Consider the following 72,089-nt stretch of genomic DNA (forward strand, 5'->3'; position numbering starts at 1 on the left):
GCTCCGCTACAACACCGCCCATGGCCGGACAAGGCGAGTGATGGAGAGGACATTTGGCCTCCTGAAGAGCCGATTCAGATGCCTCCACAAGACCGGCGGCACCCTCCCATATGCCCCGGCGAAGGTCTGCAAAATCTTCATGGTCTGCTGCATGCTGCACAACATGGCAGTTGAGAAAGCTGTGCCACTCATCCTGGATCAAGATGATCAGGACCATCCACCCGTGGAGGACGAAGGGCTTGGCAATGGGGCTAGTGATGTGGAGGATGTGGTTCCGCAAGAGGACATCCGGAGTCGGCTCATACACGACTTCTTTGCTTAGTGGGGAGTACCAGTGTCTGTGTGCGCACGCATTGGTCCCCGTGTGGCATGTGTTGCGATGTGTGTGTCCATCTCCATGTATGGCACGTGAGTCAGAGGTGTGTGTGGATGTGTCACTGGAGTGATGGTGCCAGTGATGAGTATTTCCCCAGTCATAATTGTGACCTAGCATGTTGTCATCCTTACATGTGTCGAGTACATGCAAGTGGCTGTGCTTTTTGTGGCCGACTTCTTGTGTGTCTCTCATCCCCAGGTACTTGCGCATGCCGTCTGCTGGTTGCATTGTTGTGGCACTGCTATTCCTCATGCACACGTCATTGTGTGCTGACTCAGCGTTACACGCACGGACAAGTTTGGAAGTCTCCTTAGGGTAAGGGATGCATCAGGGGTGTATTGGGTGTGGCAGTTGTTTACGATGTATGCACACTGCCCCGGTCGATGTTTGGTTCCTCTGCAGACATGTCACATCACCATGGGACACATGACATGCAGCTGGGTACACCTGAATAGATGGTCAGACTTGTTGACAGTCATCTGTGATGGGATTGTGATGATGGCATCAATGTGTGTAACACTGCCCTCGGACACATACGGTTTGCATTGGCTTGACATGGTGTGGGACTTCCACATCAGAGGATCAATGGTGTATGGCAGCCTCTCCGTGAGCAGCAGGGGGTGTTTAGCTGTTAGCCAACACTTGTGTGCCAGTTCCATGGCTATCACGCATTTGTGCAGCAGAAGGGGGGTTCCAGTGTTGGACCCACATGTTACTCCACATGACCTGTTCATGTGTACTCCGAGTTGCCTCTGCATTCCCAAATACATGAATAATAAAGGTGTCCCTATGCCTCCAAGGTGCCTCTTCTCAGTCAATGCTGGTGTGCTGCCACGGTGCATCCGGCATGTCTGGCATGGTTTTCCGTGATAGTGGCTATGTGTCTATGTGTAGATTTGCAAGATGCTAGCTGTTTGTGTGGGATTAGACTGTGTATTGTGCATGATATCCATGACTGTGTGGGTATTATGACATGTGCCATCCCCATGCAACCAACGTTGGCCAGGCCACCATTCTCTGCATCCACCTGACTCAAGCTTGCAGGACATGGTTCTGCAACCTGTCCACACATACCTGGGTGCCCCACAGGACACTCCACATGATCCCTGACCTCTGTGCATGGCTGTCGCTGTACTCAATCTGTCTGTAGGCACGGTTGTGCGGCCACCCCCTCAGCTGGTTGGGCCCATCACGGGTGTGTATGGTGCTCCAAGTCTGTCTTGCCTAATACAATGTGACCCATGTGTGTCCTGTGCCAGACTCAGGCCCCAGGGTGTGGATGGTTGAAGTCAAATGAGAACTCAGGCATGGTTAGACTTTACAAGACACATGTAAGGTAATAATGCAAAATGTAGGCATCTTCTCTTTATGGTGTAACTTTTTATTTTGGTTGGGGTACGTGGGGGGGGGGGGGGGGGGTTACGACATGAGGGGCTTTCCGGGTGTGTGGAATCCAAAGTTCACTAGGGGAGTTGGTGTCCTTGCCATTGGAAATCCTCAGAGTCCATGCCACAGTCTTGTCAACATTGGTCAGACAGTGACCAGCAAGTCCATGTGGCAGAGAATGTCTTTTGCTGCTGTGCTGCTGTTGGTCCAGGTGCCAGGCCAGGTGTCCTGGGAGATGGTGCTGTTGCGCTGACCCTCACGGTCTTTTCCGTGGACGACCTGCCCTCCTGCGGGGACCCTCAGAAGCAGGCCGTGACGATGTTTGCGATGCTCTGTCAGATGTCTCCTCCTCCCCCTCATCCCTCCCTGTGGGTGGTGATGTTCTACGCCTGCTGGCACAGGGAGGGTTGCCCATGTTGTCGGCTATCCGACGGAGTGTACTGTGAATTCCCGTGAACACCGTCACGAGCTCAGCCTGTCTGTCCTCCATCCGCCCTTGGTGTCGCAGTAGACAGGCATGTTGCTCCGCATGTTGCTGGGCCTGCTGGGTCTTGATCTCCTCGAGGATGGACACAACCTGGGCCATGCCCGTGGTGTCCTGCCGGTATGTGTCCAGGATGTTTCTGACATGGGAATATACCGGTTCTGCAGCCAACCGGTCAGGCTCGCGCCTCCGCCGTCCTCCACTCCCACCACCCCTGCCCACTTGCACCTGGCCTGCCCTTGTGGGCACATCGGGTCTCCGGGACCCCTGAGGGGTGGCATTGGCGTTGTCGCCTGCCTCCTCCTGGGTGCCCGGTACACCGTGTCCCTCCTGGCCAGCCTGGCTGCATTGTGGTGGTGGGGCAGGGATCCTGGGTGTCTCCTGGGATGTGGCAGGAGTGGGGGTGGTGGTTGGCCCAGTTGTACCTGACGCAGGTGCTGCAGGTGGTTGGACACCAGAGGGGCCAGGTTGGTCGGGGTCGGGTTCGTCCACAGAGTGGTGAGAGTCGTCGCTGCCGATGGGTCCGTCATCCCGCTGAGCCGGGTCCTGCGAGTCTTCCCCCCCCCCCAGTGTTGGGGGGTGATCCACGATGTTGACCTGTGTGTGAGAGAGACGATGTTAATTTTGTTCCATGCAACATCCATGTTTCATTCGTTTCTAAGTTGGCACATTTCCTCTGGGAATTTGGATATGTCTTGCATTCCACTCACAGTGCACTTGTGCATGAGTGTGTCCCTTGGCCACAGCTTTTGCGACTTTACCTATGTGTGGCACAGTCTTACTTGCTGCGTCAATTGTGACTGCAGTCAGCAGTGGAGTGAGCAGGTGTGGCGAGCCATGCATTGGCGCCTTCCGTGTTGCACTGTACGTGGGCACATGGAGTTGTTCCACACACTTCTATAATGCAGGTAGCTGGCGTTGTGCTCGTGCACAGGTTAAGACATGGCCCTGTGTTTTGCCATGGAGAAGAGGGGGGGTTCAGGCAGTGGCCACCCTTGTCTACATGCACGCAGTCCACCTGCTGACGAGCAGACATTCCCACACCCCCCAAGGCTGAATTGGTCTCCCTGTGTGTCCCTTTCTCACTCCCTCTCTGTCCCCCTCTCCCTCCCTCTGTGTGTCACCCTCTGTCACCTCAGCCCAGCTTCCTAGGCACACACTTTTAGCAGATCTTTGAATGGCCCTTGGCTTGTTGATGTGAGTTTGTTAGTGATCTCCAGGCACCCATTGGGTGTAGTGTCTGTGTCTGCGCTGCTGCTGTGGTGGTGTGTGCTGCCACTCTTTCACAGTGTTGGCTGTTCATTAGCTGCTGTCATGTGCAAAAACGTGCCGTCACACCCATGTGTTAATGCAAGGCGTCCGCCATTTGCTGGCAAGTCTTTCCTGTGTGGGGACACACTGTTTGTCTGGCTGTGACCTAGGCCATATGGGCAGGGGGCATTGTTGTGTGCTTCTGAGTTGCACTGTGATTTTTGTGGCCCACACTCCCGCCATCCGGGTTACCGTGTCTTGTGTTGGTGTTTTATGTGGCCTGTGACTTTGCATTGTCCAGCTAGGTGCATGGGGCATGGTGCCGCCAGTGGCATGTGCGTGTTCATGGAGTGTGGTTGAGTCATGCGATAGCTTGGGGTGGTTGCGTGCCTGTTTGTGAGTTTGGTTGTGGATGACGTTCCCCCCATGTGAGGTGAGTTGTTTGTGTACTCACCCGGGTCTCGGAGTCCTTCTAATCCGTCCACTGACACCACCGGCAGTATGGCCATCACCCTCTCCTCCCAGGGATGGTAGTGTACGGGTCTGCGGGGCGGCCCTCCTCCAGTGACGTTGGCCTGGTTGTGGTCGTCGGTCATTTTGGCTCGGACCCTCCTCCGCAGATCGTACCACCTGGCTTGGCATTCATGCCTGGTCCTTCTGGTGGCCGCAACAGCATTCACAGCATCGACAATCCTCTGCCACATGGCTGTTTTTTCGGACATGCTGGTCTGTCTGACCAATGTTCCAAAGAGGTGTGGCTCGACTGAGGATTTCGTCGACAAGGACCTCCAACTCTCGGCTAGTGAACTTTGGATTCCTGTTAGTGGGCATGGTGAGGGGTGTGGGTGTGGATGGTTGTGGGTGTGTGGGTGTGTGGGTGTGGTTGTGCAGGTGTGTGTGAATGTGATGAGGGGGTGTTTGTGAAGGTGTGTGTGTGAAGGTGTGCAAGTGTAAGGTGTAGTAAAGGTTCAAGTATGGTGCTGTAGGTTGTCTGTGGGGTCTGGCAGCAGTGAGTCTGTTACAAAGGCTCATGGTGTGTGTGTGTTGGCCCTTTTTATTGGTCCATTGGTGGGTGTGGCTGTGTCTGAACTTTGGGTGGGTGTGTTATAAGGAGTGGTTGTGTTTTGGGCCTCTGTTTGGGATTTTGGCAGTTGCAGGTCAATGAATGTGTTGTTTTTGTGCTTGTTGGACATGTTTTGTGGCTTTGTGCCATTCGAATGGTGTATTCTTGTGTTGTTTTGCTTTGTCCTGGTTGTGTACGTGTGTTTTTAGCGTGTGTACGGTGTGTACTTCGGGAATTTTGTTGTACAGTGCTGTCCTTGTGTCTGGCTTGGTACGACTCGTACATGTGCGATGTTGTGTGAAGCTGCTGGTGTTGGGGCCTGGGGTGCGCTCCGTACTTAGAATGTTGGGGTGGGGGTACGCTCCATACGTACGCGGGTGAGGGTACGTGTCGTACATACACGGTTGGGGTGGGGGTACGGTCCGTACATGCACGGTTGGGGTGGGGGTACGGTCCGTACATACACGGTTGGGGTGGGGGTACGGTCCGTACATACACGGTTGGGGTGGGGGTACGGTCCGTACATACACGTTGGGGTGGGGGTACGGTCCGTACATACACTGTGGGGGTATGCTCATACGTACGCGGGTGAGGGTACGGTCTGTACATACACGGTTGGGGTGGGGGTACGGTCCGTACATACACGGTTGGGGTGGGGGTACGGGTCGTACATACACCGTTGGGGTGGGGGTACACTCCATACATATGCGGGTGAGGGTACGGGTCGTACATACACGGTTGGGGTGGGGGTACACTCCATACATATGCGGGTGAGGGTACGGGTCGTACATACACCGTTGGGGTGGGGGTACGGTCCGTACATACACGGTTGGGGTGGGGGTATGGGCCGTACATGCACGGTTGGGGTGGGGGTATGGGTCGTACATACACCGTTGGGGTGGGGGTACGGGCCGTACATGCACGGTTGGGGTGGGGGTACGGGCCGTACATGCATGGTTGGGGTGGGGGTACACTCCATACATATGCGGGTGAGGGTACGGGTCGTACATACACCGTTGGGGTGGGGGTACGGTCCGTACATACACGGTTGGGGTGGGGGTACGCTCCATGCATACGCGGGTGAGGGTACGGGTCGTACATACACGGTTGGGGTGGGGGTATGGTCCATACATACACGGTTGGGGTGGGGGTGCGCTCCATACATACGCGGGTGAGGGTACGGGTCGTACATACACTGTTGGGGTGGGGGGTACGCTCCATACGTACGCGGGTGAGTGTATGGGTCGTACATACACAGTTGGGGTGGGGGTACGGTCCATACATACACGGTTGGGGTGGGGGTATGCTCCATACGTACGCGGGTGAGGTTACGGGTCGTACATACACGGTTGGGGTGGGGGTATGGTCCGTACATACACGGTTGGGGTGGGGGTACGGTCCATGCATACACGGGTGAGGGTACGGGTCGTACATACACGGTTGGGGTGGGGGTACGGTCTGTACATACACGGTTGGGGTGGGGGTGCGCTCCATACATACGCGGGTGAGGGTACAGGTCGTACATACACTGTTGGGGTGGGGGTACGCTCCATACGTACGCGGGTGAGGGTACGGGTCATACATACACGGTTGGGGAGGGGGTACGGTCCGTACATACACGGTTGGGGTGGGGGTACGCTCCATGCATACGCGGGTACGTGTCGTACATTACACGGTGGGGGTACGGTCCATGCATACGCGGGTGAGGGTACGTGTCGTACATACACGGTTGGGGTGGGGGTACGGGCCGTACATACACGGTTGGGGTGGGGGTACGCTCCATACGTACGCGGGTGGGGATTCGACTCGTACATAGGAGGGCTGGGGGGAGTGTTGGGCGCGTATGCGGGCACATGTCTCCATGGTTGCTATGCGAGTTCGGTGCGGACGGTGTTTTTTCCATACGGTTGTAACATCGGACGCACAGGATCGATCGTACTTCCGCGGTCGGACTTCACTTTTCACATTTGTACGGTAAATCGTCCGAGGACGTGTCGGACACATTTTCCGACCCGAGGACGTGTGGGGAATAATTCCCAATGCGATTCGTATGGTCTTTTTCCCACACGAATCGTAGTTGGCAGTTTGTACGGCACTTGTATGATTCGTACGGTAAAAAGACCGGATACGAGTCGTACGGGGAATTTTTTTACAGGATCGTAATTGGCACCTAAATCTATGTTTTAAATCCTCAAAACTTAAAAAGGTATTATTATAAATAACCTTAATATACAAAATGCCCACTTTTATCCATGAATTCAGAAATTTTGTATGCCGTACTAATTTTACTTACAGGTTATACCATAGCGATAAACTCAATGTATTGGAAATAGAACATCGGAAAATAGAGTCTAAATCACGTAAAATCAATGTAGTGGATTTCAATAATACTGATTTCTTTTTAAAAAAAAAAAAACAGAAGAATTGGACATTGTAAGTAAAAGAAGTTACAGGAAAAGGTGATACTAAATTCTGTTCAATACGTATCCATGCAGGTTAATTACTAAGATCTGAATGTTGAAACCATAAAATACTTTGTTTTAAAATAAATGCTTTATGATACTTTAGAAAATCTGGTAAACCAAATACTTTATTGGGTTTAGACAGTTTCAATTTTTAGTAACTAATGTGAGGTGATTTATTACTTTAAATACATTTGGACAGAAAGTTATCTATAATTTTATAACATTTGAGAGGCAGTTGAATAGGTATCATTGAAAAAAATTTAAAATAGTTTAGGGGCCAAAATCATTTAACTGGATCCACTCTTGCCCACCAAGATAAACACAAGGAAGACCATTTATAAATTTTAAACCTTAATATATGCCTAAGAAGATTCAAAATTCAAAGTCAATGTTTGTTTTAGGTTGTTAGCAAATAAAATACTCAACTATTTAAATGTATCCTTTTGCCAAACAATTTCCTTATTGGTTAGCATATCAGGTGAACAGTGAATGTTTAATGTAAAAAAAAAAAAAAATCTGTTTTTTTAGTGTTCAGCTTATAACCTGAAATGGTAGACATTAATTACATTTAACAATTAAAGAATGGAAGATTCAGGGTTAGCAATAAATAAAAAGGATATAATCAGCATAAGCAGAAGTTTTAATAGGAACATTATTCCTTCAATTTCTGAGCAAGTTCTAATAGCAGTTAATAGTGGTTCGATTGCAATAAGAAAAAGTAAAGGAGGTAATTGCAGCATTGTCTGGTCCCTCTGAAAAGGCAAAACATTTGAGAGAGTCTACCATTTATAAAAAGTTTAGCAGAGTGATTTGAATAAAGTGCTGAAAACATACGCATAAACAAAGGACCAAAACTGAAAGCATGTAGGGTGCGGGAGAGGTATTGCCAATGCATTTTATCAAAAGCTTTTTCAGCATCTAATGCGAAGATTCCAGCAGAAAAAGGCAGCAATGCTCCGGTATCAATGGCATGAAATAGAATTCTAATATTGTTTGATGAATGTCTTTTTTTCATAAATCCCGACATCAACATGAATAATATCAGAAAGTATACAAGCTAACCTAGTCGCAAGAATTTTAGCATACAGTTTACAGTCTTGATTCATTAAAGAAATAGGACGGTAATTAGTGACTTGTGAAGGGTCTTTGTCTGGTTTTGGGAGGACAATAATCAAAGCTTCAGTAAATGATCCAGAAATATACCCTGTACTGCTAAAGTTTGAAAACAAAGCAAGCAAATATGGTGAGAGGTTAGGTGAAAAGTCTTTATAACATTCAGCTGGAATACCACCCGGACCTGTAGATTTTTTTAATTTTAGTGACTTGATAGCTGAAAGTATTTCCTGAAATGTAATCGGGAGTTCCAATTCATTTCTATTGGTTTGTGAAATTTTAGGTAACCCACATCCTTCCAAAAAATTATCAATAAGCGCTGTATCTGAAGAAGGTGGTTTATTATATAAATCTGAATAATAGTTAAAAAATTCCTTAATTATATCATCATGGGATAAAGCAATTGAGCCATTTGGAGAATGAATAGCATTAAATTTGAGTTTTATCATTTTTAATACGGAGATCATTAGCTAAAAGCCTACCAGAACTATTGGCGCTAAAAAACTATCTAGCTTTGTTATTAGATATTTGCAATCCTGCTCTATTGCTTAAAATAGAATTCAGTTCATAACGAAGTTTCTGTAACTGTTCCTTATTTTGAAGGTTGTTAGAGGAAATAGACGTTCAAATGTGGCTATTTTTTTACCCAATTCTTCAATTTTAGCATTAAATAATTTATTTTCATGTGCCATAATGAATATGGCTTCACCTCTGATATATGTTTGAATGCATCCCATCTGTTAATAAAAGAAGTGGTGCCTTCAAAGTTGAATGAAAAAAACCACGAATAGCAGATACAATTCTGGGTTTATTCTTGTCATTAAGAACAATACTGGTATTCATACATCAGCGGTTATGATTATTCTGACTGGAATCTCCAGAAAAATTGCAAGCGAATAAGACACGATCAGAAATATCTATATTCTAAATATCTGGATTGGAGATTGAGGAAATTAGATTACGAGATATTAAAAAATAAACCACTCTAGAATAAGAGTCACGAGGATTAGAAAAAAAAAGTAAACTGTTTATCAGTAGGATTATGTAAATGTCGAATATCTACCAAATTAGTATTTTTAAAAAAAAGATTTGAGAGAGAAAAATGCTTTTAGAGGGCGAAATGTAGCCTGCGATATCCAATAGTGGATCAGAAATAAGATTAAAATCCCCACCAATAATTAGAGGTACATTACCTCATTTTAAAACCTCTGACGTAAATCTTGACCAAAACACTGGATCATCATTAATAGGCCCATAAACATTCATTAGGTGGAAAGCCTTATTGTCAACTTTTATATTAGATATGATAAAACGGCCTTCTGAATCAGAGTGTTTATGCAAAATATGAACATGTAATTTTTTAGCAAAAATAATTGCTACCTCATTTTTCCTATTGAGAGCTGGAAACGAAATAACAGTCCCTACCCATTGTTAATTCACATAGGATAAAACTTTATCATCTACATGAGTTTCCTGAATTAAACAAATATCTGCTTTATGTCTAGCTAAATAATCTAAAACTTTAGTGCGCTTAACAGGGTAAATCAATACTTTAACATCAATTGAAACAATTTTAATACCACTTGGCATTGTGAAGAAAGAGAAAAGGTAGAACAAAAGATAGAGAAGAAAGATAGAATAGAGAAAGAATAGTAGCTTGAGTGACGAAACATAGAAGACACAAAAGACACCTACGAACAGCAAAAATAATAACTATTCAACTTAAAAACACATATAGAACTCTTGAATCACACACACGCATACCAAGAATAACCTACTCAAAAACCACTGCAAAAAAATACTGCAAAAATACATTAATCAATTAGACATATTGACAATGAATCAAGCATCAATGAAATCATGTAGTGGCCTCATTTTTTTCCATAGATGACTGAGACTGCATATCCAGAAATCGACGAAGATCTTCAGGATGTTGAAACAATTTAGAAAATCTATCTTTCCAAATTCGCATAGTGGATGGATCGAACAAGCCATATTTATAGCCAGTATTTCTCAGTCTGGGACGAAGATTCTCAAATTCTTTACGAATATTGACAGTGTCTTTAGCAAAGTCTTGATGGATAAAGATTTTATTCCCATTGACCATCAACGAAGGGATATCTCTGGCAGCCTTACGTATCAAAATAAGATGATGATCGCGTAACACTTCGAAAATCATTTGATGAGGCTTATCCTGTCTGGTATTGCGATGAGGGGATTCTGTGCACCTTGTCAATCTCAGATTTTTCAGGAAACTTTGGGGTACATGCATCAAGCTAAGAAATAGCGAGTCCTTATTAGCGATTTTTAAGGAATCGCAAATAAGGACTCGCTATCTCCTATGCATGATGCAGATACCGGAAAATTACTGATTCGGTATAAATCGCAAAACGCATTAGCGAAAATAACCCAAAAAAAAAAAAAATAATAAAATTCGCAATTCTCAGAAAACACCCATATTGCGAACTCGCAATTAGCGAGATCGCAAATAGCGAGATCGCTAATTGCGAAAGTCGCATCGGGAACAGCCTGATGACATCAGAAACAGGAAGTAACTCTTCCCATGGTGCATTCTGTGTCCAGAGGAAGCCAGAGCAGGAAGCTGAGTGCCTGCAAAGAGCTGTGGAGAGGACCACTGAATATCCAGACCACTGCCAACCCAGGAAATGGCCAATAGATCAGCTGAGGAGGATGCAGGTGCCAGGAAAAGAAAACTGAAGTTCAGTGAGAGGGAACTGGAGTACCTCATAGAAGATGTGGTGAAGAGCCATGACAAGCTCTTCAGGAAGCTCTCCCTTAAAGTCCCAGAGGCAGAGAAACGACGCCTCTGGAACAAGATAAAGACAAGGGTCAATGCTGTGGGTGTGACACACCGCAGCATAGATGACTTAAAAAAACGCTGGTACGATTTGCGCAGCCGTGCAAAGGAGCGCATTGCCCAAAGGCTGAGGGAGGCTAAGAGCACCGGAGGAGGACCATCTACAGTCCCGGACAACACAGCCCTGGGGGACCTGGTCGAGGGCACAATCCTGCCTGAAGCTGCTGCGGGGGTCACGCAGTTGGATACATCCGGCGCAGCCTGCAGTACTGAAGGTAAGAGGCACAATGATATACCCATCAATGTACATCATAATAGCGCCCATACAGTAATAAGAAGGCAGGCAGCTGTAACCAACCCCAGTCCACAGTCCATATACAGTAACTAATGCTTCATGGGAGTTGTAGTCCCCTGAACCAATCATTGAGTCACATAGCACATAGTTTGACTATTGTGGCCAAGATGCATTACAGACAGGGAATACAGAGAGTGAGAACGTAATAGCAGACATAATCACCATGTAGCAAAACTTTATCCAATGAAACATTAATCCTGCACTGTTTCACACAACAGGTGCTGAGGAAGGAGACAGTGATGACAGCGAATGTGGGGAGACCGTCCAGTCCACCGCAGAGACTACCGTCGCAAGACCAGTCACACCTCCCAGCACATCCCAGGCACCCACACGACGCAGGGCTACTGTCCCTCCCATGCAGCCAATGGAGAGCTCTCCTGAACCTGAAAGGGCAACTGCAGAAGGGGCGCCTCGGGTCAGGTCCCCCACCACCACCCCGCAGACACCCGTCCCGACGAGGCGAAGACGCAGGGCAAGGGGCCAGACAACTGCGCAGGAGCCATCGACACCAAATGTCTGGGGACCAGTTGAGCTGCAGATGACAAGGGTGCAGCGCCTGCAGGCACGCCACATGGGGGCCATCAGCCTTCAAATGTCCAAACTGAACAAAAACCTCTCCACCATGGCAGAGCGCATGAGTGACCTCACTCAAGCTGTTGTGGAGGGCAACAGGGACACCAACGCAACATTGCACGAGCTAGTGTGTGTGATGCAGGAGGGACAGATTAACGAGCGGAAGAGGCATCGCCAATTCATCGGGCGCCTGTCTGGATTGACATGCTCCAACCTCAAGTTGAGCAACGCCACAGCACTGCTGTCACGTCGGTCGGTGGCAATGCAGATCGACATGGGGCATTGTTGTGGGGACGTGGCCAGGGCCCTTGGACAGGTTACAACAGCTGTAGAGCAGATCCAGGCTGGTGTAGGTGGCCTCAGCAATGCCACTGGCGATGAGGGGAGTGGGGGGCATCCAGCGTAAGCAGCATGTCTGCGCCAGTCAGCACTGGCAGAAGGTGTAGTGCACGCTGTTCGATGCCTACAATTCCACCAATGGGTGAGGAGGGCGCAGCAGGAGATAGGCGCCTCGGTGTGCGTGGGAGGAGGCGCTGAGCAGTGACATCCCTCCGGACAATTGGCCATGGTGGCGTAACCATGGTCAGGACGTACAGAGGGACTGCCAATGGAGTCCCAAACCTTGTTCATCATCGTGCCTCGGTACATGACGTCAATGTATCCTCAGGCTACATGTCTGTTCACAATATAACAAAAGAGAGAGAAAGGGATTTCACAACTAAGTTGTAAGGGGTACTCCCAGTCCCCTGAGGTATACAAAATAAACAAAGAAGGGGGTATCCTTAAATGAGAGAAGGTAAAGACCTTCTGTCTGTTACAGAGTTCTCAGAGAAGTAAAAAGAGAAATTATTTCTTTTTTATGAAACCCCTCACTCACCAACCTAGATGGTGACATGCTTCATCATCTGGGTCCACCCGAGCAGTCGAATACCACTCGGGTGTGCTTCAGCGCCTGATTACAGCGGAGCAGGTTTTTTATTATATCAGTACGTGTAAGTGACGTGTGTGAGTGAGTGAAATAAAGTTAAAAGTAATCCTACTGTACTCCCTAACAAATTTAATATGGAGCAGCAGGGTCACGGTTAAAAAAGTGGTGAAGTGTAATACTAATGTATGTTTAATTTGACCTAAAGTATTATCCAAATATTGACGGTCTACATGTTTCAACCTTTTAGTGTAATCACAGGTTTTCGTCAGGACAGAGAACAACAACCAATGGTAATTACATGGGGCGCATAACTCAGAATGAGGTGATTATATGCGCAAAAATGAGAGTTCACACGGAAATGGGCACTGTTCATTCTAATTCTAAATAGATCATTTTCTGATTGCCCAGAACTGTATGTGCTTTTTTCAGGTTCATCTGTACACAGAGGACTCCCTGAATCCTTTTTACCACCTTCGCAAGTATATGTAGGTGGCACACAGACGCTCCAGGGTTGGATGCACCTTAGTGCGTGTAGACCGCCCGGTGTGTCGATAGGTCCTGACGAAAACCTGTGATTACACTAAAAGGTTGAAACATGTAGACCGTCAATATTTGGATAATACTTTAGGTCAAATTAAACCTACATTAGTATTACACTTCACCACTTTAACCGTGACCCTGCTGCTCCATATTAAATTTGTTAGGGAGTACAGTAGGATTACTTTTAACTTTATTTCACTCACACAAGTCACTTACACGTACTGATATAATAAAAAACCTGCTCCGCTGTAATCAGGCGCTGAAGCACACCCGAGTGGTATTCGACTGCTCGGGTGGACCCAGATGATGAAGCATGTCACCAACTAGGTTGGTGAGTGAGGGGTTTCATAAAAAAGAAATAATTTCTCTTTTTACTTCTCTGAGAACTCTCTAACAGACAGAAGGTCTTTACCTTCTCTCATTTAAGGATACCCCCTTCTTTGTTTATTTTATTTTACATGTCTGTTCAGACACCCAAGAATCCATGTGCAAGTGACAATAAAAACTTTGCATTTGATGGATGATCGTTTCTGTCTCATTAATACGTACCTTTGTTGTGATGTTGGGTGATGTGGGCACGTATCAACAGCCCCGCCGCATAGCTTCCATGATGCTGGTGTAGTGGGTGTACAGGGGGCTGATTGGCCGCAGTGCCATGGTCATCTATGGGTATGCGCATCGTGGTAGCTACGATGGGCTACATTGCACATGCTGCCACTATCCGACAGCAGGTCATCGGCTGGTCATGCATCGCAGCCCTAGGTCTGTGCAGGATGTGGAGGCGACTCTTGACCTATCCAAATGTCCTTTCAATCACATTACCTGTGCTTGTGTGTGGTGCGTTGTACCGTAGCTCCTGTTGTGCGCCTGTGTTCAACTGTGGAGTCAGGATATCGTACCTCACCGCGCATGCACTATCACATACAGGGTAGCGTGGAATGTGTATGTGTCAGGTTTGCATTGCCATTACAGTATGCTTTAGTGTGCATGAGTATTGTGTGACCTAGCAGGTGTCCCTCGCCATGTCCCCCCCTGAGCAGGCGTGTGTGAATGCCAATGTTTCGGAAGATGTATGGATCATTGATGCTCCAAGGAGATTGCGCTGCGATGTCCGACATGATGTCATCCACATTGCACATTGGTTGGACGTGGATGGAGTGATAACAATTCCGGTCATGGAAGCTCTACTCATTGACTGGCGGTGGACATATGGGTCGTGTGGGCTATCTAGCCATTCAATTCACATCAGGGAACTGTGCAGTCATATTTGAATGGAGTCTTGGTGGAATCAATTCCTTTTGGGTTCTGGGGAGGCTGATGTGGTCGTGGGTCTGAGTCATCATGGCAGGCTGGGAGGTTCTCTGGACACGTGAGTGGGAGCCCAGTGATACCCCTTCCGCTAATGCCACTACACCCTGGACACCTCATGATGCAGTGGGTGCAGGCAACATTACACCTGGACATGGGGACCCTTAGCATGGGTCCTCTGTGTTTAGCGCAGCATTGGTGGTTTCAATTTGGATATGTGGGTGAGTTGTATCGCAGCGTTGATCATGTACTACTCATATCAGTCCTCTTGGGTGTGTCACATCTGAGTGATGCACAGGCAGTATGCCCTCTCCTGGAATCTCCGTCTGCCCTGCCCTGCTGCATGGGTCCTCATCCCCCTATCACACATGTTGTGTGCCGCCTTTGTGTGCCTCCTAAATGGACTCATTGGTTAGTTGCAATAGCCCTCACCAGCTCCATCATTGTTTTAGCAGTGAAATGAGAAAAAAATGTTTTTACCACCTGCTTCTGATACTCCTTATTCTGCACTTGCTAAATAGCGATTTTTGGTGAAATCGCCATTAGCGATTTTTGATGCATCCATTTGCGGGTTCATTCTGCGATTCCTTATTTGCTCCCGCAATTCTGGTTGGTGCTGATTCCGATTCGCTATCTCTCGGGGATCCCGGTATTTGCGAGTCGGTATTTTAGCGAATTTCGGGGATTCGTTTGATGCATGGGAAATCGGTGGTTTGCGCACGCAATTAGCTACTCGCAAATTTTGCGAGCTGTTTTAGGCTTGATGCATGTGCCAGTTTATATGTAAAAGACCAGGAATTAAATTCCCCAAGATAACCCCCACAGTCCATTACCTTCCACGTCCTCTGGTAAATTAAAGACACGCAGGTTATATTGTCTACTGCGATTTTCCAAATCCAACATTAATTTTTTCATTGGTTCAATCCTCGCCGCAATAGGTATAAGATGGATTAATTTTAGTTTTATTGTCTTGAATTTTAATAACATTGTCAGACCCCTTCATGGAAAGACCAGCTATATCATTATGTACATTTTTTATCTCCGTTGCAATATTGTCAGTATTTGAACGTACAGCTTGTAACTACTCCAATAAAGGGGATAATGAAGGTTCATGAATATCCACTAACTTGGATTTGACTGGTGGAGGAGAAATATATTGTTTTCTTTTGGTAGACATGTTATGAGACCGCTTTTTTTCCATAAGTAAAAGCAAATAAATAAACGAAAACAGTAAAAGAGCAGTCTTGAGCAATATTGTAGTGACAATATGCAAATAAAGGAAAAAGGAAAAATGCTGCCTGGATAAGCAGGTGCAACAGCTATAACCAGCTGTGGGAGTGGCCTAGGTCTCAGCCGCGCCCTTTCATGAGCTTGCTACCACCCCTCTGACAGGAATTCCAGGAGCAGTCTAAGTAACGGAGAGCAGCTTACCTCTATTAACTGCTACCAAACGAGACCAAAAGCACTAAAAAAGGTAACGTGCAGGATCACTATCAGTTGCTTGCAGTCGTTGAAGAGATATAAATGCAACTGCTTGCCTTAAACCGGCATAATTATCGTCGGAAACGGGCTAAATTCCCGCTGTTCAGCGGGAGGCGGCCATCTTGCAAAGCGCGCTCGCACGACTCCCAAACATTTGTGATTCTCAATGAAGAACCTATAACATAGAAGAACCACTTACGAGTAATCGTGTTTCTGCATCTTAGGCCTCTTGTTTGGAGTGATAAACCACTCACCATCTTCCCCAGCTTCAATCTCGCAGCATGAACAATTTACAGTTTATTCTGGATTCATTTCAACATACTAATCCAAAATTACTGACATTGTGAAGAAACTATAAGGAATAATGGGATTTTGAAGTTTCTGTACTCCCCAAGGGTATGGTTTTAAATATTCCAATGTAAACCTATTATGCTGCTCTTTTACTCATTATTTATGTGTGTTAGGCAGCAGGTTGTGCTATGGGTGCTGCAATGTAGTTTTGAGAAGAGGTATATTTATTTAGTAAACACCAAAAGTGTGGAAACGTTTACCTGTATAGACTTCTGAGGGTAATTCTCTGTATTTGGTCATGCTTGGACTCTTCATCCCATCATATTCTGATATATTGTATAAAAAGCCCACCAGGTCCCGGACGACAGCAGGGAACATTTTAAACAATTAAAACTTCAATGAAGATGCCTTCGACAGTTCTTCACTATAGGCAATCCCTCTGAATTCATAAAAGCTAGATTATATCATGCATGTGCAAGATCCCAGAGCTAACTTTCTAGAAGATAATAGGAGCCTTACAAAAAAGTCAATTATGTGGATATTTCTCATTTAAACAGCAATAGTCACATTCCCCTCATAGGTTGGACCCTGGGCTTGCAAGGCAAGGGCATATGGCTTTTCAGCAGGTAATAATACAAGAAACAATCCTACTGGGTATGGTCTGAATAGGTAGGCTGCCAAAAGATAGTGTACCCATCACATCAAGGTCCTTACTTTGGGAGTCATTACTTTACAAGCACTAACTACCTCAGTCACTCCATTACAGGTAGGTTTGCATACAATTAATTCGAAAATGAATCAACTACATGTAAATGCAGTAACATAAAACAAAGACAATATTTAATACGATGCAATTAATTTTAAAGGGCTCTAGGAATGAAATAATAAAAAGAAAAAATATATATATCTCCCCTACTGGCGGTCGCGAGTAGGTAGTTCTAGTTAGGACCTATTTTGCATAGGAAATCTGCAACATTCTATTCCCAATAACTTTGGCGCCGGTTGACGAATCTTGGCAAAATTCTCAAAACTTTTGGCCAGCTCCGGTCCGCTCCTATCCTGAAACTCTCGGGGTGATTTGTCAAGCGGGGGCTGAGAAAAAAGGGGGGTCCTAAAACGTGTTTTTGAAAATTGAAGGCAGGTAGGAGGGTGCAGAGGCAACAATTTGACCACACTGGGCAGGCAGGAAGGGCAGTGGCAGCACAACAGACTAAGGAGGGCAGTGGAAAGGGGGGCAGGGGCAACAAACCAACAATACAGGAATGGCAAGAGTGGCTGTGGCAATATAATAGACCATTGTGGCCAGAAGGAAGAGGCAGTGGTAGTACAACCATACATGCCAACAGACTCGATTCAGCCAGGAAACGTCCAATGTTTTTAAGATCAAATGGGCTTTATCTGATCTGTCTCCTGTCTACAATCTCCTCTTTTTCAATGTAACTCAAAGGGGAAAATCAATACCCCAGTTTTTTTTTCAAAATCTCCCTCTTACCAAGTTCAAAATGTTCGCAAGTATGGTACATAGGATCATGGAAGGCAGGAGGAATTGGGGTAGGGACATGGACTTGCATAACAGAGGTCATGAGGGACATGGAGAGGTGCACCAAACTGACCCTACAGGGCAGGCATCAGGGTTTGCAGCAGCACAATACACCACACAGGGCATGCGGGACCGGAGTGCAGCACAACAATCCATAGAAAGCAATAGGGAGGGGACAGGACCATGCACATGGACAACAGAGAACAGAGGGGAAAGAGGCAATGGTAGCTAGCTGACCATAATGGACAGACAAGAGAGAAAGCTGCAGCATATCAGACCATTAAGGGCAGGAGGGACGGATCAGGGGCATTACAATGGAACAGACAAGCCAGGAGGGAGGGAATAGGGGTCTGCAAATGGAAACAGAGGGCTGGGTCAAGGAGGCAGGGCAAGAGCAGCATGATGACCATGGAGGTCAGGCAGCATGCGCACTAGAAGCAAGACACACTATGGAGAGCAACAGTGAGACTAAGATGGCATACACACAGACCATGAAGGGAAGGTGGGAGGGGGTCAGGGGCAGCTAGCTGACCACTCAGTGAAGGTTGGAGGGGCCGTGGCAGCACAGAAGACCATGCATGGCAAGTGGGAGGGTTAGTGGCAGCACAATGGCTATGATGGGCAAGAAGGAGGGTGCAGGGGCATGCACAAAGGACCATGGAGGATAGAAGGGAGGGTCAGGACCTGGGCACAGACAAGAGAGTTCAGGGGAAGGGGCCTCACAACAGACCGCACGGGGCAGGCAGGAGGAGCAATTGCAGCACAACAGACCAGGGAGGGCAGAAGGGTGTGGCAGTAAAATGGACCATGGAGGACAGGAGGAAGGGGATAGGGGCATGGAATGTGGACAGGCAGGGTGGAGGTGGCAGGGACAGGTTACAGTCATCTGACAATGCTAAGCAGGTGGGAGGGGAGTGGCAGCTCAACAGAACACTCAGAGTAGATAGGAGTGGCAGGTCCATGGAACATAGTGGGCAAAAAGGATGGAGCAGGGGCATGCACAAAGACATCGGAAGGCAGGGGGAAGGAGAATAGGGGCAGCAAACTGAGCACAGAGGCTAAGCAGGAGGTCAATGATGGGGCATAGAATTGGGCAATGGAGGGCAGGAGGAGTAGACTGGTACATCATGCTAAATGGAGGGCAATGGCAGCACATCAGACCATGCATGGCAGGAGGGAGGAGGCACGTCCATGGATTCAGACAACAGAGGATAGGGAGGAGGTGGATGGGGCAGCAAGCTAACTGTTCAGAGAAGGCGGGAAGGCCAGTGGCAGAACAACGGCCACACAGGGCTGTAATAAGGGAGCAGGGACATGGACTTGGACAATGGATGGCTAGGAGGAGGGAAGGCAGGAGCAGCAAGCTTGGGTGGAGGCAGCACAATGCCAGGCCCTGCTTCCAGCCCCCACCATCCATTGTGATATGCATCTTACTTAACGTTAAAATAAAAAAACTAGAAATTTGCTAAAAAAAAAAAACTAAGATTACAGAGACGGTATAGTTAGACTCAGATTTCACTCATAGACAACCAGTGAAATTCAGCAGTTATAGTTACCTGAGCTAACTATAACTTACGTCCCCGCAATGTACTGCTAATGACCTCAGACATTACATCACTCATGACATGGTCAGTTACATCACTCATGACATCACTCATGACATCTCAAATGAGCTGTGAATGGAATGGAACTATAATCGCTAGAACTTTATTTAGGGATAGTGTGTGTGTGTATATTAACGCCTCTTTTTTTCCTTTTCTTTCGTGTATGAACCATTATAATATGCAACGTTCCCAGATTAATATGGCCGATAGCCTTTCACTTTAAAGTAATGTGTATTCCATTGTTTATGTTGATGTTTGCAATTCCAAGTATGTTTATTATGAATAAGTCATGTTGACGAACATACAGGTATGGCGGTCACGGGGCAAGATATGCTGAAATGACATTGTGAGCATATTAACACTTGTTTTCTTTTCTTTATTGTATCAATTCTTGATTTTTCACATCGTGACCAGGACAATATGGCCGCCAGCTTTTTGGATTAAAGTAACGCAGTGCTGATGACGTCACAAATTTCATCACTCATTACATGGTCAGTGACATCACTGATGACATCTCAAATGACATCACTGATGACATCATCTACGTGATCTGATGCACCTCCTCACACCCTAAAATACAGACAACCATTCTCGAAACCATAGACACACCAATACTAGTACAGCTACAATATTCTGTGCACTATGCATGCAGACCTCTAATCAGCTACATAGCTTTGATACAGTCTTTTAAATACTCAGTTAGTACCTATGCAGTCGGAATCCTTCTGTCTGTCCCATGAACTTCTCCATTCAACCATCCAGCACTATCTACATATCCTATCACTCCAGCAATACCTAAGAACTAATAAATTTAGCATGCACACTCTTTGCAGCACTGAAATTACTCCAGTTATTAGTCGTATACTTAAGGATTGGCGTAGTCAAAAACACAAGTGCAGGTACAATATTTTGTACACTATGCATGCACACCTCTAACCAGCTACAAACTATTGATACGCTCTTCTAAAGAACAAGTTACTTACCTTCGGTAACGCTTTTTCTGGTGGATACAGTATCTGCCAGTGGATTCCTCACCTTGTGAATATCCCTGCGCCAGCAACATTCGGAAACTTTTGTAGCAGTCCACGCCGATGAGGTCGAAGACTACGTCACAGACACGGCTCCGCTCGCGACTTCGCTGACGTCACCGGCTCCATAAGAAGACCTAGTCAGCGTGATGATGTCAGTTCCACCCTTTTTTCCGTGCCTTCGAGGCACACGGACAGACTGACAGCAATATATACACAGTATACACAGTACATGATATGCAAAGCAACACACACAGTGTGGAGAATAAATAGCAAGGCACAAGAAAAAACATAATGCCTTTGACAGTAACAAAACACATTTGAAATACCATCAATAGAATTACAGGTATAGAAGGATGGACAACGGGGAGGCGGGTGGGTCAGTGAGGAATCCACAGGCAGATACTGTATCCACCAGAAAAAGCGTTACCAAAGGTAAGTAACTTGTTCTTCTGATGGATACATCTGCCAGTGGATTCCTCACCTTGTGAATAGATTCCACAGCAGTCCCCACTCCCGGAGGAGGATGTCCACCCTTCTATACCAGAAAGTCCTGAAGGACAGATCGCGCAAAGTGTCCGTCCCTCCTCACCTCGGTGTCTAAGCAATAATATTTTGCGAAGGTGTGGAGGGAGGCCCAAGTTGCCGCCCTACAAATGTCCTCCACAGGAACACCCCTAGACAAAGCAGACGTGGAAGACTTTGCTCTAGTGGAATGAGCTCTCAAACCCTCCGGAGGTTCCTTACCAGCCAGGGAGTAGCAAATCTTGATGCACAAGACAATCCATCTGGAAAGGGTGCGTTAGAGCACCGCTCGACCTTTCCTGCAATCAGCAAAGCCCACGAAGAGCTGGTCATCAACCCTGAAGTCCTTTGTCCTGTCCAGGTAGAAGCTCACCGCCCTCTTAGGGTCCAAGCGGTGAAGCCGCTCCTCCTCCTTGGAAGGGTGAGGGGGAGGATAGAAGGAAGGAAGAGTAATGGACTGCCCCAGATGGAAGGGAGTTACCACCTTAGGCAAAAACGCAGCCCTGGTCCTGAGTACCATTCATTCAGCATGCACAGTCAAGAATGGGGGTTTTGAACTAAGAGCTTGAAGCTCACTTACCCTCCTTGCCAAGAGGATTGCAATGAGGAATACTGTCTTAAAGGACAACAGCCTCAAGGGACACTTGTGTAGGGGCTCGAAGGGAGAACCCATAAGATAAGATAATACAAGGTTTAAGTCCCATTGAGGCATAATAAAGGGAGTCGGAGGAAACTTGTTTGTAAGGCCCTTTATAAAACGAAGAACAATAGGTGATTTGAATAATGACGGCTGATCCGGCAAACAAAGGAAAGCCGACAAAGCCGATAAATATCCTTTCACAGTAGCCACAGCAAAGCCTTGCTGAGCAAGAGAAAGGGCAAACTGTAGAATGTTAGATAGACGAGCCTTCAAGGGATCAATGGACCTCTCCACACCAAAGCACAAATTTAGACCACCTATATGAATATATAGATTTGGTGGAGTGTCGCCTGGCCAATAAAATAGCATCCACCACATCTGGCGGGAGAGAGAAAGAATTCAGGTTGCCCCGTTCAATCTCCAGGCATAAAGGTGTAAGCTCTGGAGGTGGGGGTGTAGAACCTGCCCCTCCGACTGCGAGAGGAGGTCTGCCCTCAGAGGGAGACGGAGCAGAGGGCACGAGGAGAGGTGGAGAAGATCTGTATACCACACCCTTCTTGGCCAATCTGGGGCGATCAATATGACTTGGGCCCGGTCTTGGCGAATCTTCCTCAGAACCCGAGGAATCAAGGGCATGGGAGGAAATGCGTAAAGGAGTCGAGAGCTCCAACTCAACTGAAACGCGTCCCCCAACGCTCCCTGCATCGGATACTGGAGACTGCAGAATGACGGGCAGTGAGCATTCTCATGAGTGGCAAACAGGTCCACCCGAGGAGTTCCCCACATCCGAAAAACGTGACGAACTACCTCCGGATGAAGCCTCCACTTGTGATCGGCGGAGAACTGCCGACTGAGACTGTCCACACGTACGTTCAGCACCCCGGCCAGATGATTTGCCATTAGACAAATCTGATGGTCCTGAGCCCAGGACCATAGACGCAGGGCCTCTCTGCAGAGACAAAGAGACCCCACTCCTCCCTGTTTGTTTATATACCACATCGCGGTAGTGTTGTCCGTCAGGACTTGAACAGACTGACTGCGAAGGGAAGGGAGGAAGGCCTTGAGCGCCAAACGAATCGCCCGCAATTCCAGAAGGTTGATGTGAAGCAACCTTTCCTCTGGAGACCAAAGACCCTTGATCTCCAGATCCCCCAGATGAGCACCCCACCCTAAGGTGGATGCATCCATTATCACTGTTGTCACCGATAGAAGGGCTTTCCTTGGGACAGATTGCCCTCCACGCTCCACCAAGATAGATCCGCTGCAGCTTCTCTGGAGATCCTCACAGACTGCCCGAGATCTCCCTTGTGCTGATACCACTGCTTGCGGAGACACCACTGGAGCGCCCTCATGTGCCAGCGTGCATGGTTGACCAATAGGATGCAGGAGGCGAACAGACCGAGCAGGCGAAGGAAATTCAGAACTGGAACGACCGCTCCGTTGTAAAATAAAGGAATCATTTCCTGTATGTCGAGAATCCTTTGAGGAGGAGGGAATGCTCGACAAACAGTAGTGTCCAGTACCGCACCTATGAACAGGTTGCGCTGAGAGGGCACCAGGTGAGACTTGGGCATGTTTATCGAAAAACCCAATTTGTACAACAGCTGAGTTGTATCCTGCAGATGACGCAGCACCTTCTCCGGCGACTCCGCCTTGATCAGTCAGTCGTCCAAATAAGGGAAAACCGAGACCCCCCCCCCGACCTTCTGAGATGGGCTGCCACCACTGCCATCACCTTCGTGAAGACTCGAGGTGCCGAAGTAAGACCAAACGGAAGGACCGCAAACTGATAATGTTGCGACCCTACCGTAAACCGGAGATACTTCATGTGCGACTTCAGGATGGGGATGTGAAAATACGCATCCTGCAAGTCGAGCAACACCATCCAGTCCTCCTGATTCAGCGCTTGAAGAACCTGCGCAAGGGTGAGCATCTTAAACTTCTCCTGTTTCAGGTAAAAGTTCAAGATTCTGAGGTCCAGTATCGGACGCAATTTGCCGTCCTTTTTGGGAATCGGGAAATACCGGGAGTAGCATCCCCGACCCCTCTCCTGCTCTGGAACCACCTCTATCGCACCTTTTTGAAACAGCTTCAGGACTTCCTCCTGTAGGAGAAGACTGTGGTCCTCCGAGCAAGCAGCTTGACAAGGAGGGTAATTCGGAGGGAACTCCCGAAAGGGAAGGGCGTTCCCATTTTCTACAAGATCCAGAACCCAGAGATCTGTAGTTACAGACTCCCAATCTTGCAGAAAATGGGTAAGCCGGCCCCCCACAGGACCAGCATGATCCGGAATGGTGGATCTAGGGCTGCTTTGTGGTGGTGGGAGGGGCTGAGGAGGAGGAAGAGGAGGAGGAGAGCTGACGGCCACGTGAGCGACCCCCGATTCTTCCTCTGTAACCTCTAGACGAGGAACCTTGCTGCTGCTGGGTCTGCCTATAGGTTCGAAAAGATGTCCTTCCGAAACCTCTATCTTTTAAAAGACCCCCTCGACTGAGACTGCAGGCCCAGAGATTTAGCTGTCGCCTTGCTGTCTTTGAATCGCTCCAGAGCAGCATCCGCCTTTTTGCCAAACAGGCCAGAACCATCAAATGGCAGGTCCAAAAGAGTCGATTGCACATCCTGTGAAAACTCCGAAGATCTTATCCATGCACTCCTTCTGGTGGCGACAGAAGATCCCATGACTCTTGCCACCGAATCCGCCGTGTCCAATCCACTCTGGATCACCTGGCGTGCAGCCGCCTGGGCATCCGACAAGATCTCATTGAATCCAGCCCTCTCCTCCTCAGACAGTTTCGGCGCCAGTTTCTTAGCCGAATCCATAAGCGCATGCACATATCGTCCCAAGAGGCAAGTTGCATTTGTCGATTTAAGTGCCATGCTGGCCGATGAAAAGACCTTCTTGGTCGACTGTTAGCCTCTCTGTCACCAGGCACCTGAGGAAAAGCACCCCTGGACTTCCCCGAACAAGCTGCCTGAATCACCAGGCTCTCAGGCGAAGGGTGTGATGTTAAAAACTCAGGGTCCCCTGGGGCTGCTCTGTATCTAGCAACAGTCTTGGAAAACGCAGGAGCAGAAAAAGGCTTACGCCAGACCTCTAACACAGGGTCAACAATAGCCTCATTGAAGGGAAGCAATGGCTCTGACACTGCCCTAGGAGAATGCAATACCTCAGTTAATATATTTGACTTAAACTCCGTAGTTGGCAACTGGAGATCAAGCAGCTCTGCAGCCTTCCTGATAACCGCATGATACGGCGCTGCATCCTTTGAGGGCTCATCTGATGGAGGAGTGATCTCCCACTCCGAAGACAAATCCAAACCACTTGTGTCCTTTAGCTCCTCAAACACCTCATCTGACTCAACCAACTCTCCCTCTTCAGGTTCAGCTTCCTCCAAAAGATACCTCCTTTCATCCACCACTCTCTGTGCCTTCCTTCTGGATCGAATCCGCACCAGCGGCGTCGGCGGCGCAGTCTTCGAATCAGACGGCGCCGGCAGCGGCGTCGAACGTAGATCCACAGGAGCAGCCGGCGTCGAACGAGGTCGAGCCGGCGCCGGTGAAGAGGGAAGCGGAGTTGACGTCCTAGGCGCCGGCAGATGCCAAGACGGCGTCGCTTGAAAGAACAACATGAATGGAGCTTGAGGATAGACCTGCGGCACTCCCAAGTTAAAAGCCATTGGACCAATCAGACCCGCAGGTGCACCAGTGGTATACATGGCCCTCGAAAACACCCCATACATCGCATTCAGATAATGCGAAGGGTCCTGACCTGGTCCAGGGAAGGCAGGGTACTGGTCAGGCATCACCGGACTCGGGCCTACCGGCGCCGACGGTGGAATAAGCAGCGTCGCAGGCTCACCAGGGACTGGAAGATCCTCAACCCGGGCCGGAGATGAATCCGGAGCCGGAGATGAAGCCGGGGTCGGGGATATCACCGGAACCGGAGATGAAGCCGGAGCCAGCGAAGCCACCGGAGAAGAAGGAACCAGGAGGTGAGGCCGGGACTGGAGAAGGAGACACGGATTCCCTCCGACGCCGAGCCGGCGACTTCGGAGCCGAACTCTTATCGGAGTGATGCCGTGAAGAATGCCTCCTCTTCTTCTTATGCTTCTTGCCTCTCGAAGCATGTCCCGAAGTAGATTTGGATGCCGACCTCGACCTGGACTTTCTCCTTCTTCTCTTTTCTTTCTTCATCCTGGCGATGAAAAGCTTCGCCTCCCTTTCTTTAAGAGCCTTAGAACTCATCTTCCGGCAACAAGAACAACCATCCACATCATGGTCGGACGAGAGACACCAAACACAGTCTTCATGTGGGTCTGTAATTGACATGTGCTTGCCACATTCCCGACAGGGCTTGAAGCCCGACTTCCTTGTCGACATATTCCTCAAAAGAGAAACAGAGAAAACCAGAAAAACACAAAGTAACAGTGAAGCTACCAACAGCAATTCCCGAAATCCGTTGGCGTCGACGGCGCGGAAAAAAGGGAACGGACGTCATCACGCCGACGAGGTCTTCTTATGGAGCCGGTGACGTCATCGGAGTCCCGAGCGGAGCCGTGTCTCTGTGACGTCATCTTCGACCTCATCGGCGTGGACTGCTACAAAAGTTTCCGAATGTTGCTGGCGCAGGGATATTCACAAGGTGAGGAATCCACTGGCAGATGTATCCATCAGAATACCCAGTTAGTACCTATGCAGTGTAGGAATCCTCCTGTCTGTCCCATGCATTTCTCCAATCGCCCATCCAGCAGTATCTACTTATCCTATTACTCCACCAATACCTAAGCACTTATAAATTCACTATACACTCTGTAATACTGTAATTATTCTAGTTACTAGTCATGAACTTATGGAATGGCCTAGCTACTAGCACAAGTACATCTATAATATTTTGTGCACTATCCAAGCAGACCTCTAACTAGCTACATACTATTAATACACTCTTCTAAATACCCAGTTAGTACTCATGCAGTGTACGAATCGTCCAGTCTGTCCCATGCACTTCTTTAATCACTTATCTACCACTAACTACTTATCCTATCACTCCACCAATACGTAAGCACTTATAAACTAAGTGTTCACTCTGTTTGCAGCACTGTCATCATTCCAGTTACTAGTGGTATTCTTATAAAATGACCTAGGCACCAACACAAGTACACATAAAATATTCTGTGCATAATCCCTACAAATCTCTAAGCAGATACATACTATTGGTCCACTTCATTAAATACTGAAGTGTACCCATGCAGCGTAGGATACCTCCTGTCAGTCTCATGCAATTCTTCAATTACCCATCCAGCACTATGTTCTTATTGTATTAGTCTGCCAATACCTAAGCACTTATGGGGCAGATTTACAAGCACCCTTCGCCGCCAGTACGTCACTTTTTGTAACGTAGTGATGGCGCCAGGCACAACTTTATATTTACAAGGAGAGGAAAAGCCACCCTACGTGGCGTTTCCTCTACTTGCAAATAAGACCCCTTCATACACACAACTTTGCGTTGAAGGGGCGTCCCATAGGTGTTTCTGTGGGTGTTCCCACGCAACACCCATAGAACAAGACACATCTCCAGATTTATGAGAAATCGTAAATCTGGAGATGTGTGTGAATGCTGCGTCATACTAGAGTTGGTGTAGCAAGGCGCAACAAGGAGAATTGTTTTCATTTCTCCTCATATTTTCCTCTTTCAATGCATGCTGCATTCCACAGCATACATTGAAAGAGGAAGATGCCTTTACTGATTCTTTTTGTGCAGGAAGGTGTCCCTTATACTATTACACTTAAAAATTAGCATTTAAAAAAGATTTGAAATTCACAGAAAAAAAACATAGGTTTCCAGGGGTGTTATAGTTAGCTGAACATTTCACTCGTACAAAACCATAGAAATTCCTCCGTTATAGTTAGTTCTGCCAACTATAAATCGCACGCCCGCAATGCACTGCTGATGTCACATATTACATCATTCATGACATGGTCAGTGACATAACTGATGACATCATCCACGTGACAATCTGATACACCTCATCATACACTAGTATAACCTTTCATCACTCACTGTAAAATACAGAGTACCATATTTGAAAGCATTGACACACCAATACCAGTTACCAAGTACCCACTCACTGATTCCTAAGTCCACACACACACACACACACAACTATCCATTCAACAACAGAATCACTTCTACATGCAGTCACTAATTAATAGAACACTATCAAATGCACTTATACACATTGACACATCAGCAGTCATCCTACTCACGCATGAAAAAAATTAAATCACACTTACATTTACTCACTTACACAATTATACACACACAACAACTCATTTATTCAAACACATAGCAACTCATAGTTAATATGTTAAAAACAAAAATCACCATTACAATGATACACTCATTCATATAGTTACTCTCACAATCACTGCCTCTTATATATACACCAACTCACATACAATGCCTTTTATTTTTTTACTTTGTTGAAGATGTACAACTAACATATTCGCTCACCAACACACAAATAAATACACTCAGTCACCCAAACAACTGTTTCCACATACACTCTTAAACCTATACACCTAGTCAATCAACCATTCACACATCTATGCATAGATTTACACACACCCCATCCAACCACACACTAACTCAGTGTCCCATACAAATACTTACCCAACTAATCAATAACTAATATACACACATGTAGTTAATGACCAACTGATGCAGCATGTTATACAACAGAGACAGTGATGCACACATTCACATAGTTCAGTTACTAATCCATGTATGAGGTACTTTTAATTACTCACTTAAACAGACAGTCAGACAGCTACTAAATCCTCCATCCAGACAGTTATATATCCACTCAATCTTCAATACAGATTGGTATATATATATATATAAAATACATATTTCAATTTCAAACTACACCACATTCACTGGATGATGTCATCAGTGAGGTCATCAGTGATGTCATTTGAGATGTCATCAGTGATGTCATTGACCATGTCATGAATTATGTAATATGTGACATCATCAGCAGTGCATTGCGGGCACGCGAGTTATAGTTAGTAGAACTAACTATAACGGAGGAATTTCTATGGTTTTGTATGAGTGAAATGTCCAGCTAACTATAACACCCCTGAAACCTAAGGTTTTTTCTGTGAATATATATATATAAATAAATAAATGTATTAATGCTACACATATATCTAAATGAAAAATGTTTAGGAGTTTAGTACCAAAAGAAACGCTAAAAATACATAGTTTTTAAAATATATAACAAAGGTGAATGGGGCTTAATTCCCCCCTCACCCAGGAAAAAGTAAACAGATAAACATGGGGCTTGAGAACTTCCCTCCACTATAAAGAAAAAACTTTACTATAAAACAGGAGGGCTTCCGTCTATAAAATATAAACACACATGGAAGTTACTTACCTGCAGTAATGATAGTCCTGGCAGATATTGTATTGACCTGCAGAATCTTCACCTGTAGAATCATCTCAGGCATCAGACTGGATCTGGAAACTTCAAAGCTCCCAGGTGACTGGTAGGGGGGGGGGGGGGAACGTTGGCTTCGTAAAGATGCTAGAAGATGGGTCAGATGACATCACCAAGCCATAAAGCGCCCACTCTGGCGTAATGTCATCAGTTTCCATCTATTGTTTCGAAGCCTTTGAGGTGACTCGATTAACTGGTGTTGAGAAAAGTAGTGCAGGACCAAATTTTAGTCTGGGGGATCTTATTAGCTTTTCCTAATACACATCCATCAAACAGGGAGGTGGGTGGGTTGGTGAGGAACCTGCAGTTAGTATTCACCAGAAAGATTATTACCACAGGTAACTTTTTCTTCTGACGGCTACTTCTACCTGGAGACTACTCACTACAGAGTGATACCCTGCCTTGGTGGAAGGTTGATGGATAATTATAGTAGGAAAGTATGCAAGATAAATCTAGTGAAGGGGCCATCTCTACACACTTTGGAATCGAGACAGTAACGCAATGCAAAGTAGTATAAAGATGCTCATTTTGCTACCTTAAATATCTCTGCAATAGGAACTCCTCTTGCAAGGGCAGTAGTGGTGGATTTATCCTTGGTGGAGTGGGCCCTGATCCATTCCAGGGGATCTTTTAAGGCCAAAGGTTAGCAGGTTTGGATGCACAGGATGATTCACCAGGAGATAGTCCTTTTCTGCACAGTTTTTTCTGTCTTGGCACTATCCCCCAAAGAACTTGTCATCTAGTTTTATGTCCTTGGTACAGTGCAGGTAGTTAAAAGGTTGGAAGGGTGATGGTATGACCCAGATTGAAAGAAGTCAGTTATTTCGGTAGGAAAGCAATGCTGACCTGCAACACTAACTTATCTGGGTACAAAGAGGAGAAAGGAGAACAGGAACTAAGAGCCTACAACTTGTTCACCCTTCTGGCTGACGTAATACCTACCAAAAAGATTGTTTTGAAAGTTAACATCCTTAAGGGACAGCTGTGCAGGGTCAAATGCAGTCCCACATTAGAAAAGTTAAAACCAAAAAAAAGGCCTCAGAGACTGGGGTGCAGTACCATACCCTCTGGCTGGGACAGTAGGCCCGGTCTGAATGGCAGATTCAACGGGAGCAGATGAAGAAGCGTCCAAGGTCCACATACCACAACCTCCTTGGCCAATCTGCCGCAATGAGAATGACGGGCTCGTCATTGCATATCTTACTCAGCATAACACAGCCGAAAGTTGCACTTCAACTGAATGTCCCCCGAAGCTTCCAATCACAGATAATGGATGGCACAAAATTGCAGACATTTAGGAATTTCTGAGGAGGCAAACATGCCCACGTGAACAATACCCCACTAAACAAAAATGTCCTGAAATATCTCCGGTGGAAGATATCACTCATGATCAGCAAAATAACGCTGGCTCAGGCCTTAGGCTCTGACATTCAGAGATCCTGCTAGGTGATTGGCTGTGAGACAAATTGCTTGATGATGTTCCCAAGACTACAGTTTTATATTCTGCGGCGGATGCGCGCAGCGGGTGAGCCAAGGGCGCGCCCATCTGCGCCTGAACCGCGTCCAGCGCCAGAGATGCTAACCGTCGATCTAACCCGACTGCATGCTGCGTGATTTATACAGGCAATACAGTTGTATTAAATGTGCATGCTTTGATCCTAACAAATTGTCTATCAAGAAACTGACCACCTGTTCTAGCGGTGGTTTCTCTCTAGCACGAATGTCAAGACCTCGCATACTCCCTCTCAACACTGCTCCTTCGCTGAAAGATACAACCAATCCCTTGCTAACACCTTGAGAAGCCCTTATTAATGCACGTGCCCTGCCTAAACACACGTTGGACATTGCTGAGCTGATAGATGCTCGATCTTGACATGCTCTATTACAAAAACATGGGCTGATCAGGCATCAGGCCCTGATTTCTGCATTGCTGTTCCACTGGGCTTTACGGTTTTCAGATATGACAAAACTCATAAAAAGTCGGAGGGCTAGCCTTGATCTACCAGGATGCTTATACAGCCTACTTTGAGCCTGCACTCTCTCAAGACTGTATAGCCTTCTTTTTTAATTTAAAGATAAACAACCTCCTCGTATTTAAAGGGCTGTTGCTTTATTGTCCCCCTGGGGTAAAAAAAAGGTTTCCTTACCTTCCTTAACACACTCCTTGAAACCTAAGCTCTTGAAAACAGTTTCTATATCGGAGGCTACTTCAATTTCCATTTAGAAGCTGTTACGGACATAAACACCATTTCCTTACTTGATACTTTGAAGATGGCAGGCTTAGACCAAAGGGTCCCCGGCCCCACACATCAGGTAGGCCATACCTTAGATGGCATCTTTACAAATAATGATCGATTCAAAATTAAGAAGATCTTACCTCAGACCTGGAATGACCATTTTATGGCTATTTTTTAGCTTAATAGTACTCTCAAGGACCATCCAAATATAGCCAACAGGCCGGTCAGATCCTACCGCAATTGGAAACTGGTCGACACACCTTGCTTAGGCTTCAGCTTGCACGCTCGCAAACAAAAATGCCGGAAAAGGCAGAACAGGCTTCCTCACATTTTAATCAATGGCTCATGCAAAAAGCTGATAATATAGCTCCCTTTCAAAAAATCTCAAGCAATTGGAAAACCCCAACAGCTCCCTGGTTTTCAGAAACCTTGAGATTAAAAAAGCAAGAATGTAGAAGACGAGAGATACTAGAGATTACATTATAATGATCATGAACTCGCTAAGTACAAGTTAGTATTAGCTGACTATAAAAATCTAATTTGGATAGAAAAACGCTCCTATTTTTCCAAACAAATTAAGGAGGCGGAAAATTCCACTAAAGAGCAGTTTCGAGTGGTAACTACTCTGTCTACCCTACCAGGTAAAATAGTGGATAATCATGGTCAGGACTTCTGTAACTTACTAGCTCAACATTTTCAAAGTAAAGTGGAACAAATCTATACCACCTTTGACAATGGGACAAGGTCTGAGTTTCGAGATCAAGGTATCCCATGACATCCTAACGTACTGGCCTTCAAAGAATTCAGACTAGTACCGGTGGATGAGGTCACCACCCATATTATACAGTTCCTGAGATCCTCGGCCCCAGCCTAACCTCAATTTTTAACTCCATGTTTATGGAGGGTGTCTTTTCCTCCATTTGTAAGAGGGCATCGATTTTGCCTCTTCTGAAAAAAATCAAATCTTGATGAAGCTGATACTAATAATTACAGGCCCATTTCACGTCTCCCAGTTCCTGCCAAGTTGGTGGAAAAAGTTATGAATAATCAACTTACACGATATCTACAGGAACATAACTTCATAGATGAACCCAATTCGGTTTCAGGGCAGAGCACAGTACCGAGACTGCCCAACTAAAAGCCACTGATGAAATCAGAGCAGTCTTGGATGCAGGTGGTGCTTGACCTGTTGGCAGCGTTCAACACAGTCAACCACAACCTATTACTTACCCGTTTTTAATGCGCTGGGCATTACGGATAACGTTTCAGCTTTGATTTCTTCTTTTTTATCTGATAGGATTCAAACAGTTGCCTAGGGCAATTACGATTCCACGTTTTTCACTCTCCCATGTGGGGTCCCTCTGGGCTCTGCTATGAGCCCTACACTTTTCAATGTATATGTATCTGAACTGGCCACATTAATTAGATCTTTCGGGATGACTTTAACATCTTACGCCGACGACACTCAAATCGTCCTGTCCATCTGTAAAAATGTCATACCTCCAGTAACAAGATTTAGAGACTGCATGCTGGCAGTCAACGCATGGATGAGTTTGCACTGCCTCAAGCTTAATTCAGGAAAGACAGAGGTGATCCTGTTTGGAAATTACTCCCCTAACTGGTCACAGATCTGGGGACCGGATGAATTGGGAGCAGTACCCATCCCAGTCACCAAAGCAAAAAATTTGGGAGTGATCATAGACGAGAGACTACATTTTGAAGCGCAAGTCAAAGCAGTCTCATCAGCTAGTTTTCTTCTACTTAAGAGGATCAAGAAAATGTTACCTCTGATCCCAGTAGAGAGCAGGAAAATAGTGATTACCTCTCTAGTTATGTCTAAACTGGACTACTGAAATGGTCTTTATCTCGCAATGCCTGTGAAGCAGATACATAGATTGCAGATGATCCAGAATGCAGCCCCAAGTATCCTGCTGGGATCCCTAAGTTTCAATCACTAGGCAAGCATCTTTGAAGACAGCATTGGCTTCCAGTCAAGGGTCGCATTAAGTTTAAGGCCTTATGTGTTACTTACAAGGCACTTCATGGTACCGACCCTCAGTTTTTGAGATGATCATTAAACTGGTACTCCCCAAACAGAGGTCTGAAGGGGCAAAACTGATGCACTCTCAGAGATTCTGTAAGGCTATAGGGGGCGGTAGAAGCTTCACGGTTGGTACTACGAAACTCTGGAACACCCTCCCCTTCTCCATCAGAAATCTTCCACCTTTAACATCCTTTGGTAAAGCCCTGGAGACCTGGCTATTTAATGAATAGTTCACTTGCCTGCTTCCGGACTGTTAGCGCCAAGACACCGTTTGGTATTCGTGCGCTGTATAAATCTCAGTGTTAGAACAATGGGGAGTTGGGCCTGTATTCACACCCAAACTAGGCCACTAGTACAATCAAAAACAAAAAATTGTTTGGATGTGCTGTTTGAATAAATATATTTAAACAAACCCCATTTGATACATAAATTGGGTTTGGTGATTTTATTTCACCTTTTGTTTGTGCATTTATTTAGAAAGCATACATGAACAACATTAAACTCATGTCATAGAAAAAAGAGACATACATATAACGATTTAACAAAAAAATCAAGAATAAATACAAAACATTTCTAGAGCACAAGAACCATTGACAACATGAATGACCAGTCCTTATTTTAGAAAGGTAAACATAGTGGCGCAGACTTGTTTAAGCTTTATGGTGCTGAGGCCTGCTATGAACAGCTAGTAAAAGACACACAATTGATGGACAGAATGCAGAACAAATCAAAACATTCACCCCCAATCAAGCGATCTGGGTTAAATCCATCATTCCTTTGCTCACCATGCCACCACAGCTAGTAGGCATTATGGTTACAACAGGCAGATTGCCTAGTTTGTACACTGCATTATTCAGTGAGATGATGGTAGTTGCAGCTAGCTGTATGTATGGTCGACTCATTTCGTAACCCTAATTTTCTTTGAGGATTCTCCTCAGGACCAGGGCTTGGTTAGATTCTATAATGAAATATGAGGATAGTGTAAATATGGATCCCAATTTATACTTGTTCTACTTATGATTGCTCCATTTATGAGTCTAGTTTTACCTCTCTTGGAGAGAAGGTAAGTACAGGATATATTAGGCATTCAATGACGCGGCGAGCCTCGACGTTCAATGAAATTTCTGGAAAAAGTCATTAAAATGGCTGTGGTTTGCACTCTAAAGAAAAACTTGCCACAGAGAAACTTTGTTGCCGAAAAAATGACGGCGTTCACCGCATTCGTGGATGAAACGCGTGCCATGTTAAAAAAAGTACAACTTACCTTGCGTCAATTGCAAGGTAAACTTCTCAGTGGTGTCTGGTATCTTTGTGCAATTCTGGCGATGTTCAGAGCTCAAGTGTTAAAGAAACGAGTGAAGCCAGGTCACGCTGAAAGTGGTAACCTGTCAAGACATTAAAAAGCGATTCCATTCTTGAGCCTGTGTGGCCGCTTATCAATATAATGTGTTAGCATTAAACGTCTTCACAACGGAAGAATGAAAACTAACTTCAGCGTTTTCTGTCTCGCGGTTAGTTTCAGAAGAGGGACGCAGATACTCTTAGGCGCAGCTCCTAAAGTGTAAGAAAGTTAAAACTTGTTTAGGGAATGTGTCGCCGTTGTGTGAATCAATCGGTGGCGTGGCCGCGCGTCAGTGCGTGAACTTGCCTGATTCTTTTAGTCAAACTCCTGGTAGCGTCCCTCTCCGACCTCATTCCTTCGGCATCTGTGTAATGCGGAAGAGGAATATGACTCACACAAGACCTGACTTGTAGATTGCCTCGTGCAGATTAGGTCACATGGTGTTGGCTTAGTATTCTGGATACTGTAGTTTTACAGTTTTTGCCAGTCCGTGGGTAGGACGGGTCATGATACAAAGAAGTATAATCAGGCGCTGATGGTATGAGTAATTAAGCTAGGCACGCGTTTCAATTATTCTGTAAATGTGAATTCAAAGCTTATTAATTTAAGACATCTCATTCAGTCCACTGATGGCAGTATTAAAACGCACAATAAGGCAGGCCTCTCTTTGAAGCAGTATCCTTTCCACGTCCCCTCCTCTGGGGTTTGGTTTGTTTACACTCTTCAAAATGCGCGACCAGGGGTGCATTGGGCACCTTGTTCTTGATTCTTGATCGGTGTTATTCGGTGTCTAATTTCTTGTGTCGTTTTACCTATGTAGGTCAAAGAGCAGGGGCAAGTAATGGCTAAGGCACTAACTCTACCACTCCTTTTTGAAAAAGAGCGGCAACCTCCTCCTCCTGTATGGCAAGGTAGTCCGGAGAAGGGGAGGAAGAGGGGTTGAGGAATGGGAGGGTGGAACCTGTAGGAAAGGAGGGGTGTAGCTTCTTTCTAGTATTAGAAAGACCAATAGGTCTGAAGTACTGGCCTTCTAGGCCAGCAGAAAACAAGAGACTCACCCTCCCACAGTTTCTGAATGGGTTTGGAGAAAGAGAACTAAAACTGCCTTCCTGGGGTGCAAGGAAAGAAGAGGAGGAGGGTTACTGGAGGGATCCATGGCCTTTTCCTTTATCTCTGCAGTAAAGGACCAGGGGGTTCTGGGGCTGCTTTGCCTGTGGCTGGTATTCTGACAAAAGGAGAAGCCCCAGAGAATCCCCTAAAGTGAAAGAACTGGAGGTAATATCTTGGGGGTTGAGGTTACAGAAGGCCCAGTGACCATTCCTTGCCTCACTAGTTCTGAAACGCTCCAAGGAGTCAGCCTTGTTCCCACATAAACAAGCACCATTGAATGGTAGATCCATTAAGTTTGCCTGTACATCATTGGAGAACCTGAGGTTCTGAGCCAGGCATGGTGCCAAATTACTCATAGCTTTAGCTGCAGAGTCAATCGTATCCAGACTTGATATGCCTAGAAGCATTTTGTCTGTCTCTTAAAACTTGTGGACGTGCTTGTTTATGTCCTCTGGTGCGTACGGCATAAACTGCTGGCCCATGTCCCACAAAGTGTGTAAAAAAGACAATTGGCAATCAGGGATTTCAATGCCATATTGCCAGCTGAGAAGATTTTCTTCCCACTATCCTCCAATATTTAGATTCCCTGTTGGAGGGAATTGCGGGAAGTGTGCCACTATCTGGCCTGTGGAGCAGATGGCTGGTACCATCAATCTCTCAAGAGAAGGGTGCACGGAGAGGCAGGCCAGGTCCCCAGGAGCAGACTGCTAGCATCTGGCTACCAGTCTATTAACTGAAGGATCCGAAGACGGCCCCTCCCTGGCAGCCAGGTTCCACTAACCCCTCAGTAAAGGGCAGGAAGGGTTCTGAAGTAGGAGCTGAAGAAGCAGGTCTTCAGTGAGGAAGTTAATTCTAACATCCAGAAAGTTAGCTGCAAATCCAAAACTTCAGCCGCCTTTCTAATGACAGAGTGGAGCAATGTAATTTTTGGAGTAGGGGGTCTAGTGGGTAGGTCTGTCTACTCCCCCGGCAAAGTGTCAAGTCGACTGGCCTAGGACAGCCCAAGCACACCATAGGGTCTTCCCTATTATCCTCACCATATGCATAAAGATTCAGGGGGTTAGTGGTCAATCTAAAGATGTTGTGGATTCAATGGCAGTATGCTTCTTCTTTAATAAGTCTTTGTGCCTCCCCTTCTGAGGAGGGGGCTCCATAGGCGGGGAAGGCCGTACCACATAGTCTGAACTCGGTGCTCAATTTGGCTTTGTGCTCCTTTCATGGCCTTGGGATGCACACTTTGACAGGAATCGCAAAAGCAAGAAACATGGTCAGACCCCAAGCGTGAAAAACAGATGGGTTGTGGATTGGTAATGGACATCAGTCTTTCAGAATCCCTACAGGGTTTGAAGCCTGAACGTTTTGGTCCAGACAAAGTACTTCGCTAAGGTAATTTTCTGTGAGGAAAACTCACAACTATCAGGAAAGTAAGCTTCAAATCTGTGTCGTGACGTTGTTATGCCAGTGTGGGCACTAGAGGGCATTGGTCATATCCCTTTTTGCATTGATACAAGCCAGCACCCCCTACCAGGGACATGTAAGCCTTGAAGTTTCAGGATCCAGTCTGACATGTGAAAGAATCTGCAGTTAGAAGGATCCATCAGAGATATGTATGTATGTATACCAGTACCAGTAGGTAGTTATATTTTGACGAATCTTCACTAAATTTTCAAAACTAGTACGACAATCACTTCAGATGGTGTCTGGAAAGTTTTGGGGTGATGCGGGGGCCGAGAAAAGGGGGGTGTCCCAAAACAAGTTTTCCCCATGCAATCGCCCTTTGGGATTTTGAACATGACTGTGGGCTCCTCTTACAACCATCAGGTTCTTCGATTGAGCCTTATTTTCTTAATTATTGCGTCTTTGATCTTTAAGATAATTTGAAGCAGCAAAAAGTTTAATTTGGGGGCAATGTGATAACGTGGAGTGGGGATTCACATTTTTTTTCTCTGTGCGGGGAATTAATTTCTTAGTGGCCATTGTTTGGACATCAGCAGAGAGCGGTTAGCGGTCTATTAGTCAGCAGCCTGTCAGCTGCTCCAGACTGACGCTATTAAATGCGGCCATCGCGAGTACGTGCGCAATGGGCGTACCAAAGGCACACCAAAGGGAAGTCCGTCTGCGCCTGTCTGCGTCCAAACGGGTCCAGGGATGCTGCCCTGTAGTGATAGAGTCACTCTTGTGATTTGGCACCCTATGATGACCTTCGACTACCATAATTTTAGTTGACTTTAGTGTGTTATTTTACTCTAGCCTGGATAATTGAGACGGTCCTGCATATGCATGCTTCTCTCCTCTCTTGTAATCTTGTTGTCTTTCAGTGGGAGCTATCACGGAGTAGAATAGTCTTGCCAAGAATAGAAGGTGTGGGATGTGCATTTGAAAGCGTGAGAGGGAGAGAGAGGTGTGGAATGAACACTTTGGTTTCGAAGTGCAGTGTTGTGGGCAGTGATGCGCACATGTGCTCAGTGTTGTACATTGAGGGATAAAGTATGTGATGCTATAGGACATTGAGAGATAAAGTATGTGATGCTTTAAGCAGTTGTGCAGAAATGTGCATTGTGTTGTACCTTGGTGAGAATTATGAAGGTCTTACTATTGGCTTTGACATGGCCTCATGTCCTCATGTCATCTTGTTTTCTGGCTTTGCCTTGCTTCAGCTTTTCTGCGTGTACAACAGTGCTTGCGAGTTGTTTGGGTTATGAGAATTATGAAGTGTTTACTATTGGCTTTGACATGGCCTCATGTCATCCTTTTTTCCTGGCTTTGCCTTGCTGCAGTTTTTCTGCATGCACACCAGTGCTTGTGAGTTGTTTGGGTTAGTCACATTCAAGGTCTTTTTGTTTTTCTGAGCGATTGGTTTTGTTTAATGTACTCTGGAAGGCCTTGTGGGAGCTTCGTCAAGATAGAGGCTGGAAGATGTGAGAATGTACAACTCTGTCTCGCAGTCAAAATACGGGAGCTTGGCCAGCCTCCATCTTGGCCTTGACACAGACTAGTACAGCCAGCCCGTTTTTTTCTAATGGCAAGGGGGCGAGGTTTTCTAGAAGGTTCGCCTCACGTTGAGTAATGATATTTAAGCTGGGAACCTTTGAGGGCCAGATGGAAGTTCACCACAGAACAGACGTATTGCTGTGGAGGTGATGAAACTTGAGTCCTGATTGAACTCCTCCCTGGGCTGTTAAAGGGCATCCCCAGCTTGAGTTGGCAAGGATGATGCAAATTCAATCGGTGAGGTGTTCCTAACCATTTTGTACATATTTTCTACTCTTTGCTACTTGTATATACTGCATTTTATTCTAATTGTTCATTTTAGTCACTTGATACTTGGGAATCTGCATTTACTGATATATTTGGCCAATTGTTCTAAAATGTTGCATTAATAAACTTGTGTGTGTTATTTTAAGTGCACCTGCATTTATTTTCTTGGCTCGCCTAAAGGGAGTGCTTTGTCTTTTTCTCGTCTTTAGGGAGTGCTGCTCAAAGTGTATTATTTAAAGGTGCAGTGGTATATTTGCCTCCAAAGTGGGAGTGCAGGGTTTGGGTGTGTCCTTTTAGCGAAAAGCACATTCATTACATGCCCGTATATCCTTAAGAAAGCATACTTATACTGCTCCGGAAATTCTTGCCCTTTGCCCCATTGTTACAGACGTTTGTCTCTCATTCTTTGATTTAGAGGATACTGTAGCAGTTAGAAAGTGCTCACTATAGGTTCATGAGTACTCCCCTACACCTAAAGCCAGTGCCCTCTCTAGTGAACCAATTTGAGCACTGTAAGTCTAGCTCTGCCTAGAATTAGCATGGTTTTAAGTTTTTCAATCGATCAATCAAATAGAAACTTTATTCGGTATGTAAAAAACAACCATAAAAGCATTCAGGAGAAAAGAAAAGCAAACACAATAAAGCACACAGTTATGTTAAAAATATAAGTAAAAAATAACATCCATTATGCATCATTGTGATCATAAACCATACCAAAGTTCCTGTTTTGAAATTCCTATAAGATTAAAAAACATCAAAGATTCATCACGGTATCAATAAGACTATACGTTTGCGTATACTAATAAAAAGCGCAACATTAAGACAAAGCCTCATAAGTTTAACTGAAGCAAGTATTTCAGGGCTGCACTATGCAAACCAATGCCTTGTGCGACCAAAAGGGATTTTAAGTAATAGCACCTAAAACTTGAATAAAAATCACAGAAAAATATAAAGTGCATAGTGCTTTGCTTGCTCCAATTATAGCATGGGCAGGAAATGTGTCTGGGGGCAAGATTTTATAGTGGGAAAGGCAACTAGATGATGGGAAATACCCAATCAAAATCTTATCAGTACAAAAGCATACATTAAGTTAGAGACATAAGTTAAATAACCTTGGCATCCCTCCATTAGCGCAAGTGTAAGATAGAATGTAACAATTGACTTCTCACCTTCTAATTCCATCTGGGCTTCCCATGTATAAGTCATAAAAGTTTCTTTAATAGTTCGTTTAGTAAGTGAACCTACCAGTAAAGGGTTGGGCTGAATTGGCATCTTTAAAAATTTGATAAAAAGAGAGTTGATATAACTTAACCACGGTATACAAAATGCATTATCCAAAGACACAATCTAAAATAACTGACTTAGTGAAGCTAGTCTCCTCCTTGAGCCAAATAGACACCAGAGCAACAAGGGGTGAAGCGTAGCTATCTCTATAATATGTTGTAGCCCTGCCTCTCAATGTATGATCGTCAATTCAGACAGATGAAGTACAGAAATGAATAAACCAGTGAGAAAATAAAAATTCACAGATTTAATTTGGAAAACATACGTAATAATATGATAAAATGCATACTTTGATATGGACAATAAACAAATAAAATGAATTTTCTAATAACATAAGTCAAATTAATGCAATACAGTAGGTGGCAGAGTAGGATTTCTTCACGACGCGCGTTTCGGCACAGAGGGCCTTCGTCAGGAGTAGCCACAATAAATCTAAGAATTAAGTAAAACAATAATTATACATACATTCTGTACTAAAAGGTAAAAGATACATTTAGATATGCTGGAATGCTGTCTCTTGAGAGGAATTACATTAATTGCAAAAAAGCAACGATTACAGTGAATAACATTTGCTAGATGATTCCGTTTATGTGTGTCATCTATTGCTGGTAGTAAGTTTTAACAAGAGAGAAAAAGAAGAGGAGGGTATAGATATCAAATAAAGAAAGTGAGTAGAGGGTGCAATGAAGAAATGCCCGAAATTGTTTTATTTTATTTTTTATTATTTCTATTCAGAGCACCCGTGAAAAGATGAAAATGAGTGATTAATGAAGACAAACTATATGGTGCTTACTTGTATTCTAAATGAAATATCGTTCAATGATATATATGAATTTCGAAGAGCCGTGGAGGTTCTTGTTCTATTAGATGAAGGCAAGAAAATATCAAAAATTTATTATAAAGATCATAGTTGTGGCGCTATATAAGTGATTGATTATATTTATTGTAATAGCGATTTACTTGCCTATGATATAATTTCCATATATTAATAGAAGGATCCCCTTTCGGTTAAACTGAATTGGCTGTTTGGTAAAAAGACTGAAGGAAGTAAACTTCTCTGTCAGAATTATTTTTATAATGATAAAATCTGTAAAATAAGAAAGTGATAAGGACAAGTTACTGACAAAATTATCGACGTGATGTAAATGTTAACATCGATTTAGGATCTATGGTGGTACTTTGTAAGACATTTTAAGTAAATTCTATGTCTATTTTCATTTTATGATCATATTGAAAAAATGAACATTTTTTATTGACATTAGTTGGTATAGAGGGTGCGTAACAGTTAATAGACCTCTAATACTTTTGTAATATTAATTTCACCATCATAGGTTTGATAGGTGATGTGATAGTGTCTTTTTTTTATGGAGCACATGGTAAAACCAAATATTGTTTATATATGTGTGGTTTATCTATTTCGTATTCAGAGCATATTGGACGAAAGGTAAAAATAAACTATTAGTTGAAGCTAGTTCGTAAAAGGTGTTTATAACGGTGTCGCTAAGTTTTTACACACATTGTAATTCGGGTATTAATATTACCTTGGAGGTAAAATGCGAGACGCGTCACACTGTGCTTAGAGCTCGCTTAACAGAGCTGTTTTTAAGGAAGTTGACTTTGCGGGTCTAATATGGGCAAAAACAAGAAAAAGGATATGGAGATGAAGGAATATAAAAGGTGCCTGGGAATTTTACTTTCCATTGTGATTATACCCTGTCCCAGGAATTCAATTATTTCACAGGGGGTCCTTGATACCTTTACCTAATCTCAATGTATGATCTTCATGGAGGCTGAAGTGGGCAGGCATAGCAGGCGTTTAAGGAAGCTATTTTCCCCTATCAGGATGGCCTTGCTATTATGATGACCCCACACACTGGCCCCATATGTGGCAATAGCTACAACCCTGGCCCTGTAGATTGCTATCATATCCTTTATTGGTCGGGTGCCCAGCTTAGATGAAAATCTAAAGATTCCGTGGTCACTTCTATTCATCTTTCCCCTGACATTTATATTTTCCTGGGACCATAGGCCATTACCCGAAAAAGTAATGCCTAAGTAACAAAAGGTGTCCATAGTAACTACCGGGTGTTATCCATAAAGAACGTTCTGCATTTCCTATGCTTTGCCACACAAATCATTGTATAGGTTTTACTTTTGTTGACCACCAGTTTTCTTGCAGTAATAAAATCCCCCAAATAATTAATTAGTCGCTGTAAGCCCACCGGGGTCCTTGCCAGCAAAAAGGTGTGGTCTGCATACAGAAGCACTGGTGTAGAACGCCTAGCAACTTGGGGGGCATCTGCTTGTACAGCTTGTAGGTCCATGGACACCCCGTTAATAAACAGGGAGAATAGTAGGGGGGAAAGGTTACAACCTTGCCGGATACAACGTTCTACTGCAAAGTTCTTAGTGCATTCACCTCGTAGGCCAAAGCGTACTTTACACAATAGTTTCTCAAATAGCCTTGCAAGAAAGCAGATGATTGGTGTGGGCACCCCCATGGGCAGCAATGTTATCCAAAGAATAGTATGGTCAACTAAATCAAAAGCACTGCTCAAATCTGCAAAGCAGAGATACAGTCTACCACCCTAAGCACATGTATATGTACCTATTATTAGATCTAAGTTCATGCATTACTCTAATGTCCCCACACCTTTTCTAAAACTGTACTGGGCAGGAGAGAGAATAGAATGTTCACATGCCCATTCTTCCAATCTCATAAGTAGGACTTTACTCATTACTTTTGGAGAAGAATCTAGATGCGATATTGGATGATAGTTCTTTGGTTCAGATTTGTTGCCCTTTTTGTAAATTGATACTATGATAGATGTTCCCCAAGACAGCGGTATCACGGAAGTCGCAGCCATGTTAAAAACTGTAGTCAAGATTGGGCCCCACAGGGTAACAACCGCCTTATAGACATTCACTGGGACCCAATCAGTACCTGGGGCTTTGCCCCCTATGCTTTCCTTCAGATTTGTCTAGACTTCTTCTGTCGTGATGTTCAAGTGTAAAGGGGTCCAAAAGGGGTGTTCCTCACTTCCAATAGCCTTTGTCCATACAGTCAGTAGGCTACATTTTTCCATAAAGTGGGCAACCCAGGCCTCTCATGTGGATGGGATAATAACTCAGGAAGAGAATCGCTCTTTAGGAAAGAGGAGTTGACAGTATCCCAAAATAATTTATTATCCACTGTGACTGCGGCCCGTGACAAATTGGACCAGGCCGCCTCTTGAAGCTCTTTTTTCCTAGCAAGAAGGACATCTTTATATTTGGATCAAAGTGATTTAATCAGCATATTGTCTCTGGGTTGACAATGAAGGGCCAATTTCAGTTCGCTGGAGGCTATTGTACATGCATGGTTAAACCAACCCCTACGTCGGCCACCACCCAATTTGCTCGGACGTGTCAAAAGATCATTAATTATGTTGGTGAGGCCAATAAAACTAGAGAGTAGCCGTTCAGTAACAACTTCATCTTCCAGGCAATAAATAATATCTCTACAGATACCGCACATGATTTAAGTTGGATCAACTCCATCCAACTTAAGGCGCACCCTGTTAGGTCTTACGGGGGTAATATCTGTAATTAAACTTGGTGAGACATCGACTGCTTTACCCCAAAAGGAAATACAATTATGATCACTCAGATTCGACTTGGCAACCCTGGGTGTGGAGCACCACTTACTTACATTAGCTGATATTAAAATGTGGTCAATAACGGATGTGGCGTTCCTTCCTGTAAAGGGAGGTATAGGGTCTCCATTGTTGTGGAAGGCACATATTATTAAATGTAAATCGAATTTAGTAATCATTGAGTTCAGTAAGCCCCCATAACCATTATGAGGAAAATGTAAGCAGCCAGCCTCAACCTGGTCGGTAAACCCACACACCCATGTGGCCGATGCTTGGATATTAAAGTCCCCTGCCCAAGTTAATATAAAACTATTAGTAATAGAGGAGAGAAGTACCTCTAGTTCCCCTTCAAGGGCTGACACAACCTTCCCCCGCGTGCAGTCAAAGACATTATTATAGCAATTAACCAGTACCATATCACGGCCTCCCCTGAATGTTAGCCACAGGATTAATGAATGTGGTCCTACAGTTATTTTTTTCTTGATGTTTACCGGGTGCTTATTTGATATAAGGTTGTACCAAAGCACATACTAATTTAAAGAGGGTACTACATAGGAAGGATAGTAGTCAATATGACAGAAACCTGGCAAGGGGCGCTTATAAGCTGGCTCTTAAGGAGCGTAAAGAAACATTAAGAGCACAGGCCTGGCAGGCTCTGGATGATGCATGTGAGCTCAAAGATAATAATAGCTTTTGGAAGGTGGTTAATGCTCCCTTTCTAGCTCCTAGAGCTCTACCTTCAGTAGAATTAGCTATTAGTGAAACTTTATGGGTTGAGCATTATACTAACCTATATAATGAGCTGCAGCTAGTGCAGGCCAATATTGACCAGGATCTTATGCTGTCGAATGGATATACTTGCATGGTCCCTTTGGATTTAGGTTTTACCCTACAAGAAGTTATATGTGCTAGTAATGAAAGTGCCGCTGGTAAAGCTCCCGGACCGGATGGTGTACCTGTGGACATGTACAAATCTAATCTTCCGCTCTGGGGTCCTTTACTTACTCATGTTTTAAAAGCTTGTTGCCAACAGGGTTTGATATCATCGTGGTCGGATTCTATAGTGGTCCCTATATTTAAAAAGGGAGATCGCAATAGTCCTGCTTGCTACCGACCGATCTCCCTGTTGGACTCTTTTCTTAAAATTACTGGTCGCATCATTTTAAATAGGCTACAGTCTTGGGCGGAAGAGAAAGGTGTTCTTTCTAAATTGCAATATGGTTTCCGCCAGGGTCTGGGGACCATTGAACAGGGGCTGAATCTAAGCCTTGTGATTGGTAAATATACACTAGCGAAGCAAGGTAAATTATTTTTAGCTTTTGTTGCCCTCAGCTCCGCTTTTGATTGTGTGAGGCATGATAAATTGTGGAGTATATTAAAGGAAATGGGTGTGGAGCCTCCACTTATACTTTTTATGAGGCAGCTATACAAAGATGCGGGTGCCAGGGTCCGTTTCGGAAAGCGGGGTGAATGCACAGTCAAATTTCCTATTAGTAAAGGTGTAAGGCAGGGCTGTGTGTTGACCCCTTTTCTTTTTACTTTATATATTAATGATTTAGGACAATTTTTAACTGAACAATGTCAGAACCTTCCCATTATCAATAAACAACCTGTGCCTGCAGTGATGTACGCGGATGACGCGGTTTTAATGCCGCGTACTCAATTAGGTTTGCAGAACGTTTTAACAAGTTTTACTTTATTTATGGGTGCAAGGGGTCTGAAAGTGAATATATCTAAAAACTTTTATCATGAAGTGTCATAAAATAGTGCCAGGTGTTGTGATATTTTTATTGATAACACAAAAGTAGAATGTATTAATAGTTTTCCATACCTAGGCATCCAATTTGATCAACGGGGACCTTGGTACCAGCAGTCCGGGCGAGAACATTGATATTCATTAGGACAATTGGTGCTTTGTCTAATTTCGCCAGAAGACTAGGTAGAAGACCAGTACCCGAACTAATATTAATATATAAAGCTAAATGCCGATCCACAGACATGTATGAAGCAGGCATTTGGGGGTACACGGATGTGAACTCCATACAATTAATAGAAAATGCATTCACAATGTACCTGTTGGCTGTTTCTAATAGCATGGCTAATTTTGTCTGTCATTCGGAACTCGGGTTGACCTACATATCAGATCTGGTTAAAATTGAACCGCTTTTACTGTGGCACAAGGTCTGGGCTTCCGTGGATACAATTTTTAATCGAGAAGTGGTTAGGGACTGCTTAGGTCTCGCAAAGGTGTCCTCTATCCTGTGAATAAATTATATAAAAAAAGTTCACGAGTGATATTGGCCATTCAGAATATTTTGAAAATCCTGACAGTATTACTGCAGTTACGAGAAAGTCTTTAAAAGCAATTTGCTTATTGCACTTACAAACCAATAGACTTACTATGGAGATTGTTAAACAAACTGTACTGGAGAATCAACTAATGTTATCATGCTATGCTATTCAGCCATATTTAGTGTATCTACCTGGGATCTATGAGAAGATGCTTCTAACCCGTTTCCGCCTGGGGGTCTTTCATAGATTGGTGAGCTTCCCTGCCACTAATGACTGGTCGAGAAAACTGAGCGTTTGTCCGTGTGACGACATTTCGCAACAATCTACGCTACATGTCACCCTATTTTGTAAGTTTTATTTGTACCCAAGGAAAAGGTTTTTAAAACTTGTTTTAAAAAAGGTGGGATTGAGACAATGTCGTATTGCGTTCTTGGCGATGCAAATTTTAGAGGATGAACTGACTATTTTAGCTGTTGCTTCATATTTGAAAAATGTAAATCAATTATAGAAAATTCTATGACAGTCCATGAACTACGATTGTTCTTAACTACTAATGAAATTCTTTCTTTTGTAAATATGTTCTTAATGAATGAATGTTTAGTATTTTGCTTTTATGATTTAGATACTAAATCGAATAAAGCTATTTTTGATTTGATGTGATATAAGAACCACACGCTCCCCCTTTGGCCCTCTAAGCAGGTGATGGATCAGCCTCTAGGCAAGTTTTTCTATCTAAATTGCCGTTCGCTAGTAAAACATCACTGGGAAATGTTTAACTTTCTTACAGATTATGACCCTCATACGTTTTTTTCAACAGAAATCTGGCTCGATAAGGCTTCAGGGCCTGATATCATCTCAGCTTTGTCCTCTTCCTATACGATTCTGAGAATGGACTGCGAGTATAAAAAAGGAGGAGGTATTGCTATTATTTTTAAATAATGTTTTAGGTGCAAACTAGATAATCTGACAATTACTCAGTGTGAAGCTCTTTTTTTCATTGCTTCTAACCAATAATTTCACTTTGTCCAGAGCTTTCATTTATCGCCCACCGGGCAATGGGACCAATTGGAGCTCTAGTATCTCCGAAGTTCTCAAATTGCCCATTCTTAAACTATCTAAGTTTACCATATTGGGTGATCTCAACTGTTGCAGGAATTCTGCACAAACACAGAACTATGCGCAGGATTATGGGACCTTGATGTATAGGGACTGAGTCTTCCTACCACCTTAGTACCCAAAAGCCCAGGACCGACTAGCTATAGTGTCTCACTTGCTCTCCTATGCACTCACAGAGAACCAAATGATTAGACACCCCAGAACACAACACTCCCAGATCTCTCAGGAATCGCGGTAACAAGACACACCCTTTCACCCTCACTCTTGTACTTGTCCACAAAAAGGTCTTACAGAGACATGAAACAGTTTAAAATATTTATTATAACTAAAATGCCATAACATGCAGTATAAGTGCCACAACAAGAAGGAAAATGCATAGTACAAATACAGTCAGCATAGCAGCTGGTCCATATATCATGAAGAGAGATGTCATAATGAAAAGACAACAGAGCCTAACCTCCCTCTTCTTGCTACGAAGCAGTTTTACTATATATTAGAAGATCTCTGTGTTTTGTCAGCAGACCCCATACCTTAGCCTATAGATGGTAGATCTACCTCATAGGTGCTGTCTCGCTCTTCTCCCTGGAAAGGTCCCTCTTCAAGTGTGTGCTACCTGTTTGTGTATTCTAATTGAACCCAAGTACGTTTGTCCAAACAACAGCTGCATCGGTATGTTTTGTCTAAGGGCTAAGGCCTGGCCAGAACAAAATAACAAGGGGCATTGTTGATCGACCTTGCACATAATGTTCAGTCAAAATCCCAGGAACATGCAGAGAGTGAACACAGCGATGAGTTCTCATGTGAAAACAGCCATAGAAATTATTGCAAACAATAAAGACGTGTAGTAACGTGCGCAAAGCAGCAGGCAGGCTGCAGCGTGCTCATGCTAACTTAGTGAAAACGACAATGTCCCTATGGGCCACGTGACACCCTCACCTTTGCCAGGTCGTTAGCACGATGCAAAAACTGAAATCAGAGATAAGCAGAGGCAAAGCGTCTCAGTAGTAATCCAAATAGAATATTTGTGAACAAAACAAAAGATTTTGAGTTGCAAATTTAAAAAGTAGCCAAATGAGTACCCAAAAACACATCCAGCTGTAGCGAATCAACGACAGAAATGTTGCAGGAAAAGTGGCATGCCATAAACTCAAGTATGTTGTCTGAACCTTCCAAAGTAAAAAGGCATGCCATCCAATTGAGTAAGTCAAACGAACACACATGCTCCTCACATCCATAGGCCGTTAGGAGCATGTCAGGGCAACCTGTGTTAACTTCAATGAAACTCCGATCTATGAGGCACAACGCACGAGCACAGTTACTCAAGTCTGCTGTTAGGCCAAGTAGAGGATCACACACCAGGCGCTTACCCATGGAACATTCCTGGTTATGGACCTTCAACGGACCCATTAACAGTTCGTAATCCAGGGCAGCGTGGGTTGTATTGGAGAGACAGACATCTGGGGCCCATTGAAAAGGGCACCGGAGACAGTGGAACACAGGTTGCACGGACGTTAAGTAGGCATAACGGAAGATCAGCCAATAGTTTTTTGGTTTTTTTTTAACTTTATTTTTAACGTTTTGCACATTACATCTGTCTACGACACAGCATGAGTAAATCAAAAGGCGAAGACATCAAGCAAGTAAACACTGATCACAGCCCCATCTGGCCACACATTCCCGCAGGGGACCTCTGCACCCGTCCAGTTTTATAGGTTATGCACATCTCACCCTGCCCCATGGGTTTCTTACATTGCGATATCCTGATTGTGTTGTGCGGCACAAAGAAAGCATACAGCATGTGGACTATACACTCTACCTTCGCGTCTCTGGGAGACCGCTCTGACCCCCTCTCATCATGTACCGGTGCCAAAAACAAGCACCAGGGGTGCTATGAGCCCCATCTGAAAATAGTCTGTGCCGCGAGGGGACAGACCCCCAGTTCCCCCCACACGAACAGTCTGTGTGTCAGTAATCGCCCAGAGGAAACAAGTCTCCCCCCTAGACCCCCGTATCCTGTTCCAAAGCGGGGGAGTATGCCACCTCCGCGGCAGTCAATAAAAGGTAAGTCCGAAGGGGCCCCCAAATATCTTTTGGTCTAGACATTGACGGAAGGGTCTCAGCATATGTGGCCATCTGTCCCTGGCAATGGGTCAGGTCAGCAATCCAATCTTTGAATTTAGGAGCCCTCCCCATACCCCACCTGCAAGCCACCCTGCGCCTGGCCAACAGCAAAACCATACCAGTGAATTTGCGATGCGCCTGAGGGATATGTGCAGTGTAACCTAGTAGCGCCAACACGGGGTCTCTCTCCACTGATGCATTCACCATCCTCCCCAGAGCCTGGAAAACTTGTGTCCAGAAATCCAGTACTCTCGGGCATTCCCATGCTAAGTGTAAAAAAACGGCACCTGGCCGGCGACATCTCTCACACCTGTCATGAATCGAAACTTTTTAGCAGGCGTGTAGTAAAGGCGCTGTAAGAACTTGTAATGAATGACTCGCAATCTGCTACTAGCAGACACCCTCGCAGTTTGGAAGCAGCAATATTCCCACTGCTCTTCAGTCACTTCTCTTCCCAACTCCTCACTCCACTGGGTCCTTGCCGTGCAACGGGGTCCTGCATAATGTGTGCGTATGTTATGGTAAAAAGATCAGCCAATAGTTGGTGTCAAGAGCTTCCATTGGCATTGCCGTAAAAAGCTGGATCATCCGGTCATGGTACAGCTGCAATTGGACTGGGTTTGGCAGCTCCACAAATCGAGCAGCCATTGCGGTGTAGCAATAGCAATACAAGCATGCCGCAAATTAGTAGTAGCATCCGGGGAAACCCTCTGAAGGCGCTGGAAAAAATAGAATGAAAAAAAAGCGGGCAATACGTCAAAAATAGTCTGAAAGGAGGTGACAAGGCCGGATCCCACAAGTTAAAAAAAGTGAGCTAGGCCCTCAGTATCAGACACATTAAATATGTGGTGAATTAATTCTCCAAAATGGAGTGGGAGATTCGTGTTCAGCAGTAAGTGAATCTCACTTGCGGTTCTCGCCACCTGCAATTCGAAGTTCTCAGGCGCCCTATGTGAGTGCCACTTCTTGTCGAAACAATAGCGCTTTGAGTCTGCTTAGCTTATTGAAATCTGTTTTCAAAAGTTGGAATGGAAGGCCAAAGCGAACTATCTACAATCCCATGCGGGGTTGGTAACAGGACATTGCTGCAACATGTAACACGTTGGGAAACTGTTCCTATATAAAGGATACCTGCCCGTAAGTCGCAGCAGTCATGGTTATTTAGAATAAGATAACTGCCGTTAGAAAGCAAAGTTAATGCAGTAATTATAGCTGGGACAGGGGTACCTTTTAAAAAACAAGCCAGATTAGGGGCGAGACGTTTCAGGCTCTGTGACGTTTAACTAGTTTACAGACTAGGGAATGTCCTACTGTGGAATCGCAATCCTCCCCTGTAAGAAAAACTTCCTTATCCGTCCGTTGACATCTAAAGGGGAAAGGCAACAACCATAATTCATGAATTTAGCTACTGCCGAGGGGCTCATATCTATCAACTAGATAGTGTTTCATGCAGGCCGTGAACTGAAAAAGTGTCATAGGCAATGAAATAACCCTGTGTGTCAAGCATACAGCTGAACCAGTCTCTGCCACAGAAAATGGTAACTTTTCTAATTGCTCAATATGTAACAATGTGTATGATGAGCCTTTCATTGACATTAATTTCTGTTTATCAGTCAAATTAAATGGCAAAAACAATGCGGAAGCATTGAGGTAATCCCATGACACTTTTCCACTTTTGAGTGTCTGTGAGGTCCAAGCAAATTGCATTACAGAACGTAACTCATTTTGACCATGATATCAAACTTCATGTTGAACAATGTCGATGACTGAAACAATATTATCCAAAGTATATATACGGGAAGACTGTGTATTAATGCTGTTATCGACCACCGCAAGAACCTTTTCTACATTAGCTTGGTCAATTTGGCGCAGGCGCACCACTGCTTTCATCTGCGATAGCTTCCAAAATTCATTATAGGCTGCATAAACAAAACGTTTTGCTCGAGGGGACTTTGGACCTAAAAGAAAATCTGCCAGATAAATGTCACCTGGCAAGAGAGAAAGGTGATGCTTCATAGACGACAGTGTAGAATGTTCCAACCATTGCTGACACAATTTACCCATCTTTAATTTGTAATAATAAGATTGAGGGTTAGAAAGATTGTAACTAGAAAAATATATACATTTACTCAGTTGGGTCTTTCAACTCCCCTGTAACGGTGTTCGGCAATGCTCTCATTGGGTATAATTAAAAGATGGTCCCTGACTACTGGTTTTGAGTAAAAAATGATGTCGATAATGTTGATAACAGAACAAATCGCCATGATTTACAGAATTCAAATACAAATCTTCAGTGTTAAAAGCAGTATAATATTTAAAATCAGAGAATAATGAATGCACAGCGTGAATATCTCAGTCATCAGAGTGTATGCCATGCAAAACCACATCTTCTAAGGAAACGCGGAAAGTGTATGGAATGTTGAAAAAATGTTCGGTCGGGCCATGGATATCATATGGTACTTTATTCCAAACAATGCCATCAACACCTGGAAATGCTGTAACATTAACTAGGGCTTGATCTTGTTTCATTATATGAGATGACATGTGAGGGGATAAAACTCCGTCAACCAAATTCACAGCAGAGCGTTCACGTTGTTAATGGCCATTAATCAACAGGAAAAACACAGTCACAAACCCAATCCACATGAAGAGGAAAATCATTGTCAGCACCATCCAGAGGTATGTCCATGGCGGAACTAGCTAAGTCTTCTTGAACGAGGAGAGGAAAAGACTGGTGCGTCTAGGGGGCTCTGCCACAGATGATGACAAAGAAGATGTATCAGAAGAAAAGCTACTACGATCCATATAGGAACCACTGGACCCCAGCTGAAACAACGGGTATTGTTCTGCATTGGAAGGTCAATGAATTGTACTTTCTGGAATGTCAGTTATAACTTCAACTGGAGGAGAAAAATACTCAGTATCCACAGTTGTGGATGTAGAAGGTAAGACTAAAAAGGAGGAGTAACCCTATTATTAACTATAGGGATGGGGTAATTAGACTAGAAAAAGGACAAGTCCCTAATTTTGTATGTGGATCAAGTGTTGTACCATTAACATGTACAATGACGGTGGGGTCTATATGCTCACTCAGTTATTTAGTAAAAACTTATGGTTTACAAAAACAACAATAATTGCACCATATATCCTTTACATGTATAGAGATTCCCAATTAGCAAGCTCACATATGGATGGACTGAGAACAGTAATGCCAAGAACCAAAACAATTTCAAAAATTACAAAATCCATTTATTATTCATGATTTGTTAAAAACATATAAAACCACTAAACAATAATCAATACTAGTACCACATTTGATTCAATCAATTAAAAAATAAACAAACACTACACAAAAGTCATGTTGGATGATTAAAAACTAAACATGAAAACTACACAAAAAAAGTTGACGCGGCGTTTCGGTGAAGTAGGAATGAAACACCTTCTTCAGGGCAGAGTTTTCCGAAAATGTAATATACAACAATACAATAATCAGTTAGTTTGTACATTCAATTGGTTTTGTACATTTTAAGACTCAATATAATTTTTTTAAATTTTTTTTTTTTTTTACCATTGGCACAGACTGTTCGCCATTTTATCAACTGACCAGAAATGAATAATAGAAACAACACATGATCCACCGTTACTAAAATGAAATATACCTATTAAAATCTTTGTTGAATGTAACCCCTGGATTCAGATGGGAAACATTTTCAGTAGAATTTTTGATTAACGGATAGGAATTGTCCTGTAATGAGACAAAAACGTATATATAGTCACAAGACCATTTATTAATACAAGTGTCTTGAGGTCAACCAAGAGCAGTAGACTTTGCGTACCTTAATGTGTGGTAATATCTCTTCTTAAATTACGTTCGTAGGTGCCACCTGATAATTTTGTAGCTATATTAATAGCGACCTTCAAAGATGGAGAGAGGAATAAGCTATATAGACACTACATGTGAAAATACTTGTTATAAACAATTTTTAGGAGAGCGCTTACCATTTAAAAAAAACAGAAACCTTTCATTGGAAACAAGTACGCCGTGATAGGGCTATTATTTACTTTTCCTCAATGATCAATTTTTGATGGTTTAAAACTGCGAAATAAATTTATATGATTATTCTCTTTAATGTCTTCATTTAATGAACATGATATACTTTTTTAACAGGCCGGATGACCATTACCTGGTTTTGTTGCTTTTGATGTTGCAACTCAACAGGATAAAAAATCTGCAAAGAATCAAAAAAGGGAGCAAGTTTAAGTATGTTGTAATTGTTTATTATATTCTTAGAGTCAGATCTCTAGGTTTTAAGCTGTAAAGACCTCTATAATTATTTTAGAGTCCTTTTATTACAGTGTATAGTTTCTGTTTTCGATCTTACAGGAAATATAATGAGTGGCCAGTGAGTATTGCGCACAACATGTATATCCGCGAAGGGCCTTGATTCTACCCATTCTGCTTTTTATGCACTGTCTCTTAACCCCTGTTTGTTATTCACATATTTTTGACGCTAAGGCAAAAAGAAAAAAAAATGAACAGATGACGTAGTAAATAGTCAATGAGTTTAACGCACACTGCATGTTACCGGTGGTGCATGTAACTACCGACATTCTATTTTTTAAATAAAAAAACGTAGTCTATAAACCCCTGACCATTTCTTGTACAAGTGTTTATAAAGCTAAGGTAGAGACAGTTTATAAAATGCCACCACTCTTTCCCTGTCAGGTTAGGAGAGCTTCGGGAATATCAAACGCTACTCTTATTCCCGCCGTGCTATTATTTAACATTTATCCCATTTCCCTGTCAGACTAAGACAGCTACGGCAATGTCAAACCGCTACTCTTGTTCCCGCCAAACAATTTTTTATCATTTATCCTAAAAGGCAACAAGGCGGCACGGCAGCAAGTACTTACTTGATAAAAATTATCCGGCCTCCCTGCACCTTACGAACGACTTCCGGGGTCAGTATATGTGTTCTAGCCGAAAACCGGCATCTCTTATATACTTTGCATGTCATGGCATGTGATATGATTGGCCCACCTGATTTGCTCCGATAGACTAGATCACTAAAACTAGGAGTTATTGTCAGATCTCTCTCAACTTATTAGTATTTATCATGTATGATTATGTAGTTCTTATTAATTAATGGTCACCTAAATACGAACAGGAGCTTCAACAAATCCCCAAAGTTCATTAACCCCTTCGCTGCTAGGTCTTTTCCCCCCCTGTGCTAAGCACTTTTTTGGCTATTTGAGGTAGTTCGTACTTAGGCCCCTATAACTTTTTGACCACATAAGGTATCCACGCCAAATTTGCGTCCGTTTCTTCCAACATCATGAGGATTCTAAAGGTACCCAGGGTTTGTGGATTCACCTTGAGGGGACTCAGATATTAGCCAAAATACAGCAAAAGTATCGTTTTTTGGGGAAAAATGGGAAAAAGGGCTACAGATGAAAGCGTCTGTTTTTTTCCCTGCAAATGGTATCAAAAAAGGGGTTGTGGTGCTGAAATCACCATCTTCCCAGCTTTCAGGGACAAGCAGACTTTTGTCAGAAAACCAAACTTTTTTACACAGTTTAGGCATTTTTCTGGGACATAGCCTATTTTTGCTATTTTTTGTGCTTTCAACCTTCTTCCAGTTAACGGTAGAAATGGGAATGAAAGCAATAATGGATCCTGGAAAGCTATACATTTTTTAAAAGTAGTCAAAGTTCTGAATTTAGCAAAGAGTCATTTGTGTAGATCGTTCAAGGTTTCTTTATAGAAACTAACAGCTGAATATAGGAAATATTGAAAATTAGTTGAAAAAAGCAGCCATTTGTGCCAACGTTTTCACCTGTAACTTCTTCAAATTATGAGAGCTGTTTGAAAGCAATATACTGTTACATCCGCTGGACCTTTCTGGTTGTGGGTATATATAGGACTTGTAGGTTCACCAAGACCCCGATGGACCCTGAGCCAATAACTGAGCAGAGTCTTGCAATGGTTTTTTATTATGTACTGGGTATAGAGCAATTCATTTGGGAAAATATATCGATGAAAAAATCGGTATGAAAGACACCTATGTATTTATGAAATAGGAACAAAATATAGAGTTTAGAAACAGTAGATATTTGCACAATTCCGAAATTGTGAGTACCCATACTAGCATGAGAATTATAGGTCATTTTTCAAAATGACTTCTTTTTTACACATTGTCTTTCATTTGAAAGACAGAAATGCATTGAAAATCAAAAGGTAATAACAGTTGCTCTACAATTCTGTTACCCTAAGTCTCCTGATAAAAATTGTACCTCACTTGCGTGGGTAGGCCTAGTGCCCGCGACCGGAAACGGCTCAAAACGCAACGTGGACACACTTTTATTTTTACTGTGAAAACTGACCCTTTTTTGCCAAGTGCCTAGCTGTAGATTTTGAACCCTAGCTCTGCCGGAACCTAGGGAAACCTAGCAAACCTATACATTTTTGAAAACTAGACACCCTGGGGAATCCAGGATGGGGTGACTTGACTGGCTCTCACCAGGTGCTGTAACCCAGAATGCTTTGCAAACCTAAAGATTTGTCCAAAAAAACACATTTTCCTCACATTTCGGTGGTGGAAAGTTCTGGAATCTACATGGATCCACAAATTTCCACCCACCCTGCGTTTACCAAAGTCTTACGAGAAAAATGGTACCTCACTTGTGTGGGTAGCCCTAGTGCCCGCGAAAGGAAATGTCCCAAAACGCAACATGGACACACCACATTTTCAAAGTGAAAACTGACCCTTTTTTTCCAAAGTGCCTAGCTGTAGATTTTGAACCCTACCTCTGCCAGCACCTAGATAAACTGGCAAACCTATACATTTTTAAAAACTAGACACCCAGGGGAATCCAGGATGGGGTGACTTGACTGGCTCTCACCAGGTTCTGTTACCCAGAGTCCTGCTTGCTACCGACCAATCTCCCTGTTGGACTCTTTTCTTAAAATTACTGGTAGCATCATTTTAAATAGGCTACAGTCTTGGGCGAAAGAGAAAGGTGTTCTTTCTAAATTGCAATATGGTTTTCGCCAGGGTCTGGGGACCATTGAACAGGGGCTGAATCTAAGCCTTGTGATTGGTAAATATACACTAGCGCAGCAAGGTCAATTATTTTTAGCTTTTGTTGACCTCAGCTCTGCTTTTGATTGTGTGAGGCATGATAATATGTGGAGTATATTAAAGGAAATGGGTGTGGAGCCTCCGCTTATACTTTTTATGAGGCTATACAAAGATGCGGGTGGCAGGGTTCGTTCCGGAAAGCGGGGTGAATGCACAGTCAAATTTCCTATTAGTAAAGGTGTAAGGCAGGGCTGTGTGTTGGCCCCTTTTCTTTTTACTTTATATATTAATGATTTAGGACAATTTTTAACTGAACAATGTCAGGACCTTCCCATTATCAATAAACAAGCTGTGCCTGCAGTGATGTACGCGGATGACGCGGTTTTAATGCCGCGTGCTCAATTAGGTTTGCAGAACGTTTTAACGAGTTTTACTTTATTTATGGGTGCAAGGGGTCTGAAAGTGAATATATCTAAAAGCTTTTATCATGAAGTGTGATGAAAATAGTGCCAGGTGTTGTGATATTTTAATTTTTTTTTGTAATTTTTTTTATTAAAACTGATTCGACAACATGGCATAGTATTGCAGAATCACAGCAAAGGCGGCAGCAAAACAAAGGTTCTACAGAATACAATAATTTTACACAGTTGGAATTACATGGTGACTGAGACATCTGCGTCAAACAATCGGGGGGGGGGTACATATGTTTCCACGATATACGTTCCAAGGGGCCCATATCTTGGACCATTTGTGGGGGCAGCCCCGAGCAGTGTACACATATTTTTCCCGCTGCATGCACCAATCAAGGTCTTTTTTCCAGTCCGCAATTTTGGGTGTATGTGAAGCCCCCCAGAGCTGTGCGATATTTCTTTTGGCTATCATGCAGCCGAGTGTGACCCACTGCATGGCGTAATTGTTGAGGTCTGTGGGCTCCCAAATATTAAGGAGGCATCTGGGAGCTTCTGGCTGGATCTCGATTTCCAGAGTGTCACGCATGATTTCATGTACCTTGCGCCAGTATTCCTGAATTAGCCTACAGTGCCGTAGTGTGTGCATAAAGATGCCTGGTTGTGCGCATCCCCGTCTGCAAGATCCATCCGTCTAGCCCCCCATGCGCACCAGTTGGGGCCCCGTCACATATATTCTATGTAGGATTTTAAGTTGTACCAACTGGAGCCGCGCTGATATGGCGACTGTCTTAGGGGAGGAAACCGCCTATTGCCACCCTTCGTCGTCTAATTCGATACCATCTTCTGTCCATTTCTCTCGCAACAAGGGGGTCACTCATATTATTAATAAGTTTCCTATACGTCAAGGATATAGCTCGTTCAGGCATGTGTCCATCTAGAAGTCTGTCATCTAATGGGCAGCTGTCCGGTAGGGAGTCTTCACCAGTAAATACGGACTGGAGTGCATGTCGGACCTGAAGGTATCTAAACGACTCAGAATCCGCCAATGAGTACTGGCTCTGAAGAACGCTGAACGGCTTTACTCCCACAGGTCCCCAATATTGGAGATGCCGATAAGGTCCCATTTGTTAAAGCCTTTGGAGTTTCCCAGATAGCCTAGCTGTTGTGAGTCCCAAAGTGGGGTGGCAAGCGTTAGTCTATTACTCCAGCCTAGTGATTGTGTCGCAGCGTGCCAAATCTTGACTGTGTGTTTGGTAGGTCCCGTGAGAGGGTATTTGTTAGGCTTGGAGTACAAGGCTCGAGTGTAGGTTCCGTTAGGGAGGAGCCATCGGTCCATTCGGAACCCTGGAGCGTCAGGGGGGCTGTAGGTGCCATGGTTTATCGCTGTGAGGTGAGCAGCCCAGTAATACTTTCTGATGTCTGGCAGTCTGATGCCACCGTCGTACCAACTAAGCGTGAGCTTTGGCAAGGCGATGCGTGGCCGCCCACACCATAGGAGGTCCCTCTGGAGTCCCTCTATCTCCCTAAAGTACGAGTTGGTGACAGGATCAGCGGCATTTTGTAAAGCATAAAGGAAACGGGTAGGGACATCATATTAAATAAGGCGGCCTTGCCTAAAATAGAGATCGGGAGTGACTTCCAGTGTACGATATCACTTTTAAGCCGTTGCATGGGTGGGCCTAGGTTGCGGTCATATCGAAGTGTGGGGTCGAGAGAGACAAATATGCCCAGGTATTTAAAGCCCTCAGCGACAATCGAGATGGGGCAGTTGCGGGGTAGTTGGGGGGAGCTCCCATGCAACACATATATAAGTGACTTCTGCCAATTGACCCGAAATCCAGAGTATCTCCCAAAAACATCTAATATGTCGAAAAGGACAATCAGGGACCTCTTGGGAGAGGCTAGGTAAAGGAGAATATCATCTGCATAGAGGGAGATACGGTCCTCCCAGCCTGCAGACCATCGCAGCCCTCGAATGGTCAAATCTTTACGGATCCACGCTGTGAGTGGTTCAAGGGCTAGAGCGAACAACAACGGGGAGAGGGGGCAACCTTGACGGGTGCCTCGACTAAGGGCAAAGGAGTTGGATTTTTTGTTGTTCACTACCCCCTGCGCCAGAGGTGCGGTGTAGAGGAGCTTTACCCAGCTGATGAACATCGGGCCAAATCCCAGTTTAGTTAATACTGCGAAGAGATAGGGCCACTCAAGGGTGTCGAACGCCATAGTGGCGTCTAACGACACTATGAATGCGTCCTCACAGATGGTAGGGGCCCTGCCCAGCACCCCGTGGACTCTACGCAGGTTCAGGGCAGTGTTCCGTCGAGGCATGTACCCTGACTGGTCAGGATGTACAAGGTCCCCTATGACTTTCACGAGTCTGTTAGCAAGTACTTTAGCTAGGATTTTAGCCTCAGAATTAAGCAGGGAGATGGGCCGATATGAAGCGCAGTCGGTTTTGGGTTTACCATCCTTGTATATGGTGACAATGGTCGCCAGACGCTGATCGAGAAGTAACACCCGCTCCTCCAGGCTGCTGGCGTACATGGATTTCAAATAGTGGCTTAATTTATCAGGGCGAAGCTTGTACAGCTCAATGGGGATGCCATTTGGGCCGAGAGCCTTGCCCAGGCGTAGCGCTCTTATTGCTAATGCGATTTCTTCCGTGGAGAGAGAACTATCCAGGAAGTGGCGATCCGCCTCCGGGAGGGCAGAAAGGGAGATATTCTCTAGCAGTTCAAGGGAGTCTGCTTGTGTATGCGGGGCAACAGAGTTATATAGTGTGTGATAGTGGGCTGCAAATTGATTAGCTATCTCTTGGGGGTCCTTTATGGAGTCACCCTCAGCTCCCCTTAGTTCCGGGACTAACCGGCTAGCGCGTTCCCTCCGATCCAGCCAGGCAATTAATTTCCCTGCTTTATCTCCCCAGTCGTAGATACGGCCCAGTCTTTCCTGACCCATTAGTTTGGCGCGGTCGGTGACCAGTGCTCTATATTCGTCCTGGCGGAGTCGGAGCATATGCATCGTTTCGGGTGTGGGGTTTAAGTTAGCGTCTTGTTCAAGTCGGTAGATATCTTGCTCCGCGTCCGAGATGTCCCTCAGTTTCTCTTTTTTGGCTCCCACTATGAGGGACAAGGCCTGACCCCTGACCACTGTTTTAAAGGCTTCCCAAAGCGTCTGCGAGGAATCAACTGTGTGCTCATTTTCCGCAAAATAATCGTCGATAGATTTTATAAGGTCTGTACGTATTTTGGGGTTTTTGAGGTGCCAGGGATTTATGGGGGCGATGCGCCCTACTTGCCTGTAGTCCAACACTATGTGCGCCCACAGGGGGGAATGGTCCGATATACCTCTAGCAAGGTGTCTGATCTCATGGAAGTTAGCGACCTGGGAGGCGGGGGCAAGTATGTAATCCAGGCGGGAAAGGCTATGGTGCGCATTAGAGTAGAATGTGTGTTGCCGCTTGTCTGGATTATAGGTTCTCCAAGTATCCACTAAGCCCATTGCATCTAGAAAATTAGGAAATGTCTGAGCTGTTGGGGGTAGCACTCGGGGCGGGTGTCTATCTAGGTCGCCCAAGATGACGGAGTTGAAGTCCCCACCAATAATGAGGTGCCCCTCCGGTAGCGTAAGCAACAGAGCACTAAGGTCTGTAAATGTGGCAGATTGTAGGCCAGGGGGTGCATAAACTGAAAGTAGGGTTATAGTGTGACCCTCCCATTTGCCCGTGATAGCAACATATCGCCCCCGATCGTCTATGTATGTGGATTCCACTGAGAGCGGTAATGATTTTTTCATGACAATGCCCACCCCTCTCGAATTAGATGTGAAGCCCGCATGTGCGACCATCGAGTATCCCCACCTAGTCATTGCTCTACAGCTGTTTCCCATTAGATGTGTTTCCTGAAGCAGGACTACGTCAGGGGAAAGTCGTTTTATGTATTGGGTCACTACACTTCTTTTAACCCCTTCGACGCTCATGACGGAGCGGTTCCGTCATGAGCGTCGGTTGCGCTGTGCGCATGACGGAACCGCTCCGTCATGGCCCCGCCCGCGCACAGAACCTTCAGCACGGCGCGGAAATCCGCGCCGTGCTGAAGGGGTTAATTTTGTCTCCCAACCCGTTGACATTCCAACTTAAGATTTTGGCTTCCCTATTCCGCTGCGTACCCATGTGCGTGTCAATAGAATATGGCTTTGCATTGTACAGCTAAGGACTATGCCGTCAAAAACACAAACAACAAATAGCAATATAAAACAATCCCTCCCAACTCCCCCCCTCCTTGCTTCCCTGCACTCTGGGCTTCGAACTGCCCATCGGAACAAAAAATGCAGAGTGCCTGTCGCCCATTAAAGGAAAAAGATAAATCAGCTAAAGAAAGAACGTAAGGGGAGGCTGTGGCACTCTGCCGATCCCTCCTCCCATCATTAGAAATCGTCTAAAGCTTGGCGCAAGGAGGCCAAATGGAATAACAATGGTTCGTGCGATAAACAAAAATGTGCATTTCAGGGCCAGGAGGTCCGAAGGAGCCCCCGGCAAGTACCTGATCACAATGGTAAACAGCGTCATTGCGGGTTTTTAGGGTTTTCCAGTGGTGGCATCGTTCCCCATTCAGCTGTCAGATGGGCCACTTTTCGGAAGGTCGCTACGGCTCTCCAGCCAGTCCGGAAGGTCGAAAAAATAGGTTTTCCCATCCGCCTCCACATGTAGTCGTGCAGGGAAGAGCATGGCGTATTTCAGGTCTCTATCACGCAGTTGCTTCTTAATGTCTTGAAAGGAGCGCCGGCGCATCTGCACCGCGCGGGTAAAGTCAGGAAAGAAAGTAATAACTGCATTTTCAAGGCGGACGGGGGGGCAACCCTAGCGGCCTGAAGGATAATGTCTCTATCTCGGTAGTTCAACAGACGGGTTAGTATCGGGCGAGGCGGGGCTCCTGGTCTTGGGCGACCTCCAGGCACTCTGTGCACCTGTTCAACAACGAAGAGTTTGGAAAGGCCCTTGGGTTGCAATTTAGTCGTGATCAGGTCCTCAATAAATAGGTCCACAGTGGGGCCCTCCATTTTTTCTGGCACCCCAAGGACGCGTATGTTGTTGCGCCGCATCCTTCCCTCATAGTCGTCAAGCTTATCCTCTGTGACCCTTCGGAAGGCCCGCAGCTCTGAGACCTCATTTTGCACTTGCGAGACGTCGCCCGATAGATCTGCAGTGGTGGTTTCAAGCTGTTCTACCTTTTCGCGATAGTTGGCGAGGTCAGCCCGTATCAGTGTCATTTCGGAGGAGAGGGTATCAATAGACGTTCGGACTCCCGTTATTGCTGCCATGAGGTCTTTCATAGTGGGCTCTGGAGGGCCCTGTTCCGTGCCGCCCTGGGGTGTGTCGCCCACTACCTTCTTATCATGAAGGTCAGACTTCATGCAAGCATACCGATCGAGCTTGCTTTGCTGGGACGACCTCGCTCCCTTCACGTTGGACATGATGGGTCCCCACTCCCAGTTTGGAGGATCGCAAGGCTATCAATTGCAGAGAGAGGCACACTGGCAGGAGGTCGACAGGGAGAATTATTACAGAGATGCCACCCAGTACTTGGCACGGGAGTGGAGCGCCACCCCACGGCCTCCGGCCACCGACCGCAGGCGGGAAGGGCCCTCGACATATGGGGGAGCCCCAGAGTGCAGCGGTGGCGATCTCAGCATTTATGGCGTCTCCCAAGACCCAAGGACCGGGTCCAATTGCAGCGTAGTCGCTCAAAGATTTTCAGGCGACGCACCAGCTCATATCGCATGAGCACACTACCATAGGGGGCAAGGCGTGCAGGAAAAGTACAGTTCAGCCCGAAAGCTCCACTTCAGCGCGCCCCACCTCCGCACCTTGGATTAACTTGCACCACCTGCGTCCCGCAGCCGATCACTCCGCCCCAGCACACGTCCCCGGATCTCCAGGGGAGACGAATGGATGTCCTTGTCACCCTCCCCTCCGCCGCGGTGGGCGCTGAGCGGCTTCTGTCTTCAGTGAGGGGGGGGGGGAAGTTCTCCCCTATGTCTCTCCGGGGGGACGTCCAGTGGCGATGATGAGGCCACCAGGTAGGCACCCCACTCCGAATGAGCGACAGAGCCAGTGGAGGCCCCCGTCAGGTTCGCTGCCGCCATTGCGCCCGGCTGGGGGGCGGTGGGGGGGCAAACCTCCAGGGAGCGACGTCCGCTGCTGGTATCAGTACAGGGGGGGGGCCACCACAACAAACGTCACAGCGTCGTCAGCTCCTGGGCTCTTCCTCGCAGATCGGCGACTTCCGGCCATGGGCGGCCACCGTCACGACCTCGCCGCGCCGATAATCAGGCACACTACAGCCCCCGGCTTCAGACGCACCTCAGTGCCCCAGGTGTCCGGACTCTCATCTCGGGGTGATAGGAAGCTCCGGCGCTCCGCAGGGCACGGATCGGCTCAGCTGGCATCCAGGACTCCGATTTCAGCGGCAGAAGACAGGATAAGTAACAGGATATTCGTTTAGGAGAAGGTTCTCGGCGGAGCTCAAGAGCTACGCAGCCATCTTGTTTCGCAGCTCGGTCACGCCCCCTGTGATATTTTTATTGATAACACAAAAGTAGAATGTATTAATAGTTTTCCATACCTAGGCATCCAATTTGATCACCGGGGACCTGGGTACCAGCAGTCCGGGCGAGAAAATTGATGTTCATCAGGACGATTGGTGCTTTGTCTAATTTCGCCAGAAGACTAGGTAGAAGACCAGTACCCGAACTAATATTAATATATAAAGCTAAATGCCGATCCACAGCCATGCATGAAGCAGGCCTTTGGGGGTACACAGATGTGAACTCCATACAATTAATAGAAAAAGCATTCACAAAGTACCTGTTGCCTGTTTCTAATGGCAGGGCTCATTTTGTCTGTCATTCGGAACTCGGGTTGACCTACATATCAGATCTGGTTAAAATTTAACCGCTTTTACTGTGGCGCAAGGTCTGGGCTTCCATGGATACCATTTTTAATCGAGAAGTGGTTAGGGACTGCTTAGGTCTGGCAAAGGTGTCCTCTATCCCGTGGTTAAATTATATAAAAAAAGTTCACAAGTGATATTGGCCATTCAGAATATTTTGAAAATCCTGACAGTATACTGCAGTTACGAGAAAGTGTTTAAAAGCAATTTGCTTATTGCACTTACAAACCAATAGACTTACTATGGAGATTGTTAAACAAACTGTACTGGAGAATCAACTAATGTTATCATGCTATGCTATTCAGCCATATTTAGTGTATCTACCTGGGATCTATGAGAGGATGCTTCTAACCCGTTTCCGCCTGGGGGTCTTTCATAGATTGGTGAGCTTCCCTGCCACTAATGACTGGTCGAGAAAACTGAGCGTTTGTCCGGGTGACGACATTTCGCAACAATCTACGCTACATGTCACCCTATTTTGTAAATTTTATTTGTACCCAAGGAAAAGGTTTTTAAAACTTGTTTTAAAAAAGATGGGATTGAGACAATGTCGTATTGCGTTCTTGGCGATGCAAATTTTAGAGGATGAACTGACTATTTTAGCTGTTGCTTCATATTTGAAAAATGTAATCAATTATAGAAAATTCTATGACAGTCCATGATCTACGATTGTTCTTAACTACTAATGAAATTCTTTCTTTTGTAAATATGTTCTTAATGAATGAATGTTTAGTATTGTGCTTTTATGATTTAGATACTAAATCGAATAAAGCTATTTTTGATTTGATGTGATATAAGAACCACACGCCCCCCCTTTGGCCCTGTAAATTGCCGTTCACTAGTAAAACATCACTGGGAAATGTTTAACTTTCTTACAGATTATGACCCTCATACGGTTTTTTCAACAGAAATCTGGCTCCATAAGGCTGCAGGGCCCGATATCATCTCAGCTTTGTCCTCTTCCTATAGGATTCTGAGAATGGACTGCGAGTATAAAAAAGGAGGAGGTACTGCTATTATTTTTAAATAATGTTTCAGGTGCAAACTAGATAATCTGACAATTACTCAGTGTGAAGCTCTTTTTTTCATTGCTTCTAACCAATAATTTTACTTTGTCCAGAGCTTTCATTTATCGCCCACCGGGCAATGGGACCAATTGGAGCTCTAGTATCTCCGAAGTTCTCACATTGCTACGGGAATGTCAAACCGCTACTCTTGTTCCCGCCAAACTATTATTTAACATTTATCCTAAAAGGCAACAAGGCGGCACGGCAGCAAGTACTTACTTGATAAAAATTATCCAGCCATTATTCTAGAATAAAACCTAAAACTATGCAACGAGAACATATGAATCCAGTATGTCGAAACCTTACAATAACTCCTAGTTTTAGCAATCTATTCTATCGGAGCAAATCAGGTGGGCCAATCATATCACATGCCATGACACGCAAAGTATATAAGAGACGCCGGTTTTCGGCTAGAACACATATCCTGACCCCGGAAGTCGTTCGTAAGGTGAAGGGAGGCCAGATCATTTTTATCAAGTAAGTACTTGCTGCCGTGCCGCCTTGTTGCCTTTTAGGATAAATGTTAAAAAATAGTTTGGCGGGAACAAGAGTAGCGGTTTGACATTGCCGTAGCTGTCTTAGTCTGACAGGGAAATGGGATAAATGTTAAATAATAGCACGGTGGGAATAAGAGTAGCGTTTGATATTCCCAAAGCTGTCCTAACCTGACAGGGAAAGAGTGGTGGCATTTTATAAACTGTCTCTACCTTAGCTTTATAAACACTTGTACAACAAATAGCCGGGGGTTTATAGACTACGTTTTTTTATTTAAAAAATAGAATGTTGGTAGTTACATGCACCACCGGTAACATACAGTGTGCGTTAAACTCATTGGCTATTTACTACGTCATCTTTTCATTTTTTTTTCTTTTTGCCTTAGCGTCAAAAATACATGAATAACAAACAGGGGTTAAGAGACAGTGCATATAAAGCAGAATGGGTACAATCAAGGCCCTTTGCGGATATACATGTTGTGCTTGCTCCCTTATTTGATTCTTTGCAGATTTTTTATCTTGTTGAGTTGCAACATCAAAAGCAACAAAACCAGGTAATGGTCATCCAGACTGTTAAAGTATATCATGTTCACTAAGTGAATGACATTAAAGAGAATAATCATATAAATTTCTTTTGCAGTTTTAAACCATCAAAAATTGATCATTGAGGAAAAGTAAATAATAGCCCTATTACGGCATACCTGTTTCCAATGAAAGGTTTCTGTTTTTTTAAAATGGTAAGCACTCCCCTAAAAATTGTTTATAAAAAGTCTTTTCACATGTAGTGTCTATATAGCTTATACCTCTCTCCATCTTTAAAGGTCGCTATTAATATAGCTACAAAATTATCAGGTGGCACCTACGAACGTAATTTAAGAAGAGATATTACCACACATTAAGGTACGCAAAGTCTACCGCTCTTGGTTGACCTCGAGACACTTCTATTAATAAATGGTCTTGTGACTATATATACAGTTGAATATGTTTTTGTCTCATTACAGAACAATTCCTATCCGTTAATCAAAAAATTCTACTGAAAATGTTTCCCATCTGAATCATAACAGGGGTTACATTCAACAAAGATTTTAATAGGTATATTTCATTTTAGTAACGGTGGAACATGTGTTGTTTCTATTATTAATTTCTGGTGGTTTGATAAAATCTGCGAACGGTCTGTGCCAATGGTAAAAACCAATTGAATGTACAAACTAACTGATTATTGTATTGTTGTATATTACATTTTCAGAAAACTTGTCCTGAAGAAGGTGTTTGATCCTACTTCACGGAAACGCCGCGTCGACTTTTTTTGTGTAGTTTTCTTGTTTATTTTTAATCATCAAACATGACTTTTGTGTAATGTTTGTTTATTTTTTAATTGATTGAATCAAATGTGGTACTAGTATTGATTATTATTTAGTGGTTTTATATGTTTTTAACAAATCATGAATAATAAATGGATTTTGTAATTTTTGAAATTGTTTTGGTTCTTGGCATTACTGTTCTCAGTCCATCCATATATAAGCTTGCTAATTGGGAATCTCTATACATATAAAGGATATATGGTGCAATTATTGTTGTTTTTGTAAACTATAAGTTTTTACTAAATAACTGTGTGAGCTTATAGACCCCACCGCCATTGTACATGTTAATGATACAACACTTGATCCACAAACAAAATTAGGGACTTGTCCTTTTTCTGATGTAGAAGGTAAAACAACACCAAATCAATTGAAGATTCCATCTCCCCCTCCATTTGTTGGGCACCAGTCGAAGAAACAGAAGCCATCAGATTCAATGAGAGATCCCGGCGAGGAATGCTTGGAGGCATACTATTCAGTATCGGCCATATGGTGTAGCTTGACATGTTTAATAGAAATGTAACGATTCTCCTTATGACCAGGTAGTGGAGGCAGAATCACAGTACAGGTGCCTTTCAAATCAAGGACTCTGACCGGTGCATGGTATGATGGACCAAACTCTTTTTTGTTCTCCACCTTCTCTCGGACCAGATCTCCAACTATAGTAAGCTACCCCCAGAGACTTCATTGCATCCTGGTAAGCCGTAGAGGCAAAAGTAGGACCTTGCTCAGAATGGAAGGTGCCACAGGCAAATATCCCGACAAAGACATGCAAATCCTTTATAACAGTTCAAGCATCAGCACTATGTTGTGGCCAAACCTAAAGGAAACTAGTGCACGAATCCACTGCAACCAAGATATGTTTAAAAGCATCATCAGAAGTTAAGGGACCGCAGTGATCAAAATAAATACAACCAAACGGTTGATTTAAAATGTACAGTTGAGTGAGGGGTGGACGTGAAACAGTGGATGGCTTAATCTGTTGACAAATGTCATAGGAAAGAACATATTTATGTGCCTGTTGGTATAAACTCCGCCACCAAAAACATTGCTGCAAAAACGAAATAGTCGCTGTGCCTTCATGTGCGGCTGTTATCAAAGAAAGTCTGTGGTTCTCGTTGGGAATCAGCCGATCCCCAATGGATGGAAAATTCAAAAATGGAATCTGATAAGATGACAAGTGGCATGTATAACGTGAAGGGAAACCTTGGGGAAAGTCTGTTCCCTTGTTCATCGCAGCTATAGCCGCCAAAATATCATCATCCATTTTACCTAGTGACTGCTGCTACTGAACAAGTGGCTACTGCAGATTTGGCTGCCTCATCAGCCAGCGAATTACCAACAGCGTGTGCTCCCACACGTTGATGGCCCAAAGTATGGATAACATGTGTGAGTGCAAACGTTCCTTAAGAGCGGTCACTCGGACCCAAAGTGTTTTTATGCTTAATTGCTCTACCTTTAAAATCACGAAAATCATTTTGTGTCCAGAAGAACAAATTGTAATTGAAGGATTGTACACAGTAAAATGAATCGCACACTACAAGAGTAGGAACATCTGGATCAACAAAACTCAAGAGATAAAACCAAAGCACGTAGCTCCGCCAATTGAGCCGTACAGTATCCAAGAGATTGTGTGTGCACCAAGGAGGATTTCAACAATCGAACCTACCACAATTACGCAGGCTGCTGAATAAGCGTGTTTAGAACCAATGGTTGGCTGCGCAGACCCATCAGTGTAGATAATGCATTTGTACTGATCAAGAGGGAGTAGTGATAAAGGAGGAGGATGAACATATTGTAAAAACTCCTGTGTTTGCAAAGAAGGATCAAAGACAAAGTTGACATCAGCCGACATCGATGAACTAAGCCCATTGTATCCAACGTGGATGCAAGGCTTTGGAATACACTAGCCTTTGTGACTGCTTCTAAAGCAGGTACCGGCGAACCCATGAAAATGCGTTTACCCTGTGCCAGAGAGCGGTCCTTAAGAATCGCCATCTGGACCGCAGCCAAAAAACTTCTGTAGAAGAGAAGGGCATCTCAGCTGGGGTATACAAATGCGATTTATAAGCAATGGTGACAGTGTCCCCCTCATTGAACGTCAAGTAAGTAAAGCCTAATGCCCTTGGTACAATCTTTATGACAAACTTTGTAGAATTGTCTTGAGTTAACAAGAAGTTGGTAGCAAGCAGATCAGATCGGTAGAGGGGGGGATAGGGTAGTAAATGTTGTTGAACCAATTTCTCCTGTTATGTATATTGATGGTTGGATCTGTTACATATTATTGTGTGTAACAGTGATTTATTGGTACGTTGGTTGGAGAAACTCAATAAAATATTCATTCAAAAAAAAAAAAAAAAAGCAAGCAGATCAGACTGCAGACACCGAAGAATTGCAGTATGTTCCGGAAGCCAACTGGAAGACGAAAAAGAAGGTTATATCAATAAGTAAAGAAGTTTGAAATGTTGGTCATAATCAGGAATATATGTTCTCCCAAAATTTAAAAACCTAGCAACGTTTGCAATTTCTTAAGCGTAGATAGCGGTTGCAATTGTGCACATTTCTCCAGAAAGTGGGGGGCCAACCCCCTAACTTCATTATTGAGTTTGTAACCAAGAAAAAGGACCGCAAAGAAGGCGATGAGAGACTTAGCAAAATTTAATTTGTAACCAAAGTTTGCAAAATGTGTGATAATGCTTCCACACGCAAGAGACGCAGATGTAATTCATCATCCGTCAAGTATATATCATCGACGTACGAGAAGGCATCGGAGTCGATCTCATGCAAAAGGGACACTATGAATGCCACAAACACACCAGAGCTATTCTTATATCCCATAGGCAATCTCGCATATCAGCACTGATTGCCCAACGCATTGAATGCGGTCAAATCACAGCTCCCTGGAGCCAAAGAGTTGCTGTAGAAGCCGTTGGAAATATCCAAAGTGGTTTTGTACTTTTTTCAAATTATGTTGTTCACTAATGCAGAGCTATGTGTTCTAAGCCACAAAGGTATGAACATGACTGTTCAAATGTCTGTAATCTAAAACTATACGATATGAAGTGTCCGGTTTCAATATCAGAAAAAGAGGATTATTCATCGATGAAACACTGGAATCAATCACACCCTGGTATTCCAATTGAGTCAATATGTCACTTACGGACGCCTTCGCGTCTCGTTTGATTGGATACTGTGGTTGGGGCTGAGATGTAGAACACAAAGGAATCACATTAACCGGGGAATCCTTGTCCCAACCTGCCTGATTGCTGTAGAACACCGGAGCTAAGGATAAAGCCCATTGTGAGGCGTAAGCCAATTTATCGTCATCAGAAACACATTGTGAAAAACTGGGTAGAATACCATCTTCCCCTCTTGAGAAAGATAGGACAAAAGGGGGAGGCCAATAAACCTCTGCCAATAAAATATCATAGGATGAAGTGAGATTTTCTCAGAAGGCTGCTTTAATCGGGCATCTAATATCAACTTCATAAAGCCTATCAGGAGGGGCAACTCGAGTATCAGCTGTCTCTACTGTAATAAAAGTGTCAGTTGCTCTTGCCTTCAATCGCTAGTGGAGTGTCTGCTGCACTATGGTAACCTCCGCTGCGCTGTCGAGGAGTGTTACCGACCAACTCCTGTCGCGGAGCAGGGTTCTCAGCATCTGAGGCATACTTTGCAGTCAAAGCGGCAACTTTTTTCTTCTGAAATTAGGGGCGATATTGAGGTGGTTCCTCCTGCTTGACTTTGAGATCAGACTGGAGCTGCCGGTCACGTCTAGCTTGCGCAGACTCGCCCTGTCGGCGATCCCGACGTCCTGCACCGCTGAACTGTTGATCCGACGATTCCTGAAAGGAACGAGGAGAACGAGGAACATGAACATGGAATCTCTCAGGTGTCTTAATTTTAGAGCGGTCATGCAAATTGTATCTACGCTCAGAAGCGTCAGGTGAAGGTGAACCTGCACGTGAACCAGGCTTCTGTTGTTGCTGCCACTGCATCTTGTTCCAAGCCCGGTTTAAGACAGACTGGATGCCCCTCCTTTTCAGGAGGGGGTTTACTTTGTGTCTGTGCAAATGGTGAATCCCCAAGCTATTGCGACCTAAAGAGGTATACACTTCTGCAATAATAATCGGCAACTGCCGCTGCCGATCCACTTCTGCCACCGCCGCTAGGCGTTGACGTACTTGGAAGCAAACCACTTCACCTTTAATGTTGGTCAGAATTATATCGGAGACTATAGGGAACACTCACACCAATTTCATCCCCAAATCCAGGGCTGGACCAGCCCATGTTCATCTAGTACCTTCTTCAGAACGCTCAGTTGAACGCTCATGGAGGGGGTGCCAAAGCACTGTGTATACGCTGAAGCAAACACTGTCCCCAGGTGATGCAGTCAGCTAAAGCGGGAATCAGACCACTCGGCAAACTCATTGTAAGGATCCTGTTTTTCTCAACAGGAGTTGTGTGTGGAAAAACAGCTTCAAGTTGCTCAAACTTTTGTGCAAGCCAGAATGGCAAGTCAACACGGTTTTGTGGATGTTTGCCCATCACCGAATTAATCATGATGGGACAAATCACCAGTCTGCCACCATGTCCTGGTGGTGGAGGAATACCTCCAGCCAGAGCCCCTTAAAGTGCACGTGACATATACTGTATGACAATCCTATTAATAAAAAGCAACTGTGTATATAACAGACGTAGCTCTGCAACAGTAACACCGAGATAATTGGGATGTGGAGTAAAATCAGCCAAAATCGGCCAAGTGGCCCCATCAACTGATAAGGGATACGTTGCGAACAATAGAGAGCGGATGAGGAAGGGTGCCATTAAACCAAATAGTATGCTCACAGGCCGTCAACGAAACCTCAAGTAATGCATAGGGACGATAAGCTGCTGGAGCAGCCGCCCTCGTATAGTCATGAAACAAATGATCATTCCCATCAACTGTGGGGAATGTAACCCAAGAATAGAAAACGTCAAAGAGGAAGGCTGGGTCCGCCTTGACAACAAATATAATGTT

Source organism: Triturus cristatus, chromosome 1_1 (genome assembly GCF_964204655.1).
Source record: "Triturus cristatus chromosome 1_1, aTriCri1.1, whole genome shotgun sequence".
In the NCBI taxonomy this organism is placed as follows: domain Eukaryota; kingdom Metazoa; phylum Chordata; class Amphibia; order Caudata; family Salamandridae; genus Triturus; species Triturus cristatus.